Here is a 58,561-nt window from a genome sequence, read left to right as displayed (position 1 = left end):
CTGAGAGCAATCAGAACACAGCATGTGTGACTCATCCTGACACTTGAATTTAACAGAGCATCTTATCAGAAATCTTATTATAGCAAAGAAGACAGACAGACTGAAAGAGAGACGGACGGACGGACGGAGAGACAGACTGAAAGAGAGACGGACGGACGGACGGACAGACAGACTGAAAGAGAGACGGACGGACAGACAGACTGAAAGAGAGACGGACGGACGGACGGACAGACAGACTGAAAGAGAGACGGACGGACGGACGGACGGACAGACAGACAGACAGACAGACAGACAGACAGACAGACAGACAGACAGACAGACAGACAGACAGACAGGCAGGCAGGCAGGCAGGCAGGCAGGCAGGCAGGCAGGCAGGCAGGCAGACAGACAGACAGACAGACAGACAGGCAGGCAGGCAGGCAGGCAGGCAGGCAGGCAGGCAGGCAGGCAGACAGACAGACAGACAGACAGACAGACAGACAGACAGACAGACAGACAGACGTGGGTCTAAAAACTCAATTCAGGATTGAATTAACTTGCTGATATTTTTGGAGCTGAGAGAACATAATTTAAGGATACCACAGCACCGATACATTAAAGTACAAAGTTAGATCCATGAAAATCGAATCATATCATTTGGAAAACCTCAAACCATGTCTTAAAGTTCTACAATTAATCCAAATGTGGTTTATAAATCTAAGTTCAGAAAATGTATCTCAGATGCAACGTGAGATACATTGACTGTCGACAATTTACTGGCAATAATTGAATCCCTGGGAAAATGACTGGAGAGTGCTTGCCAGGAGGTAAGAGGTTGCCATGGAAACATATTCAAAAAGGATCCATCAACCAAGATCTCAACAAAACATCAGATGCAGCGAAGAGACATTTGTAATTAGTCAGACACTGGCTTGACTACCCGCAGTTCACATATCCAACAACAGAATTTACAGTAGAAATAAAGCGGAGGCTTAGAGAGATTGTATTCATCTTATCGTGAAATGGAGAGGTATAGGTGTCCGATTTTAAGGATATGCATAATGTGTATGTGAAGGAATTTTCCATCCTATTGGGACTTACTGTAGGTCTACAAAACACGTGTCTCTGTATGTGGAGAGGCACACTGAAGATTCAAAGGTTAACTAAGGTTGGTTGTTCAAGATTTTGTAGATAGTTTAGATGTTACAGTTCAACGCTGTAGTCCCAAACTAAAATAAATATCATTATTAGGGCAAGTTCTCTTCAGGATAAATATTCCATCTTAGTTTCAATGAAAACAAATGAGCAACATGTACATATTTCTATTAAACTATAATAAAAATGAAATAAATCCTTGTTCCACAATAAAGCAAACAATGCACATTTCCCTAAGATCCACAATGCATCCTCTGCAGATCAGTCCATTAGCTTCACACTGCAGTCAGTGGATCATTAGGCCCCTCAATAATGCAAAAAGAGCAACCCAGCAAACAGCGCACAGCCTTATCTGCCTCTCACCTCTCAACACAGCATCTACCAAGACGGTAAACAACACATTAGCCAACCAACAGTGGGTGTGCAACAACTGGGATCCTTCCTGCCCAGAAACCTTGTGTAGGCAATTCTGAGGCTAATTGACTGTGAGGCAAGCAAGACAAGAAATCAATATGTGCCTTTTCACACAATTATATCCATTCTCTGCCTTAAATCTAATATATTTACAAAGCAGGTGGTTCAACGGACCAAGCAGGAAAAGTGTTGAACACAGTTGCTTTTCTAGTACTGTTTTTAATGTAAAGATACACTAGAAATAATGCTGAAAATCTTATTAGTCACGCAGCTACTTGTGCACTTGATCCGGACATATAACAACAGATGAAGGATCCTGATGACAAATGGCAGATAGTGGTGGATATGTTGTAGGGCTTTGTGATTTGACATATCAGCTGATAGGCATCACAGCACTGCCCACATCAGGGACCGAGTAGCCAATGACAGGATGACTTTAAACGCAGACGCCTGTGTGATCAAACCAATGGGAGCGCAGCTGCTTTGTTTCCCTGCCTGCATGGATCTGTTTCGTGCGCACATGTGACCTCAGAAGGCGCTTAGCCAACTCTAAACATCAACGATTGGGTGCTGAAGCGGACAGCTCCTCATTCAGATAAACAAAGCAAAAACACAATGTCTCTTTTTGGCTCTTCGTTATGGACGCTTTGAAGCCGTTTTCTACGGTGGTGTATTGCTATCACACTAAAAAAAAAAATAAGGCTCAGTATCAAGTAATTACGTGAAAGTTTCTTGTTATAACAAGATCTTTTTCACGTTTAAACAAGATAAGTATCACGTTATTACATGATAATTATATTTTCACGTTATAACGTGAAAATATAATTATCACGTTATAACGTGATAATTATATTTTCACGTTATAACGTGATATTTTGACGTTATAACGTGAAATTATCACGTTATAACGTGAAAATATAATTATCACGTTATAACGTGATAATTTCACGTTATAACGTGAAAATATCACGTTATTTCAAGATAATGACATGGACGAAACAGCGTTGGCTTCAAAGAAATAGCCTATAAAGGAAGTAAAACGGCCCGACGCGCAACCGAATTGCCCGAGATGGATGTTTCTGATAATATATGCTTTTATTTCCTACTTGGCCTGAGACACTGGGAGATATTGGCATTTCTTAGGATGGACGGAATTATAATAAGCATGCCAACGCTAAGGAGGCGACTGAAGTTCTTGGGGTTGTTCAGGAGGAAAGCCCAGTCAGACTTGGTGGATTTCTTATCTCAGAATAACGTGATAGTTGCATTACGGTGGTGTATTGCTATCACACTAAAAAAAAAAATAAGGCTCAGTATCAAGTAATTACGTGAAAGTTTCTTGTTATAACAAGATCTTTTTCACGTTTAAACAAGATAAGTATCATGTTATTACATGAAATTATCACGTTATAACGTGAAAATATCATGTTATTTCAAGATATGATATTTTCACGTTTTTACAAGATATGCAACTATCACGTTATTCTGAGATAAGAAATCCACCAAGTCTGACTGGGCTTTCCTCCTGAACAACCCCAAGAACTTCAGTCGCCTCCTTAGCGTTGGCATGCTTATTATAATTCCGTCCATCCTAAGAAATGCCAATATCTCCCAGTGTCTCAGGCCAAGAAGGAAATAAAAGCATATATTATCACAAACATCCATCTCGGGCAATTCGGTTGCGCGTCGGGCCGTTTTACTTCCTTTATAGGCTATTTCTTTGAAGCGAACGCTGTTTCGTCCATGTCATTATCTTGAAATAACATGATATTTTCACGTTATAACGTGATACTTATCTTGTTTAAACGTGAAAAAGATCTTGTTATAACAAGAAACTTTCACGTAATTACTTGATACTGAGCCTTATTTTTTTTTTTAGTGTGATAGCAATACACCACCGTATTGCATATCTTGTAAAAACGTGAAAATATCATATCTTCAAATAACGTGATAATTTCACGTTATAACGTGATATGATATTTTCACGTTATAACGTGAAAATATAATTATCATGAAATAACGTGATAATTTCATGTAATAACATGATACTTATCTTGTTTAAACGTGAAAAATATCTTGTTATAACAAGAAACTTTCACGTAATTACTTGATACTGAGCCTTATTTTTTTTTTTAGTGTGATAGCAATACACCACCGTAGTTTTCTCTCTTTAACTCTCAGTGAATATCTCCATTACCCCAGCTGCGCATCCTCTTTAAAGATTAAGCGATTTTATTTTAAGCTGCTGACGAGTAAAGGGCTCCATAAACGGCAAAAAAGCGGATGTTGTGACACCTGTAGCTGAATCTCAATCCCCTAAAAAGTGAGGTTGGATTGCATCCATTCAGCATCTACCCTGCAGGAGAGGTTATCCTGTGCTGTCTGATCTCGAGTGGGGAAGCGCAAAGGTAGACGCCTAAAGCCATTTACGGACGCATTAATATCTAAGCCGCTCTCAGTGCCTGCTTGCAGACAGGAAGGAGCATGGATAGAGAGGAATTTGCTCTGACTAGTGCGTTGAGGGGAGTTGTAGAGCTGGGGGTGTGCTCCTCTGGAAACTAAATTAAGGACAGCGGACGAAGCTCCGTCACAACTGCTCGCCATTTCACTCCAGGCTTCTTTTGTTATTATTTCCTATTTCTGGCATATAGACTTTTTATTTAATTCGTCATCATGGGAAAAGATGAGTGCAAAACAATGCTGGACGCTTTAAACAAAGTGACCGCCTGCTACAGGCACTTGGTCATCGCCCTGGGAAGCACCTCGGACTCGCAGAACCTGCGAGAGGAGCTGAAGAAGACCCGCAAAAAGGCCCAGGAGCTGGCCGTGGCCAACAGGACTAAACTGACTTCTCTGCTCAAAGACAAATCCATCAGCAAAGAGGACCGGGCCGAGTACGAGCGACTATGGGTGCTGTTCTCGAGCAGCATGGAGCTCCTGGAGGTGGACATGAAAAGGTCCCTGGAGATAGGGCAGGATTTCCCCACCAAGGTGCCGACGAGGCACTTCATCCAAACCGGGATGACCGGCAGCACCACCACAGTGGCAGCCCGGGCCATGAGCGTGCAGAATATGAAGTACGAGGCGGACAGCAACATCGACACAGTGGACCTCCGGGACCTGCAGACCGAGATCACCCAGGTGAGCCAGATGATGGAGGAGATGGAGATGAAGGTGCAGGTGGCTCCGTGGGCCGTGGAGGCGAAGCAGGAGGCAGGCGCGGAGCTCAAGTCAAACATGAGTGTAGGAAATTCCTCCGTAGGTGTCATCTCCATCTGCGAAGAGGAGCCTAAAGAAGAGGAAGGGGGCGGCAGCAGGGACTCTGGCATTGCCTCGGTCTGCGCTGTGTTTGTATTCTTTGTCATCATTGCGGTCGCTGGGGTTTTAGGATATCTGGTCGTCAATATGTCCTGAAGTGTCTAACAAACAGCCCACTTATGGACACAATGCGCTCCACAAGAGAGTGAAATACCTTTTTTTGAGGAGCTGGACAATTGTGGACACGCGAAATTATTCATCTTTCTCGGATTTGTGAATGTATTCGGTGGAGTTAAGGAGTTGCACTAGATATAACATGTAGAACAACACAATGGACGACGGGCACCATTTCAGGTTAAGTATTTTAAGGGGCCAAGAGGTCGTGTATTTTTGGAGAAAAAAAAGTCATGAAATTACGTGACAATGTCTGGCCATCAGGATGATGCAAACAACACGTGATCCAAGTGGATTAGTAGGAAAGCTCAAGCGTAAATGTAGCCTACTGTTAAGTATTCCCCTTAATGTTCAGCAGATTGATGCTTTAAATGTATCATTTCAATACAAAGTCAGGAGTCATGTAGTCAGAGAAGGGTAATGGTGTAAGGAAACTAATAGAGCCAGTATTCCGTTTGGATGTGATGAAATATGCACTGTTCCACACCCTTATAAGCACTGTTTTAATACTTCATAAATTCTGTACAGCAAAGATTTAGTAGGCCTGCATCTACTTCATTGCATCAAATCACAATGTGCTTCATGAGACTTAGGGACAAGAGAGATCCACAGTCTTTTAATAATGCACCCGTTCACTGTAAGCCTGTTCTTTTTCAGGGTTTTCTTGCAAACAGTCTTGAATGTATGCATTGCAACATGTGAATAGACAGGGTTTTCACAACCTACAGACTTTGGTGTCAGATAATGTACATACATAAGTATATTTATTATAATAAAATTTGAAAAAAATTAAAAACTTGCTTGTAGTTGGATGAACTAGCATGCATGCATTGAATAACACATTTATTAAGTGTAGGCATGTTTAAAATTAAAGATGGTTGCAGATAAGTGAAGACTGTGATCACTGCAAAGCCTTACACGCACACATCAGACGTGGGCCTACCCAGAGGTATTTTTAAGCACTGGATTTACATCTTAGACGTCACCACCTCAGGTTTATAGAGTTCGATTTAACATGGAAAGGGGACTAAGATAGATGCTCTAACTCCCTAATGGATTTATTTGTAAGAGTCTTTGAAAGTATTCCTGGTGGCTGGCTGTCAAAGGCAAAGCTTTTGGTCGCTGTAAGTTGAGGGGGATGGGGATGTGGGACAGTTGTCCTGAGTTTGAGGTCAGCTCAGAAATAGTTCAAGAAATCTTTATCTGATCCTGTCAAAGACCAAAACTGGGCTAGTCTGAATACATTTATCAATGACATTCTGCTAAACTCTTCTTTGGAACATCTTGTGTTAGTCCCTTTTAAAAGCGTTTTGAGAAAAATATATGCAATTTCATACCTTCTCTTTTTCTAATGACAATTTTGTTAGCATTTTTTCTAGTAATTCTAGAATATTTAAATATTGCGTCAAAATAATTGTCGTGTTCCAAGTTCAACATTGATATTCTACCTTTGTACAATTATTTACCAAAAAGCTGTCTACAAGTACAAAAAGGACATTTTATCAGAACATTTTCGGTTAAAAATGTGACATGTTGGAAGACATAGACAGTATTAAAATAATTATGTATAGTTCTTCTTATAAGTAATTTGAAAGGAAAGTGTTTAATTATCAATGATGAGATTTGAAACAACGGTACCCGTATACATTGAGTGTTGCTCCTTTGTTCGTAAAGATCTTTATCAGCTGGTTGTGCTTTCAGACAGAAAACAGAGTGATAACAGGATAAACATTTATCATCCAGACACACAGTTGCTGTAAAACATAAATAGTCTTTACTTGTCATCATAACACTTCATTTGAATTATTGCTCTGATGTTAATTCTAATAAATCGTCTGTAGTAACTACTCAAGTTCAATAGTTGCACCTTAAATGAGCTCTAAATTGACTTTAATGGTCTCCCATTCATGAGGGGTTCCTCTGAATATTTTACTGCAAATAGACCCCAGGCACTCGGCCTTGGTTGCTGGTCATAATTAAAGCGTCCCTCCTCTTCTTAGCAAAGGCCTGACTCATTGTGGGTGTAACGGAACAGTTTAAAACAAAAACAAAACAAGGTAAGGTTACATGTTCAAGTTGCAGATAAAGCAAGCAATTATTTGGGAAACTAAATGTTTATTTAGCAGACTTTTAATACCTTTTCCTCTCTTGTGGCTGTCTGCGTCTCCCCTCAACCTGACAATGTTAGAAACTTGTAGAGAATCCTTCATAGAACATTGTAAAAAATAAATTACTCGACTCCCAAAAAGCATAAGGCAGCAAATGAGAGGATTTTTTAGCAGGATTTTGATGAACAAAAATCAGTGTTCTGCTAAAACCTGATTCACAGAAGGCTGTATGACATGTTGTTCATCCTCGTTGTCATCTCACAGAGGCTCCAAGCTCTATTAAATGTGAGTCATGTTGAACCTCTATGAACTTCACCACAGACTTACATTGTCATCCAGAGTTCCAAAAATATAAAGGTGATTAATTAAACATGGGAAAGAAAAGGGAGGGGATGAAATAGTGGAGGAGATAAAACCTCCTGAAACAGTGCCCGTTAAAATTGGTTTTGGATGTTTCCGGACAAATGCTCATGAGCAAATGTATTTAGGTTCAAACTTGCAATCCCAGCTCCTACTCAAAATAGCCACAGCATCACATTTTGAAAGAATATGCTTCATTTGGTAAAAAATTGACCCTTAAACAGGTGAGTAAATCGACTTTCTCTCCAGTTGCTCGGAGGCGTTCTTTCTAACGTATGCATGATAGAGCCATTTATTTGCTTCACTCCGTCGCTTGGAAACTAACAGACTAAACACACTGGTTCACAAAAAGGCAAGCTACACACTTGGCAGAGACAGAACACTGCATCATCACCTCATCTGGTCGAAGATGTTGTGTTTCAAAGGCTGTGGGTTGCCATAGAAACCCCCAACGGACTCCACTGCAAACAGCACAGACGGTTGAGTAGTGTTATTTCAACTCGCCCCCTTCCTTCCATCACCATCCTACACACACAGAGCGCTGTGAAGCACGAGAAGATGTGGTGTTAGGACTGACTAGATGAAATGTGTCAAAATAGATAAAGATCAGTTTGAGTCGCGCTGACCAGTGCCTGATTATTTTAGAAGAAAATGTTCCTCTCAGGTCAGTCAATTAGGGACACCTTTGCTGTACACTGAAGAAAACTGAGACTCTGACTCTAATTCACTGTTTTTATGTCAAAAGATTTCACATTATAAGGTTAGTTGAAAGCAAAAATTTAAAATAAATATTAGGTTTAACTTAATATTATTGCTTTAAACTAACCTAATACAGTAATGTGAAATATTGTGACATAAAAACAAGTCAATGTTTCAGTTTTTTCAATGTATAACACAAGCATCAAAATGATGATGCACTGATTCTTTTAGATGTAGAGACTAAGACAAATCCAATGTTCCCCTGTAAAAACAAACTGATATGCCACATTCAAAGTGCAATTTGCAAAAAGGTGATACATTATAGCGACCAATATTTACTTAAGTATTTATGAGTATTGTGTTCGGGGTGACCATTGCAAACTGATAGAAGACATATCTGCACACATACACAGATCTACTGTATGCAGAGCTTTCGGACTAAAATACATAAATCAGTGCATACATGTTTGAATGAATGCTGTGAGGTATATGGAAGCAAAACTAGATGAAATATCAAAAGTTTGTGAAATTATTTATTCTTAAAGTATCACATTTGAGCAACCAACAGTTTTAATTTTAACACTACAAAATGACATTTCCTGTGCATTAGATACCAAAAAAAGGTCAGAAAAACAGAAAACAGAATCCTGGTTATGAGCATTGTTGACTGATCGATGGTTGGGAAGATGTGATGACGGCACCACACTTGATTTAAATATTAAGTGCCCTTTTTAGAGCAGGCAGTATGTGTACAGTATTATTCAGCTCGCTCACTATGCGTTCAGCTGTGCATCACTAACCATCAGAAGCAAAAACCATCTAAAAGCAATGTGAGAGAGGGTCGGTAAAAAATATCAAATTAATACATTGATTTGTTTAATAATAAATTAATTTATAAATGGCAGACAAAGGGTACAAATCCATTTGATGGATTACTTCTTATGAGTTAACCATTTGCCATGAAGGACACCGCTGTGAGCAAGGAAGACACCCAAAGGGGAAAGGGAGGAAGCCCTGCAGGGCCTCCAACAGTGAGATATGCACTCCTGCTGAGAGGAATCACCATAACTAACTAAACAAACAAACAAACAAACACGCATCTTGTAAAAATAAAACGGTACTTTAACTTTTCTTTAAAATATGGAGCAATATCTGGCAAAATATATTTTTAAAGAAAACTAAAGTATTTATTTCCATGCAGAACATGAATCTTAAAGGAGCCCTCCACTAAACATCTGTTTCATGTTGGTGTCACCTAAAATGTTTGCCCTGGACCAGAGCTATAAAGATACTAAGAGCTGCGACGTCCTCCCTCCATTGTAAAAAAAAAATGGCGGCGCGTATTTCCGGGGTATGAACATCGAGATGGTTCCAAACGTTGGCATTTGGGCGTTGGACCCCATTTGCTTACATTGCGGCGCGTCGATTAGTTCCAGAGGTAAGTTGCTGAAATATTGACCTCTTTTGAATTAGCAACTGTTTATATTGTATCACAGGCCCTTTAAGATGCGTATACTGGTCTTCATTTGTATATGCAATCCGTAATTATCTATATTTATCTTGGTTGTTACAACCAATTTGCAAGCATTGCCTGCTAGTTAGCTAGCGGCCACTTCGCCAGCTGTGAAAGCAAGAGTTCGGTAATGAATCGTTAGTGACTTTTATATTAATTATGTTGGGTAACTAACAAGCAGGATTTGGATAGATTATCTGGGGGGGGTGGGGGTTAATTTATTTTGGGTTTTGGCTTTGCTTTATCTGCTGAACCTGACCGTGTCAGCCATCGTGAGTTGGCTTTGTGTATGATATAATCGAATGCTGAACGGACCACGGCAAACCTCTTAGCGCTACCACGACGGTAGGCTAATGGTTGAATCGGAATTCATAAGCAAAATCACGAATCAATAAAACAGCCCAGTAACATTAAGATAAGAAACATGAGATGTCTATCATCAGATGAATGATATGGAAAGGAAAAGTTAAGTAACTTCTAAAGCCAGTAGTACGACCCATTCTAACATGAACACTAAGCTTTTCCCCCAAAAAATGTAAAACTAATCTAATACACAGCTCCGTCGTCACCCTGCAGCTCCAAATGCAAAACTGACATTAACAAATATGCAATAATGCAATAACAGCTGAAAAACTGCTTAGGTGTGTTTTCTTTCATATTTACCATTATAACGCAATCGCTGCTGTCCTTCCCATAGATAACATGACAGCGCAGCGTTTGTTTGGTATACAAAGAGTGTCGCAACTCTTAGTATCTCTGCCCTGGACTACACCGACTAGTAGCTTTGCAAAGTTTGTTACTAGTGGTTCCTCTACTGACATTTCTTTTCACAAACCAAAAGTCTGAGATTTAAACCTAGCACAGGCAAGCTCGATTGGGAACGTAAAACTATGGAGAGCCAATCACTGTTCAATGTGCAAATACAGGCTAAAAAGCCTAACAAGGCAGAATAGTAAAAAAAGTTCTTTCTTCTGCTGTATTTGAGCACAACCCCTAACCCTGTCAGCCACAGTGACTCACAGGCTACCAAAAAAAATGAAGATCCAAACTACATTTACCTTATAAATTCATCTGCTTGGTTCAGATAATGGTGCACAACAGACTCCTCATCCGGATCAAACATGTAGGGCTGTGTCTCCCAAGTGTTTCCTCTCATGATGGCCATCTTCACGCACACTGTTCTTTCACTGGTCAACCTACTGAGAGATCTTAATTTGAAAATTCATAGATCACATTTTCGCAACGAGTGAGAAAGAGTGTGTGTGTTTCAAGGTGCTTAAACTCTTTGAGTGTCAATGATTGAATGAAATACCGCATTTCACATTCAAACAAAATTTGCCAACACTTAAAGTGGCCTGCAGGTGGCATGTGTGCTGCACATTTAAACCAGTGTCTGAGCAAAGCTTTTGTACAATAAGTCCATTTGCAAACACTTTGTCAATCACAAATGTGTTAAAAACAACAACAAAAAACAAGTAAGATGGCAAAGACTGGTACAACATTTTGTACAAACAAGAAAAAGCAACTCTAATACTAATTAGAAACTAATCGACACTAATAAGGACACAATATTAATTTCCTACTGAAGTCATTTGGCAAGGTCTCAGTAGTAAAAACAAGAAATTCAGCTTTAAATTCTCCCCCTAGAATGCATGTAATTTTACTGCTGCAGAATTAATGTAAAGAGGACATGAGCTCAGGCAAAAAAAAACTGTCAAGAGAGTACAGAGTCCAAATTTGTATATGTGCAATTTATCCACAATGTAATACGTTTCATCAAACAAAAACACCATATGCACAACAACCCACAAAACAAATGGGGAACACTGCTTCAGTTAAACTTTGATAGATTTCAAAAACTTGGAAGACAAAAATAACAAAAAATCACTGTATTAGTTTTGCCTCCCTGTAAGCAACCCTGCAAAACTGACCTCAGTAGCATCGCTGCAGTGAGAGGACCCTCACGTGGAGTGGAGAGAATCGATGGAAATAGTCTCTGTGAAAAGTTCAACTTTCACAAATATTGTCAAGCTAAATTTCTCCAATGACCAACAGCAGGCGGTCTAGACAGGGCTGACCTTTGAGGGCATGGAGATCCAGCTTATTGACTGTGTGTCAGAAATTGTCAATTGTCAGCAGATCGGTATAGTGATGTTAGTGACCAAACCGAGCTAATAGGCTTACTGATTCTTAGTAAGCTTGTTTCATCCAGAGATTTAGGTTTCCTCTACCATTAATATGTATTGATCAAACAGGTGTGAAATGGAACCAAAATGCCACTGGGAAGTCAAAGAATAAAACATTGTTAATCAAGTCAAAATGTCGGTTTGCAAAAAGGCCATCTGATTTCATCACCTGCAATAAATTTGTCTTGCTTCATTGCATTTTCACAGCAGTTGTGCGGCTCGTTCAACACTGACTTTTTAAGTCATGTGCGAAAGTTTTCTCTACAACAGGAAGAAGGTGATTGTACTTGGGTGTGATGGTGATCTGTATATTTATAGTGTTCTGATCTGCGCTCACAAGGCGGTGCAACGCAGAGTCATCCTGAGCATCTTCCACCTGAGGGGTTGTGCTCGTACCCACCTCCGCCTCTCCTGAAGTGTCCAGAGGGTAGTTCTTGTCTCCTGGAAAGAGTGGATAGCAAAAGAGAGGATTTGTTGGCAACTATTAAGTAAAAACAACATCAGAATCATTTAAATTCAACAACAGACTTTGATTTTTTGTTATGAAATGACTATTATGTCTCAATGGTGTGTTCTTTTAATTCGTTTTAGTACAATAGTGGCGCAGAGTTGTCATATAAGGCCTAACAACATGCACAAATATATATATATATTTTTTGTTTTACTAAAAGAAACATCGAATGAGCATGTTAGGATGTGGGTTACCCCCCCTTTGTGGGACCGCCAGACACAGTATTTCAATTGTCTGTATGTATAACAGATGTGGAAACTTTGAAAATAAAGTGGACTTTGATATATGATACCTGGCAGCAGTGATAACAATTGTTTATCTTTTAAGGATATAACAGGCAGCCACTGTTCGCAGCCTTCTTTGGCACGCTTGCTGGAGAAGTTGTGGAGGTCTTCCAGCAAAGGTAGGCGACACATGCGGCTGAGCTCATATAACTGTGGAGGGGCGATCCACAACTCCCCAGCATAGTAGCTTTGCAGGACCTCCGAGGGTGTGGACCACTGTAACACAGAGAGGAAGAGTTTAGCAACTGTGCAGGGGTGTATTGTATCTGACACAAACTACAATCAACAGTAAGTCAAGTAATGAATGTACCTTCTTGTTTTTCTGTTTTCATTGTAAAAGAATGTTGGAAAACAGAGCAATATGCCCGTCCCAAAGCAAAGAAATTCAGTGAAGGCCCGACCAAAAATATACATTTGTTTTACTATGGTGGATAAACTATATAAAAAAAGAGAGATACTGTTTCTAAATGACCTTAAACCTGCTTTGAAATGTCTATTATGAAACGTCTTCCTACTCATTGGCTGACATAGATCAACCTACATCCAAAGCCTAACAACCTAAAACCTACACCAGAACTTATAACTTGTCTGTTTATTGATTTATAAATGTTTTGTTGCAGCACTGATTATTTTTCTTAACTAAATGTATGTTCTCCTCTTTAACATACTTTGGTCAACATGTATTTACTTGATTTGTGTTTCACCTGAAAGTGCTCTATTTCTCTCTCATCTTGCAGTGTGTGGGGGATCTCCTGTAGGCAGCAGATGAAGAAGATAGTGTCAAACCTCGTCACTCCGTAACGGCCCGTGGGAGTCAGCCAGTTGCACCACTCGTGTAAAGCCCAGATGTTGGGCAAAACCTCCAACTCTCTGCACATCCGGATGAAGTTGGAGGGATTCTGGTTTACCAAAGCCCTCCACTTTGTTAGTTCAGTGCCGCACAGATCGTTTACTTTGTAATGCTGTCCTTGAGCAGTGTCACCCTTGTCCTCTATGCTTTTCAACAAACCGTTCTCCTCCAGTTTTGGCACAACCAGGAGCACACCGGACTCCTCAAACGTCTCCCTCAATGCGCAGATCCTGAAGGCGACCTCACCCGGGATAGGAGAGCCCAGTTTCTGTCTGTCAGTGGCAAACATCGGAGGTCTAGTCTCCAGCGGCTGGGTGACTTTTCCCAAACCAAAATTTGAAAAGTTACTGAAAGACTTAAAAATATCCAGCCATTCACTCGAAAAGTCCGAGGAGTGCACCTTGCCACCGGGAAACACATACGCATTTGGCATGAATCCACTTTTACCGCTTCGTTTCAGCAGCAAAACGTCGTAATCAAAGCGGGACTTATGCGGCAAGCAGCTGCTACCCTGCGGGGAAACTGCAGCGGCTGTCCGCGGTGTCCTTGAGGCTAAAGTGTTCGCACCGAGCCTGTGTCCGGCGGCAAAAATCAGCGTGGCTGCCTCCTTCCAGTGCTTTAAAGTAGTATTCATACTAAAAAAAACAAGTGTGTTTCTTGGTTTTTTACTAAACGCTTTTAAAGGTTGAATCTTTTTCCTCAGACGAAATGTTTGAAGTGACGTGTTCCAGAAAGTACACGAGCCCAGCTGTCCCAAGCTTTTCTATCGCATAGACTGTATAGTACTCTATATACGAGTGAATAAAAGTACTATAATATGTCGTTTTTCCAACCTGTTTTCAAGAAGACGCACATACTTCTGATGACGGAAGCCTCGACGGACACTCTTCTTCTTCTCCTCCTTCGCAAGACGTTTCGGGGAGCACTGCTGCCACCAACAGTTCAAAACATGACATGTCCTAAAAGTGTCCTGACACGATATGATGCCTGTATTTTCTCACAATCAAAGTTTAAAAAATAACATTTAGACACTATTTCTATTCAATTTCTCCGTCAAATTACTCCAGGCCAAGGAAATATTTCTTCCTTTCAATTACACTCTATTCATTTGTATTGAACACACATTTGAACAAACTTACTTACACGTTCCTTTATTTTTTTTGAGTTAATGCATCTATTTCTTAATTGTTTAATTCTTATCTGACATTCTCTATATATTCATGCCACTGATACATTTATTTATGTTTCCTCAACATATCAGAATTGTTATGTTTTGCGAAAGATGTTGGATAAATCAGATGGTTAAACATGCCATAAACTATTGAGTTATCTTCCTATTATCTGGTCAAACGTTTTTCTCTTGCGCAGGTAAGCTACTTTATATCGCAATTTATACATTTTGATAAGCGTTACACATGTTTCCATTTTCAAAAAAGAACAATAATAATAAACTATATTTTATATAAAATGTTGTAATTTGCTGCTGCAACAAAATAATGTCCCAGTTTGGGATGAATAAAGTATTTCTGATGCTGATGCTGATATCCAGTCACCCTTGCTCCCCAGCCTAGATTATGAAAGGCTCTAAAGCCTGAATGGTTGAAGTGAATGCACTCATCATTAGCTGCAGTGAACATGTCTGAAACTTGTTTTTGCATTACATGATTTGTGGCTGACACAAAAGTCACTTACATACACTCAATTCCTACAGGAACAAATTGGGGTTAAGTATCTTAACCAAGGGTATTTCGACATGTTGACTGCAGAGGGTAGCATAGACCTGCTGACCCCCTGATTTGCAGATCAGCGAATACCAACGTGTTAGAGAATTACCGTGAGCAGGTGCGGCTGTCTGTCTGCAGCAACTGTTCATTTTCTCTCACATGCTTCTTAAAAACATGTCCTTTGTATTTCAGCAAAAACTGCAGCCACTACAGGAGGTCAGTGATACAATAAATAGCAGATTAAACAGGGCAAACCCAAATATCATGTCCTGTATCATTTTGTTGTGGATGTCCTTGTTGAGAGCCTAAACAAAACAATTGAATACTGGAAGAAAAAAACAGCTCAAACCCTTCTGATTTTGAGGGGTAAAACCGTCTGAACAAAAACCTTGATCTCAATCACATGCACTTGCAGGGGGATGCTTGTGTGAACAAAGGAGAAAGCTGCCTTTAAACAGAAGTCATGCTCAAGGAGACACCTTTTATGATACTACACTAATTAAAAAGGTTTGCTAAGGAAACAAACAGAAAGGAGAACATGCAAGTTGTCTGACAGAGAGATACTTTTAAGAATGAAAGGCAGAGTAGAAAGGGAATGTAATGTAACAAACACACACACACACATGCACCGGTTTCAGATTTCATTCCGGTGTCTTATCAAAGAAGCATTGTGAAGAAGGTCATGTGAGAAAAAGCTCAGAGCAGGAAGGGTTTTAGAGATTTCTGTTGAAAATTGAAACTGTCCTGTCCAAATCTGCTTCCCTGACTTTACCCACCTCCCTTCAATCCAGGACTGTCCATGATGTCCAATCAGATCTGGGAACCTCCCACTGGAGGAGTGTGTTCAGTCACAGGGAAACCCAGGTTTTCATTTGCATTTACATTCCTGCTCTCCTTCATTAGACTTAGCCCTGTATCTGTTGTGGGTTTACAGTACTGTACCTGGGCTTGAAACAATCAAGGTTCATGTTGCATCACTGAAGTGGTTTTCTTCAGAGTCATTATGTAAGTGTACCATCTATCTATCTATCTATCTATCTATCTATCTATCTATCTATCTATCTATCTATCTATCTATCTATCTATCTATCTATCTATCTATCTATCTATCTCTCTCTCTCTCTCTCTCTCTCTCTCTCTCTCTCTCTCTCTCTCTCTCTCTCTCTCTCTGTCTATCTATCTATCTATCTATCTATCTATCTATCTATCTATCTATCTATCTATCTATCTATCTATCTATCTATCTATCTATCTATCTATCTATCTATCTATCTATCTATCTATCTATCTATCTATACTCATGAAACTTTGAATAAGCTTTGCAGTGATTTGACTAACAGTTGATATCTCAATCGAACAACGGTTTGTACAAGGTGCATGACTTCTTGGAATTTATGGTAGTCTAAGCTGCTTTTCAGAGGCTTTATAATACAGAACGATATGACTTGGTGTGGCTAAATTTATGGTTTGAACCCGCTGTGCCAGTCGTAATCTAGAAATGTTAAGAAATGCTGTGGAAAATCAAAATCTGGATAATGGCTTTTTACAGGATACATTGAGAAATATTACAGGATTAACAATGTAAATAGATTTGGATTTAGGCAGATTTTTTATTACTTGTGTAAACGTCATTGTTTAACTAGATGAGAGCATATTGTACTGCTGGTAGCAGCACAGTGTTTTCAACCTGTGTTGTAAAAGTTGTAGTAAATGTGTTCATGTATCTACATTTTCCTACGCACCAGCAAACTGAAATGGATGAAGACAACATCAGGAATAGGAAAGAGTCGCAGAATGTCTCCACTAGCAACAACGTGGACTGTGAGACTAAAGACAAGCCACCTGCAAAGGCTACTGTGCTTCAAAAAGATGTAAGTGTGTGTGTGTGTGTGTGTGTGTGTGTGTGTGTGTGTGTGTGTGTGTGTGTGTGTGTGTGTGTGTGTGTGTGTGTGTGTGTGTGTGTGTGTGTATGTGTGTGTGTGTGTATCTTTGTTTCTGAGAACAAGTCCTATTAGATGTTCACACAGTAGGATCCCACCATCCTTACCTTTTAACATTAATGGGGGCAGGTCCTGAGTACCAGGCTGTACCACAACAACCATCTCAGTGTATTAAGTCCACAATGATCCTCTCAGAGGTGCTGTCCAGGCCCCTTAAACCCTCTAATCCCTAAAGTGAATTTAGGGGGGACGAAAACGATACATCTAACTGGATAAATTAGGATTATTATGACAAATGAATAATAAGCACTACATAAAGCTGCTGACAAATCTGTTTTATTCTTTACATTTAATTTTGCACGATTTAAAAAACACATAAACAAAGACAACAAATATTTTACAGTGTCCGAGGAGCCAGAAAACCCACTGGGTTTATTTCATTTCAAGCAACCACCTAACTTTTGTTATCATAGCAGAATGTTATTGAGAAGAATACTTGAATAATTAAAATAATCACAAAGTATTCAAATACATTTTGCCAGTCACTTTTTGTTTAGTTTTGAGTGCTAATATGTACTGTGCTATAACCACAAAACTCTGGAGAGAGATTGATGAGGATTTTATAAATGTTCATTCATTCATTCATTTATTTGGTCATCAGTTGACCTGCAGGCAGAATTACATGAAAAGTATGTGGGTCACTTTATTATTATAGAAATGTATCCATGTCATTCTTATTGTGGCACTAGAGGAAAAGTTAGGGGACAACAAATTCAGAATTTGAAGCTACAGTTAGTTACAGATACTTATGGCTTATCGAGCACTTGCTTCAGTGTTGGCAACATTATACATTCACATCCAGTAGGCAAATTATTAACTTGCATTTTTCATTGGCTTCATTTAATTACATGGTGTAGAGCCTGAGGTGTCACAATGTCCATGAGGGAGATGAAGGCTATCTGATACTTTAGATTAGTGAGACCTTGAGAATCCGCTCTTGATATTAAAAGTATGACACACTGATACTTTCAACTCAATTGGATATACATAATTTTACTGCATTAGATATCTCCTCATGGCCTGTTCAACAGGAATGCTGACAACTTAGCCTGAATGAGTGTGTCAAATAATACAAAAACAATCAAAGTTTATGTATTTTGACAGACAAAGCCAAGCAAAAGCAACATACAGTAAAATGAAAACACAAAGAATGCAAAGAACGATTAGAAAGAGATACAGCTCAATAGATAAAAACAGTAAAAACATGAAGCAAAATTTTTAAAAAGCTATAAAAGCAATTAAAAGACGACATCCTGTACAAGCAGGTCTATAAAAATGGGTTTTAAGAGGTCGTTTAAAAGAGATTACTGATTTTGAGAGGATTTGCTAGGTCATTCCAAATCAATCATTTCAATAAAGTGACCTATAGTTTTCCTTATTATGGATAGAAACTTTATCATAATGTAAACCGCAGAATAATTAAAAAAAAATTAAAAAAAACTTTCAAGAGGTTTAACAGCATTGAGGGTAACACTTCTGTTATTGTCTCTTCATGTGTTCAGGTTGGTCTGTTAAGTGGCATCTGTCTGATTGTGGGGACAATGATTGGCTCGGGCATCTTCATTTCTCCTAAGTCTGTTCTGCTGTACTCTGGAGCTGTGGGCCCATGCCTGCTCATCTGGGCGGCCTGTGGCGTGTTAGCCACTCTGGGTGAGAACGGCATCTCAACAACATGTGTCTCTTATCAGCATCACATGTCTTTCCCTCTACTTTGATTTCTGTCTCCAAATAGAGAATAGAGATTATGAGAGCACACTATGCAAGAGAACATGCTACAAAACAGACACACAAATAACAACTGTTCTTTTGATGTATATTACACATTAATCTTTTAGTGAAACAATGTCGGATATTGCTCTTGCCATATCTTTGCTACTGCAAGGCACTTTACCTGACTATAAAGGAAAATTAAAGCTGCGAGCAGAGATGAGTGGGTCTTTGACGCTCCACGCAGGTCTGCTGTTGTCCGCACGTCGCCGCGTCACAAAGGTGTCTCGAGGACTCGCCCGTTAGCAACCGTGGGAAGTTTCAGGCCGATCAGAGAATGTACATGGGAGTTACAGAAGTAACCTAAACATGACGCGTGATCTGTCGCCATGGTAACCGCTTATGACGACACCCCATAATAGTCTTAGGTGTCTTGAGGACGGCATCGTTTGGAGAATGTTCACTGGAGTTATGAGAAAACCGTGTTTCATGGCCAGCATTGTGCTTCCATGGCAACGGCATACGATGACACCCCATAATTGCCCTAGGTGTCTTGAGGTCTGCATCGTTATCAAACGTATGAAGTTGGGGGACGTTTGGAGAATGTTCAGTAGAGTTACGGCAACATCGTGTTTTATGGCGAGGGATGCGTTGCCATGGCAACGGCATACGATGACACCCCATAATAGGCGTAGGTGTCTTGACGTCTGCATCGTTATGAAACATGAAGTTTGGAGCCGTTTGGAGAATTTTCACTGGAGTTATGAGAAAGCCGTGTTTCATGGGGAGCTTTGGGTTGCCATAGCAACACTATATGGTGACACCCCATAATAGGCCTAGGTGTCTTGAGGCTTGCATCGTTATCAAACATATTACGTTCGGGGCCGTTTGGAGAATGTTCATTAGAGTTACAGCGACATCGTGTTTTATGGCGAGGGATATGTTGTCATGGAAACGCCACATTTTGAAACCTCAGATTTTAGGTAGAGCTGTTGAGGCATGGACCAGTGATGTACATGTGAAGTTTGGGGGATCGGACCATTTTCCACAGTTACTGCAACATCGTGTTTTATGGCGTGGGATGGGTTGCCATCGAAACGCGACATTTATAAACATCCGATTTGACGTAGAGCTGTTCAGGGCAGCAGTAGTAATGGCCATCTGAAATCTGGGGCTGTTCTGATTATGTCAGTTGGAGTTATGACATCATCTTGGTCCATGGCGAGGGATCACCTAGCATCGGGCAAACTTGAAAATGGGCGCCACATTACGACAACGTCGTGCGATAAAAAAAAAATCTGTTGGATCTCGTTTTACCGCCCAGGTCTCCAGACCTTACTTTCCAAGTTTGGAGTCGATCGGATAAGTGCCCTAGGAGGAGTTCGTCAAAGTACGGAGGGCGTTTTTCCAACTGCAGATTAAAAATGGCTGACTTGCTGTACGTTTTTTCATGCCCCTCCAAGAGGCTTTTTGGTTCGTCTCCGCACCCTAGACATACGTAGCAAATTTTGTTCGTTTATGAGAAAGTTAAAGGGGGGAGGTTACGTTAAAAACGGAAGTGGGCGTGGCTTGCGCATCTTTTTACGCAAAGTTCCGGAACACATTTCACACGTCTATTTTCACCAGTCAATCATAATAATAATAATAATCCTTTCAATATCAATTATGCTTCGAGTACAGTGACCCAACTGTCATGATTTCGGCCCCTTTTTTTGAGTTTTTGACCGTCGTTTTCCCTGTTTTGCAGGGTCTTCGCCGACCTCTGGTCTCAGACCCTAATTAAATTGCTCCCTTTAAAGGTAAAACCTTGACCCTAATCTATCGTATTCAATACTAAGTGTGTTGTACAGTATACTCTTATTGTCAATAGCTCAATATAATAAGAAATATCGATTGAAAACATGATATTGTGTGTGAAGACGTTAGGCCTTGTGAGTGTTTGTTAATGAGTTTTTCTGGTTGATTTCTCACTAACCAATTGTCTCCCTCTAAATCTATCCCTACACCCTTATTTTTAGTGTATGAAACGCACAATACATTTAAGTTTAAAATGAATGGACTGATTATACTTGAGTATTATTAGTTTTGCTTTTTCAAAATGTCCGTACATTTCTCCCTGCTTTTGTTATTGTGAATCTGTGATTATTTTTTAGGGAAAATCATGAGAGCCCTTCTTACTCATTGCCTGAAACACTTATTCTGTGTCTTCGTAAACATGCTGTAATTATTTGTAATTATTGACACAATTGGCAGAATGATGTTACTGAAAGTGGTCATGGAAAAAAACAACTTGGTCAACAAGAAAATGAGTTGCCTGGTAAGGAGAGAGTAATTGCTGTAATTCAATAACTGTCGAGTCAGTTTGTTTGGGAACTGAACAACAATGATTTACTCGGTAAATTGATAAGATTCCCAAGCTACTCTTTAGTGGCTTTGTCAAGTGTTTTTGTATGCTTAAAAAACTCAGAGTTAGGAGGTAGAACATATTCATGTTTATCTGCATAGACTTGGTTTACAAGTTTAACAAACTAAAACAATCTGTGAGATAAAAAAATGAGCTGCAGTGATTTGTTTTTCACACAACTTTGAACTTTGGCTTTGGCTTGCCTACCTTTACACTCCTTAACGTTAAAGTATTTTATTATGATTTCTCTATATGACTTAGTGCTCTTAAGGGTGTGTACCATCATTTGGGTTGCACCATTGCTGGATCTGATATTATCTACAACAGTGACTTCACAGTATTTTGTTTTCAATTACTTTTTATTTTATTTCCTTCATTTCCATTCCCTCTATCATTTGGGTTGCTTGTTTGGACCCACATTCAGAATTATCCTTGAATTTTCTAACAGAACAATTATAAAACTCCCCTTGTTTACTTTACATATCTCACATGGATTTATGACTTTACAGGAGCTCTGTGTTATGCTGAGCTTGGCACCATGATCACCAAATCGGGGGGGGAGTATTCGTATTTTTCAGAGGCTTTTGGCTCCCTCGTAGCCTACCTCTTCTCCTGGACCACTGTTATGGTGCTGAAGCCCTCCTCCCTCGCCATCATCACTCTGAGCTTTGCAGAATATGCCTCCACTCCTTTCTACCCCGGCTGTACTCCCCCTGTCATTGTCACCAAGTGTCTTTCAGCAGCAGCTATATGTAAGTTTACTCTTTTCCTTGTGACTCAAGCTTTAATAACAGTACATCACACATGACTTGTTGATTACACTTTTAAAGTTGTTGTAATAAATGTTGTTTTTTAACAGTGATTCAAGGGGGTAGGGTCAGGAGTCGGGGGTCCAATAGAGAGATTCAGATTGAACTTACTTTGTCAACAGGCCAGAAACAGGACTTTGAATAAAAAGGCAGAGTGTGTCAATAATCAAAGATTTCCTAACAAGTTAATAATATGTCAGATTATTTGAAAAAGTGTTCATACCGCCCCCTAAAGGCCAAATAAGATTAACTGTGAGAGCTATTATCTGCAAAATTCACTTTTTGCCTCCCTTTTACTTACATGCACTTCTGTATTTACATCTTAGCTTCGTGTGGAGTTAAACTTTGGTGAACTTTAAGACAAATATTGCATTGGTAGGTGGGGGTTACCTGGCTGCTTTCAAGGTTTTCTGACCATTCCCTCATGTAGGTTTTTCTCGACCCGTCAAAATAAATGGCTAACTCAAAGAAATACAGCTTAGCTGATGAATAATATGTTTCTTAGAGTTTGAAATAAGGTTGTGTGGGAGACTCCAGGAAATTAGAGGAAACATAGGTAGCTGATGAGGAGAGTTACCTTACGTCAACTCATTTTGTTCATTGGAACATCATTGATACCAAACAAATGTGAAATAATTGTAACACTGTTGAAGTCTGCATCATAGGGTAAGGGACATGTTTTGAGGAAATAACAGTATAGAAATAATAACTCTTCATTTCAAATCACCAGATTGGTGTGCTTATTTTCCTCACTTTGTGTGTCTTCTCAGTTTTGATCGTCACCGTCAACTGTTTGAGCGTTAAGCTGGCGAACTACGTGCAGAACTTCTTCACAATGGCCAAACTTTTCATCATTCTTGTCATAGCGGTAGCTGGCATGGTTATGTTGGCACAAGGTCAGTTTCCTTTATATACAACTGTACTTTAAAACATTTGAATGAAAAGTTTGATAACAATGTATGTACTGTTGTGTATTTGTGTCCAGGAAACTCTGAGAATTTCTCAAATGCATTTGAAGGCTCATCATCGTCCGTTGGAGCAATTGGACTGGCATTTTATAACGGGCTTTGGGCTTATGATGGATGGTAACGATTATACTTCACTTCACTGAGCACTTTAACTCAAGGATTAACCACGCTTCTTTCTAAAGCAATGCATTGAAGTATACTTTTCAACTTATACGATAAGCCTTTTCCTGCTACATGGCTTTATATCGGGAGCACTTTGACTCTACTCATCCTCTCAGCTACTCTTGAACCTTGTTTCCTTTCTCCCATTCTGTGAATTCAAGCCTCAAACAACCTTGTTATTATCTCCAGGAAAGACCCAGTTCCACAGTTCCACAATTTAATCAAGTTAGGGTTTTTCATTTACTGAAAATCTGTCCTCCTTGGTAAACAGGTATTATATTTTCTCATAGTAATGAGATGCCGTGTTGTTGCATGGCAGAGACTTGAAAGGGCAGTGGGGCCCAGTGAGTGGCAGCTGCTTCCCCAGCTGTTCACTCTTCATTCTTGTGCACACTAAATGCATGCAGGGCAAGTGACAACCTCCTGGTCTGAAAAATGAAGCCAATGTGAAAGTGCCGTAAACTTGGTTTCCATTTAATGGACAACAGGGTCTGAGTAAACTGGTATACAAAGTCTATGACAAAAATGATCCTACTTCTCACATGATTTATTAACTCAATCATTAGTTTAAAGTCTTCTTCAAAACAGCCTGATGTTCATTTTTTATAATGTGGGTCTCTTTTAAAATAGCTGATAAAGCATCATATGCATTAGGGTCTAACAACGTACACTGTGTTTCCTATAATATAAAGTCAGTTTTTACATTCTGGTGACCTCGGTAAACATTTAAAGAGAACAACATTCCTCGGCTAGCATTCGGTTGCACTTTGCTCCACCCTCTTGTGTCACTTCTGGTTAAAAAGGGACAAGATTGTGTCTGTGTTGTATTTGTATTTCCTCTTCAGGAGTGGGTCCTATTACTGGGTTTGTGTCTTCATTGTAACATTGGGGTTTCCACACCAATGCTTTTGTCTCTAGTGCTGTGTGACCACCTGGGATATTTATGTAGTTAGCCTCCCTTCGAATCCTCCTGGCACTGGAGTGTGTGGCTGTGCATTGTAGCCTGACTGAGGTGCCTGTCTTTGTAATGTGTAAGGTCAATTTGGATGGCCTACATGTACATCTTCAATCCCAGTCAGTGTTCCTGAGGGCAACTGGAAAGATGGCCTCATCTGAACTGTGCACTTTCTTTTTTCTGTTATGTTAGAATCACAGCAGGGGTTTCAATCTATAACCTTCTGTACCAGTAAGGCTAATCAGAGATCAAAGCCCATGTGAAACACCACAGCATACCAAAATACCATGTCCCTGACATTGAATGCAGTGATCCACTGCAGGAAAAACTAGGTCGTTCTGCATGGTGGAGCAAGTCCATGCGCATTTCAGTGTGCTGTATTGCAGAGGAGATTGAGCAAACACTTTACTGTTATACATGCACTATTTAGTTGTTTGAATGTCTTGTTTTATGGTAATATGCACAGTTTATAAATGACACATATTCCTTGTTTTTAAGGAATCAACTGAATTTCATTACAGAAGAACTGAAGAACCCATTCAGGTAAGACCGATAAGTTTAGTCTCAACCTTTTAAAAAAAAATTGCAATCATTTATAATAGTTATTATACAGAAAGCAGCATTTCTTTTTGTAGGCCACACACCCTTAAATTGCACATGAGTAAATATTTTCTGTCAATTCATTTCAGGAACTTGCCATTGGCTATCATCATTGGGATCCCTTTGGTATCTGTGTGCTATGTGATGGTCAACATTGCTTACTTCACTGTTATGACCCCCACTGAACTGCTGCTGTCCCCAGCTGTTGCCGTGGTAAGAATCATAGATTGTTGCTTTGGTTATTGAGAAAAAATGGGAGCCAAAAAGTTTCAAAATTAACTTGTAATGATTTAGCTTTGTAGTGTTAATTGGGGAATTATTTTCGAGTATCTAGACCTGCCTCTATCAATTGTTTCCCCCCCATATACAGTATGTACACTTGAGACTTAGCCTTAATATTTATAGCAGCTCTGTATTTGTTTTTTTGTGTTATCCTTTTTTTGTTTCTGAAAGATTTGTTTATGCCTCCTTAGACTTTTGGAGACAGAGTCCTCCACCCTTGGTCTTGGATCGTTCCTCTCTTTGTTGTCTTCTCTACTTTCGGCTCTGCCAATGGAAGCTGCTTCACCGCTGGCAGGTAAAAAGCACAACTGTCACAACATTTATGAAACACAGAAGCAAAATGAAAAAAATGTTTTGTCTGTGTGAATATACAGTATGTGGTTTGCATAATCAAGAAAGAAAGCACAAGTAAACAGAGTTCAAGAAGGTTAGTGAGAATACTGATGTGCATTAGAGGTGGAGAGCCTTTGACAGTCAAAAGGAAAGAGATAGAGAATAGAAACAAAAACTCAAGAAACTCCAGTCCAAGAACAATCCTCAACAAAATAACAACAACACATTTCTAATTCTCTTTCTCACAGAATCGCCTATGTGTCTGGTAGAGAGGGTCACATGGTGAAAATCTTATCCTATATAAGCCTGAAGCACTACACTCCAGCTCCTGCTCTCATATTCAATGTGAGTCTTGCATATTTAATCAGACCCCTTGTATTTTTTAATTTGGTCTTACATGGTCATCTGTCTTTTTTCAACATCTGCATGATGGTTCACACTGTACTGAAAACAAAAACGTAAGAAGTAATTTTACCAGAAGCCTACATTATTTTTGTATTATCCAAAATTATATAAATAACGTATTCACTGTGTTGTTTACATTAAAGTAAACAATATATTTTTCTGTTTGGTTTCTCTATGTTTAAGGGTATTTTGGCTACTATCTACATTATCCCAGCAGACATCAACACCCTCATTAACTACTTCAGCTTTGCTCAGTGGGGGTTTTATGGTCTGACAGCACTGGCTCTCATAGTCATGCGTTACACCAGGAAGGAGCTGCACAGACCAGTGAAGGTGAGGACTCCCTATCAAAGTGTTTAAGGATGTGTGTTTGGGTGCTTTGTTAATTTGAATCTGTATCTTTATCTGCTGGGAATTTCACAAATGCCCGGCCCAAGAATTAACACTTCTTAATAGAGTCTTCAATATATAATTTATGGAGGTAAAACTAAACTTTTGCATAGCTTTTTTTTTTTTTATCTCAACCCTGTGCAAAAGATCATAGTTTGATATTTTTCTATTATAAATGAAATACAACTCAGTTGATATGTTCTTCTCATTAGGATAAAGACTTATTTGTGTACAGCTGCAAATATTGTGAAAGAGACTTGAAGCAATGTATTTTTTGAGCAAAAATAAACCTCCAGTTAGCAGAACTTGTCAACTTTTGCAGAAATAATGGATATTAATTTGGGTTTGGGATTACAGGGCAGAAGTAAAGGTTCACACTAAAAAGAGGACATGTTGTGATTACTCGTAGGTGCCGATTTTCCTGGCAGGCATAATGGTGCTGGTGTCCTGCTACTTAGTACTGGCTCCCATCATTGATAAGCCAGAGCTGGAGTACCTTTATTGTACTGTCTTCATATTGAGTGGACTTCTCCTCTACTACCCTTTCGTCCATCGGAAGGTCAACTGGGCACGCAGAATCATGAGTATATTTATTTTTTACAGACATTTCTCTCATTGTGTTTTTCCTGACCATCAGTTTAGACTAAACAACAACCAAAGGCAATTCAGTGTTATGTTGTGCTGATGTCATTTAAATGTCCATTCACCTGCAGGACCCATCACTATGCATCTCCAGCTGCTGATGGAAGTAGTTCCTCCGGAGAAAACCTCATGAGAAGAGACAGAATTTACAACGAGCTCAACTTCTGCTGTTTGTCATGAAACATGTTGGGGCTGGGTTTTTTTTGTTTAGTTTTTAAAGCAGCTACGCACTTTGTGACCAGAGTGGATCACAGTTAAAAAATCATAGCTGACCTCGGTTGTACAAAAGTAACAGGAGATGTGGGTTGTCCATGAACCAGCTTACAGGTGTTACAGGAAATCATGAGTCATTTCATTTCAGGGACAAATGAAGAGGATTTACTTTTCTAAAGATTGTCCTTTAGGAATACATACACATATAATTTAGATGTATAAGATATTTGAAATAAAAAGTGTGGAGGAGTTTGTGAGTTGTAGAATTTGACCATGTTCTTATGATGACCCTCCACACATAATCAAATAAATCACTGACAAAGTCTTTTTAAAAATAAATAAATAACCAGCATCAATCCTTTAGTAAGTGTGTAGAACATTTCTTCATGTTCAGGTGATGTGGAATTTAATTACCAAAGATCACTTCATTCAGAACTACTGGAGGATTTAGATATGCATGATCTGCACATAAAAGGATGCAGAATACAACGTGACTACTCCGACGGACATCTTTTTTATTTATATAGCTCCTGTGGTTGTAAACTGAAACACAAATATGGTTTAAAAACTCTCTCACTTTTATCTTTCACACTGGGATACACTGGATGCATTGTGCTAGCCGTTGTTTATTAAATGTATTAATGTTGCATAAACTGGACATGTAGTCAAGCGAATATACCTACTGTGTTTTACTAACTTCAGCACAGTGTGCTCTGAGAAGCTGTATGCACTCTGTCACGTGTAAACTCACAAAGTATGGATACTAGTTATGTTTTGTTAAGGAATATGCTGAGGTATATGCTTTTGACTATAGGCACAACAAACCGTGAACCTAAAAACTAAAGCCTAAAGCATTAAGTATTGAACATCATCATATAGACTGCAATCACCTTCATTTCATGGATTTGTGAGCTATATTAGAGATTTCCTACCTTTTGTTAAGGGAACAACTGGGTCATTAGTTTTATGGCCACAGTTATGTGTAAGAAGAATATGATTTGTGATGAACAAGGTCTCAATTGTCCACCAGAGGTCAGTACAGCATTGTTAAACAGAAGAGCAAAGGCATGGCGTGTCTGTGCTTTCATTATGATATATTAGCAATATATAATGCATAATGCATGAATATTTAATATTTCCAATAATATGTAATATTACTTTGATCTCATTGTGAGTAATAGTATTCAAAGGGTGAAGAAGGGGAGCACTACAGTCTTTACTGTCATAATATGTGAACACTATACCTAGGACGGCATGAGGACATCTAAGTAAAGATGACATGTCATGGCCATACATTGCAGTTTGTGTTGAAAATCACACATTTGATTTTTTTTAGCATGTACTGCAGCTGGACTGTCAGAGAATTTTACTGTAATGTTTAGCGGTTTGGTTACAATTGGGACAAACTACTTTGTCATAAAGAGTAAATTGCTAGTAAGAATATAAAAAATAACTTGCACACAAATGTCATACATGACATAATGGTATTTTCAGAATATGGCAGTTGACTTTGTTTTGGGTCGTTCTCAATCTTTTTCTGACATACTGCTGTATAGTATGAGTGGCTTCATAAAGTAAACAGGCCAAAGCTGCATTTGGTCTTTGTTGCCCTCTAGTGGCACACGGTCTTTCCATACAAAGTAAATCTTTCATGTGAAATCCAGTGGTGTAAAAGTGAAGATTTTCTACATTGGGTGCCACTTAATCCACATCGTGTGCTAAATCCACATCGGCTGTGCTAAATGAGAGAACATTTGCATGGACTCTGCGCAGCATCCTCTGCCAAATTAGGTTGGAACTGTTTAGAGAATCAGCATGTTGGTTGTGTTGCCTGGCCTGTTGCATTTGGCTCCTTTTAGACATGCATTGTGAAGAATGCAGAATCAAGTCCACCGGTCACAAAAACACTGAGCATTTTTTTGTTTACAAGCTGTAGGACTGTCTTGGAAACAGGCCAGCTCAAAGGTATAGTTGTGATTTTGCTTATATAAAGTAGCTGCAGCATAAATGCCTTGGCTAACTTTATTATTAAGTCATCCTGCTATCATCTTTTTGCTTTTTTGAAATGTTGCACTAAACAGAGACCAGGTTTTCATAGTGTTTCATCACTCTTTAACGGGCACTGTGTCCCAGGATCAATGAAACCAGTTTTAATTGTGGACACAGAAGAAAACTTCAAAGCACTCAGAATTTACAGGGGGAAAAAAGCCTAAAATGATGAAAGATAATTCTCCAATCATTTATCAAAATGAGAATTAGTCAAGTAAGTTTTTTGTAGTTGTTGTTATTCACGTTCACATATCTATAATAAACTCACTAGATCACAGGGAAGTGTGAATAGTGTCTGTGTGGGATATGTGGGTGAATTTTCATGAATGACTCAGTGTGCCTGACAGTATGAGGCATCATTCATCCAGCTGCTGATTGTGTGGGGTCGGGCAGAGGAAGCACTTTACTGCTCAGTCCGATTTCATGAATAAAATACTGCTTAATTAATCAGATGCGTATGGAATGTGTATAAATAGTTAGGCAATGTCAGAAAGAATACACACATCTATTTTGATATGTAGTAATATATATTACAAATAATTTCAAGCATTCAAAATCTGTGAGTGAAGAAGTGTCATCAGACGACACACTGTACAAAAATGAAAGGGGAAAAAAGGAAATCATTATTCATTCATTGTTTGGACCTTTTATGAAATATGGAATAATTTCATCTCACGCTGTTTTCAAATGACTGATTGAATCTTTAAAAAAAATCTGTTGGATTTTATAAGATAATCATAATATTATTTGATCGAAAATATTAATCTTCTTTTTTTTTTTTATCCAACACAGGGGACATTTCCTTGTTGCATAAACAATAAAAAAAAACATATCCAGATAGCCAATTTCCATGAAAGATAAAGCACATAAAAAGTGCACCCTCTATTGAAACACAGGTTCTTTGTTCTATAAATAACTATAAATGATACACGCAGGAAGTTTCAGAGAACGGTATGTGATGCTTTAAGTGGTGAGTGATGCTGACATACACAATAAGTGTCATATTAAGTGACTGGCAGTAGCGCTCTTCTCACACTGTCTGTTGCTGAAGGAGCTGCTTAAGGCCCCCACAGTCTCAGACAGTGGGTGAGAAGTTTCGTCCATGATTGACGTCAGCTTGGCTTACATCGACATCCCACCCACCTATGCAATCTAGGAAGAAGTTGAAGATGGAACTAGCCCTCTTAAGCAGTCTATTGAATCTTTTTCTGTCCTTTATGTCTTAAGGAAGTCTATCACCATCTCTCTGTCTTACTTGCATTAAAGTGAAGGTGGTCGGCCTTACACCAGTCTAAAAAGAACCACAATGACATCCAATTCTGGCCGTACTGGACCTCAAATTCTTACTCAAAGTCTGCCTCCAAAAATGTTAAAAAATACTTTTTTGGTTATTTCCCACAAATGGAAGCACAAGGCTCTTTCTCTGTCATTATGCATTTATAGATCTTGACTCATCCCGCCGGTAGCAGAGTTCAGGAGCAAAAAGTCTGTTGCATTAAAATACCAGATAAGCAGAATTTTCAAAGGTTTTTAAAGTTAGAATCAATTTGTTCATGTGCAAATCTTTTCAGGCAGATAAAAGACAACAGAAGATGATAACATGCAGCATATTCTGAACGCACACAATTTAAACAGGTGCACATATACCTTTTTTCAGACTGTATACATTTATTTCAAAACTTTCCTAAAATGAGATGAACTGGTCATGTATGCTGGCTCTGATATAATCAAGTTCAATTGATTCCTGTTTATAATAAATTATAACTGGTCCTAATCAAACTTTGCATTAGTGCCATGGGGAATTGATTGAACACTAATATGCAAAATATTCTGATGAAAGTGAATGTGCACTACATTAGACACACACTGTCTGCGCATATGCATGCAGCCTTGCATGTACTTACAGTACACTCAAATCTTGTCAATGGATAGACGGCTCTGATGAGCCCTCATCTACATCTTATTATCATCACATTACTGCACTTTTCCAATCAGTTACTGCATTAGCATTTTGAAAAGAACTACGCAATCATTCAGCGACCTTTCGAAAAACTGCTTTATAATGTGTCACTGATGAACGTATGTTATAAATGAAGTCTGCAGTGTTCTGATTGTTTTTGAATTATCAGAAATGATTCAAGTCCTCAGTAAAGTATTGAACCTGCAAAAGTTTGGATATGATATTGCTTGTGCTAGCTCTGGGTTTATCTGTCATCCTTGATATTTGACTTACTCACTGTTTGCTCCACTGAGAATTCAGCAATATTAAACAAGAGTTATTGGTTAGGAAAAAACTATAATTTCACAGTTAAACTGTAAATATACTCAGCTTATTTTGGCACCTGTGGGCAGAGAACATTGGGTCACAGTGAGAAATAAAATTCCTGCTGAGCCCAAACACAAGTGGGGAAAAGGAACCAAGTGTCACTTCATGCAGAGGAGTCTGTTTTGTCAACACGACCTGTTTTCCTCCATTGGAGGGCACACTTGAATAAGCAGTGGCAGTGAAGTGAGCCACAGCCGTTTCTTGTACACTGTGATCCTTTTACAGGACAGTATCCACATCCCATCTTCCCCCAGACACATTCCCCAGATTTGTAGCTCACCCCCACCTGGCACTGCTCCCAGAAATGTTCTGGCATTGCCTTTAGTGTTAAGAACATTATGAAAAAATGCTTTTCATTTGAATTATTATATTTCAAATGACTCTTCTCTCACAAATGTCTCATTAATAACTGTGTTTGACAGCCTTTCTCTTGCCACTATGAATGCCTGTTTGTCTCCCTTTTTCTGGCTGGCCTACTGCTCATTTTCTTAAAGAGAGATTATGTCGTGTTTGCTGAATAACATCACTTTTGGTATTTATGGGATCATGTTGATTGCAAAATATGTAATGTATATCAAAAGTAGAAATGAGAAACTTGTTATTTTCAGTCAAAGTAATATATATCTAAAGTTTGCAAACAGTAGCCTGTACTATCCACTGTACACTGCTGATCCAGAACCTATTTAGGCTGAAGCACACACAGTGTTTTATTGCCTATAAATTCAGTGTTTAATTTGTGAGAAGATGAATGTGTCCTTTAGTGTTGCAAAAGTCACATAGTGGTGCTTTAATTTACAGTATTGTGTAGGAGAACCGTCCAACAAGGCCACGTATTTATTTTTATCCATATATGATTCATTAATGTATGAACTTAGCCCCCTGAGCTGCCCTTTCTCTTTTTCTCTTTCCCTTCTCTCGTACGTTTCCAGGTGTTTTACAGTAAACATTAATAGATAGTGAATTAATTACAACAGATACCGGAATTTCAGGTTGTCATTTTTTGTCAGTGCTTGCTGCGCATCCCTTTTATTTATTTTTTAGTAAGCAGTACGTCTGTCTTCCTGTACTATCCATCTCTTTCACTGTCTTCCTCACCCTCAGCCTTTTTTTTCTCTCACACCCTGTCTCTCTGTGCACTCTCTCACACTTCCTCTTCCTCTCTCTCCCTTTCTCCTGCCAGGATTTTCTCTGTATTCCCTTTGATCTTCCTCCTCCTCTCCTCTCTTTGCCCTGTTAAGGCTCTTCACTAACTTTAATTGAGCAACTTAGAGATCAGTGGCTGATGCTATCATAAACATTCGCTCACAGGTGAAATCTCAGTGTGTGTGTGTGTGTGTGTGTGTGTGTGTTGAGTTATTTGCATGTTTTTGTTAATACCACATTTGTATTCACACATATGCACGGCTGTGACGCTGTGTGTGTGGAAATGTGAGGGATCGGCAGCGGAGTTGAAATAAATATATAAAAAAAGTGCTTCTTGCTAATTGTGTTGCTGTGCATGCTCCACTCTTGCACCCGCTGTAGTTTCTGGCTGTTTAGCGGCTCTTTGATCAGAAGATAGTGAGATGGTAGGGAGGCTAGTTAGGCAGGCTCCCCCGCATGATGTACGGGTGGCTCCACTACACATTCTGCACACAGTAGGAGGCTGGACGGAATATGTGTGTGTGTTTAAGAGTGGAAGAGAGACAGAAAGAGAGGGAAGAAAAAGAAGCAGGCGGAGGTAGACAGACATGTTTTTGGTGAAAGAGATGAAAGGAGAGTCGACTAGAAAGAGAGTGTAACACAATGAGAGGGAATAGGTAGGGGGGCATTTTGTCTTGACTGAAGGACTGCAACAGCTTTTACTGGCTGCCTGGCAGGGTCCTCTCTGATGTGTATCCAGCCTGTGTGTACTTCTAAATACTGCTGCTTCACAGTAGAGTTTTGATTTCACAACTCCCTGTCAAAGGAGGTTTTCCTCATCTGTCATTGAGCATTTGTGCAACTCATATTGATAAAAAAAACTATTTGTACTTATCGTCATTCGGGTTCAATCAACACACAGCAAGTGCAATACATTACACCACATTGCCAAATGTTTTGCGAAAAAGCGAGAGAAATTACAAAAAGGTATAATACTAATAAAAAAAGCTGGCGAAATCAACCGACTTTTTCTTTCTTCAACCAACAAGATTGATATGTCATTTAGTTTTTATAAAATATAAACTAAATATGCAGGATATATCACTCTCAGATACTGAAGAGCTAATATCCAAAGTCCAAATAACCCGCTTCTTCAAATCAATACTGCTGTTTTCACACTTAACTGACTAATAGGTAATCCTGTTTTCTGATATACCCCCTCAGAGCAAATCTACCAGCTGTGACATGTTGCTTGTCCCAAGTCAATAACACCCGGCCTGCCTATCTAGGCATGGCATTAAAAGATAAGACAGACTCTCATTTATGGACAAATGTGTTCACATAGATTTCCCATACAATCCATCTATAGCTTGATGCAGAGAGCTTGCCTCTCATATTAGCAGCCATGAATCAACTCACTTTATCGACACATGGAGTAATGCGAGTGCAGCTGGGTATCAAGCACGCACAGAGCAGGCTATGGTTTGTTACTATAAATAAATATATTGTATTTGTTACACTGGGGCTGGATGGAGAAGTAACACCTTGGATAGAGATTAGGCCATACTGAGTTACGTCAAACATAAATAAAATGTAGTGCCAAACCACCCCACCTTTTCACCTTTAACATAAACAGGATTGTGTCTCGCAGATTATCAGAACTTCTTCTTTGATGTGAGCCATGGGAAAATGAATTTGGGAGCTGCCCTTGTGGCAGAAACTCTCTTTAAAGAGAAGGCCTTCCAGGAGCAGTTGCTGTATCAAAGACATTTCTTCCCAGCAATTTCACAGAGCTGTAGTGCTGTCCCTTGGTGTGAGGAACAAAGCCTGCAAAATATCCCTTGCCATGTCCCTTAGTGAATAGGAGAAGGGTCAAGAGCCTGTCAGTTTTACCTCTCATGCTAGATCTGAAATTAAATACAGGTCTTCACATACATATTAAAGATAGCAAGCATGACAATTGATACAACATTCAACATGTGATCACACTAGTACTGGTTTCTTATTGAGCTGAATTTACAAACGTGTGTTTGATCCAGAGTCTAATTAATTCCTTAAGTTCTTGTGTTTATAGCAGGGGAGAGAAGAGAGGGTATACAGTATGTAGGAGAGGGGATGTGTCTTTGAAGTGGTGCTCTGAAAGTCTCTAGAGGATAACCAAGCCTGAGGCTGGTCTCAGGCTGTGGGGAGAAGCAACCACCACTTTTCCACTGTGGGGCCAAAATCTGGTCTTGCCATGGCAATATACACCAAACTACCATTGTTATGTGTTTATTTGTAAGAATATACCATCAGAAATGCAATGTCTTCAGGCGGAAAGAGGTCAACAGAGAATATATGTGATTGAGATCAAGATACAAACAAAAGCTAAGCCATTGCATTGTTTGGCCCGGCACTGGAATATGGGCTCTTAGCACCACTGAAAAATGAGATTTTGCAATCCTCTGCGGTACACCCCTCCCTGTGCCTAACTAGCTAATGAACTATCAGCTATCTATCTTCATTCCACCCAGGGCCCACTTGTCCTTCCCTGCAGACAGAAGCTGCTTCTTGGCAGGTCTTGCTGAGGGGAATCTAAACCTCCTGGCAGTAAAGTAAAGTGTTACATTCTTGTGAAAGTCATTTTGAGGTGAAAAACAGGATTCATTGATGCTATTTCTGTTGTCGCAGACAGCACCATCAATATTTGTGAACATGAAACAACTTAATTCCCAAGCTAGAAAACAGGCAGCTCTAATCATCTGTGATATCTGCTAAATACTAAATCCAAGTTCCTTTAGTCATAACAAGCTGCATATGTTTTAAGGAGGAGATTAATCTCACACATAAACCTATTAATTAAGAATGATTTAAGCAGCACAAACCTGTCGACTCTAGGTTTGGTTGACTTTCCCAAAGTTCTAGACAAACAATTTCATGTTTAAGGTCTAATGTATAACAGATTTCAAAATTGACGTTTCATAATGTCTTAAACTAAACACATGTCGTCCTGAGATTTCAATTTGGAAAGCCATCTATACTGTAGTCAAGTGTGTACCTTTGGGAGTGGTTCAGTGTTAGACAAACGTGCCTGCATTTGGCATTACCTGAAAAACAATACAATTGGCATTGAAAATATTGTGTGGATTTTATTTTAATATTATTAGGCAGGAAAACATTTATGGTAACTAACAGCCAGATTTTTGACTTGTCAAAATAAAAGAGCATAGGTGCAACTAATACGAAATAATAATGTTTTATTTAGACCCTTTTAGAAAGACATGTCAGTGAGCAAGCATGAACAATGCCAGGGCCATTGAAACAGCAAATACACAAGGATATGGCATGATGATGTTTAGCATGTGACAGTTTGTATGTGCTTGGCTGTTAGGATAGTACAGTTAAGGCTAAGAAGATGTTATTGCGCAATTCAATTTCAGGGATAAACCCTAGCTATTAGTATTCATCCTCGTTGAACAATAATACTTATTGAATGGATGCCAAATTTCAAGGCCATTCATCCAACAGTTGTCAAGTTGTTTTTGCTCTGCAGTCTAATAAAGTGTTGGACAAACAGAGTGAAGGACATCCCAATGGACCGGCTGAGCCAACATTGACATCCTAATTCCAACAAGGAAGAGCCAAAGATCAATTAATAAACCTAAATATTCGTTCTGGAATACACTCTGCTTTGTGTTAATGTAGAGTGTTAGGGAATGGTTTGCCTAGGTGTTTAACCTTTGACCTAGTTCATAATTTTCTCCTTCCTGTCTGTATTCCCATGGCATAGTTCTTTGGCCTTCGGGTTGCTGTAATCTCCCTCAAGGAGGGGCAGCTTGGGTGCATTGTTGATGCCAGTCTATGACCGAGCACAAGCTGACCTGAGATTAGTTTATTGTTAAGGGACATCTAGAAGCCCTTCTTATCTGGAATGTAGGTTCCCTGACGTACAGGGATGTATGTACAGTGGGGCAAAAAAGTATTTAGTCAGCCACCAATTGTGCAAGTTCTCCCATTTAAAAAGATGAGAGATGCCTGTAATTTTCATCATAGGTACACTTCAACTATGAGAGACAAAATGAGAAAAGAAATCCAGGAAATCACATTGTAGGATTTTTAATGAATTAATTGGTAAATTCCTCGGTAAAATAAGTATTTGGTCACCTACAAACAAGCAAGATTTCTGGCTCTCACAGACCTGTAACTTCTTCTTTAAGAGGCTCCTCTGTCCTCCACTCGTTACCTGTATTAATGGCACCTTTTTGAACTCGTTATCAGTATAAAAGACACCTGTCCACAACCTCAAACAGTCATACTCCAAACTCCACTATGGCCAAGACCAAAGAGCTGTCAAAGGAGACCAGAGACAAAATTGTAGACCTGCACCAGGCTGGGAAAACTGAATCTGCAATAGGTAAGCAGCTTGGTGTGAAGAAATCAACTGTGGGAGCAATTATTAGAAAATGGAAGACATACAAGACCACTGCTAATCTCCCTCCATCTGGGGCTCCACGCAAGATCTCACCCCGTGGGGTCAAAATGATCACAAGAACGGTGAGCAAAAATCCCAGAACCACACGGGGGGACCTAGTGAATGACCTGCAGAGAGCTGGGACCAAAGTAACAGAGGCTACCATCAGTAACACACTACGCCGCCAGGGACTTAAATCCTGCAGTTCCAGACATGTCCCCCTGCTTAAGCCAGTACATGTCCAGGCCCGTCTGAAGTTTGCTAGAGGGCATTTGGATGATCCAGAAGAGGATTGGGAGAATGTCATATGGTCAGATGAAACCAAAATAGAACTTTTTGGTAAAAACTCAAGTCGTCGTGTTTGGAGGAGAAAGAATGCAGAGTTGCATCCAAAGAACACCATACCTACTGTGAAGCATGGGGGTGGAAACATCATGCTTTGGGGCTGTTTTTCTGCAAAGGGACTAGGACGACTGATCCGTGTAAAGGAAAGAGTGAATGGGGCCATGTATCGTGAGATTTTGAGTGAAAACCTCCTTCCATCAGCAAGGGCACTGAAGATGAAGCGTGGCTGAGTCTTTCAGCATGACAATGATCTCAAACACACCGCCAGGGCAACGAAGGAGTGGCTTCGTAAGAAGCATTTCAAGGTCCTGGAGTGGCCTAGCCAGTCTCCAGATCTCAACCCCATAGAAAATCTTTGGAGGGAGTTGAAAGTCCGTGTTGCCCAGCGACAGCCCCAAAACATCACTGCTTTAGAGGAGATCTGCATGGAGGAATGGGCCAAAATACCAGCAACAGTGTGTGGAAACCTTGTGAAGACTTACAGAAAACGTTTGACCTCTGTCATTGCCAACAAAGGGTATATAACAAAGTATTGAGATGAACTTTTGTTATTGACCAAATACTTATTTTCCACAATCATTTGAAAATTAATTCATTAAAAATCCTACAATGTGATTTCCTGGATTTTTTTCCTCATTCTGTCTCTCATAGTTGAGGTTTACCTATGATGAAAATTACAGGCCTCTCTCATCTTTTTAAATGGGAGAACTTGCACAATTGGTGGCTGACTAAATACTTTTTTGCCCCACTGTATGTATGTAAGACAACTTTAGTTAGATTTAGGATCCATATTTGTTTAGTCTGGCGACTGAAGAATGTTGATTGTCCATTCCGAACTGGTTAAAACCTTGTATTGTAATGGAGTTCTTCAGAATTGGTCGGGCTACCGCTCTGTCAACCCCGTGGCTGCAGCAAATGTCTTGTCAATTCTCCGGCCGTTAACTTCATAATAAACCTTCAGTGTTTGCCATCACAGTTCCTGCTCTGCCGTGTCTCTCTGAGTTTCGTCTCCATTGCTCCAGAAGTTTCCATCACATAGAGGTATTGGCTGCATTCTATTTAGGTTATTTCTTTCCTATAAAAAGTCATAATGTGAAAAACATTACAATAGCACTTTTCTCACAGGAGAAATGTTTAATTCATAGATGTCATGTCAGTGAAAAAGCATGCATGGATCATAGAAAGGGCCGACTGTGACATTAGGATGAAAAGTGACAAAAAAAAGTACTTGAAAGACACTCTAACTTCCACAAGATAGGACCATAGAAAGACAAAAATGAGTAGGAAGATATTTTAGATACTATGTAGTAGTTTGCATCTCCCTAAATGACTAAAACAGATAGATGTTTAACCACTACAGAGATACAAAATGTCTTAAAAGAGATTCTAAACCATTTAGAGCAACACAATGAATACAAAGAGATATAACACACCAAAACACAAACACAATAAACAAAAAACATGTAGCAGCATGTTGTGTCTCAGACTGCTCAGGTGTGTAGCGCACGTTTTCAGTGTTATAATTGACTTACACTGTAAGCAGTTGGATATAAATTCATCCATATTGTTACACATGAGCAAACGTCAGCATTACAGTTTAAAATGGTTAATGTCCACCTATGGCAGACCTTGTTCTAGGTTACGTTCATCATATAAATATGGAAAATGTTTATCTTCAGTTGTTTCAACTGTATGTTTTTGTTCATCTTTGTCACGTTAGTTACCTTTTAAATGCCCAGTTACCGACACACCTCACCTCTCCATCAGCAATGACAAGGCTGGAATGTCATTACAATTAAAACATGGTTCCAGTTTAACAAAATCCGATATAAGAATGTTGCATCCATTCAGAAGTAAAAATATAAATGTCTTAAAATATATGCCTGCTCACAGCACTGACTACTGAACCACGGAGTTGTGGGCTCTCTAGTTGTAGGAAGATAGTTTTGTACGGATCATACCAAATAAGCTAAAGTAATTATCATAATTAAACCATTACTGAATCCAAGACGCACTTAACCATGTCTAATATATTACAATATTTTAAATGTATTTTTTTGTTAATCTCTGTCACATTAGTTATCTTTCAAATGTCCAGTTACCGACACAGCTCCCCTCTCAGGCAGTGGTATGCTCCTCACTCCAGCTGATCGGCCCAGGATTCCCCGGTGGCTCTGCCCGTCGTTGGCTTCGACAACTCAAATGTTTCACCGTCGATTTAAACTGTTATAATCTGACGGAGGCAGTGGCCGCTCGTGTCGGCAAATTGTGCCCCGTCTAGTGAAAATCTCCGAAGGATAATCTGGCCGGGGTATTGCCTCTGTACGTGTCAAAGGCAGGGGGATCTGAACGCAAAGGCCCTCACTCCATCCCCGGATTCACCTGCTACGCGGAGAGCCTCACACGGAAGACCGATATGGGGGACACGGGGAGCGAGGGCAGCAAGCCTCCGAGTAACGTAAACGTGATTCCCCCGCGATGCCACTGTGGTTTCTGGGGGTAAGCCCAAATACACATCAAATGTCTTTCTAGCAAATGCTTTTTTTCCGTCTGTCAACTGCTAGCAGAGTCGATAGCCACTAGCATTAGCAGCTCAAACAGGGATGAGCTGCTTTTCTTGTTATTACCCCCCTCCCCATTGTTTTGTAGCTATAGCTGCTAGCTGCTAACACCAACTGGCCTCGGTAACCTTCCCCTAAAGAGGTAGAAAACATGCTAGGTGTGTGGGATAAGCTCCTCAGTTAATGGGCCATGTGTGACAAAGCTAATAAAGTGTTTAATAAACTGCTATTAAAGTAATACATGAAGCAGATAGCACACATGACAGCTCAGTTAATCCATACACTGGACCTTGGTGCATACCAGGCAGTGGTGGATAGTGACAAAGTACATTGATTTAAGTACTGTACTATGTACCATTTTGAGCTACTTCTACTCCACTTCATTTAAGAAGCCCATATTGTACTTTTTACTCCCCTACATTGCTTGCCAGGTTTCAGTGATGTGTTACCTTGTAGATTTAGATTATGAGCTAATACAAACATATAAGCCAATTATTAAATAAACGTTGACATATATTAATAGGTTAAAATATCAAGGAACACTATAAAGTTATTCAAATTAGCTATAAATGTCTAGCTGTAATTAAAAACCCATTATGATCAAGACAGTAACTCAGTAACTCAATATATATGATTCGGAAATGGTCCATTACGCATAACAAGTATTTTCACTTTTGGTACTTAGTACATTTTGATGAATATGTTATAGTGGCTCATCTTTTCGTTTATTAAACATCATTCACATTTACAACAGACTATTTCAATAATTTCCCCTAATTGAAACCGTTTTGAGAACTGGGTTGCTTGTTTTAGACATGGTAACAGGTGTGATATGGATACTGATAATGTCACTTTCTCTCGCTACCGTTCTCATTATGATATCAGTGTTATCGGTCCTTTTCATTTGTTTTACCCAGCCTTTACCCCATCACTTATTCGAAATGAATGTGTATTGAGTTGTTCTAAGTGTTGATTGAATTAAGTTGTTAGTTGATGATGTGTCACATTTTAGACTATGCGTCAGAGATTATTTATTTAAAATTTATAAATACTTTCCTGAATGTAAAACACTTTTTTCCTTGATCTCTAAATATTTGTGTGTTTTGGACTGACAATAGAATTATTTCATAAGAAGATAACTTCCACTATTCTCAATCAAGTCAATTTTTACTACCTTAATTGAGAGGATATGAGGTCCAAACTGCTCCTTCTGTACTTATGCTGCAATCATACAGCCCCTATCAATACATCAAGTTAAACATTTCAAAGTTTCTGATCAACACTGACCCTCGAAATCTGGGCGAAGTTTGAAGAGTAAAACATTCAGTACAATTTGTGTCTCTTAACTACAAGAATTTTCAAACTGTGTAACGGGCGCATGTTTTATATATCCATACAGTGTTTCTGTAGCACCCATGGGATCCCGTCCATGATCCTCTCAAAGTGATATGTTCACCAGTAATTATTGAGCACCTGAACACATTCCTTATTCATTATGTTGTGCTCATGTGATATTTTCTTACTTGATGCGTTGACAGGATGTCTCATAACACATCACAATGGCGTGTGGAATATAGGGGTGCCCGCCAAATTTGGGAAAAAGCAAGTTAAATTTCTCACACTTCTGCAGGCAGAGGCCTTTGAAATGAGGCAGCCCTGATATGGTTTTGATGGATTTTGTTTAGAAATCCATTCCCTGAGTTAGATGTTTTCCTTCTCAGGCTTTGTGGTGAAAAAAGTGTGCTTGTCCTTGGATCCCCCATAGGACTGGAGGACTATTACGTTATGTCATTGGGTCGAGGACAGGGGAAAAATGGGAATTGGCTGGAATCAGCTGTGAGTTGCTTTGTAAGCTCAAGACTTGTCAGCATGATGTATGACAACATTTGAAGAAAAACTTCCTTCAGGTTGTTTAATAGCATCAGGCGCACTTTTTGACTTTTTGACTTCCACATGTCTTTTTCTGCCTCAAGCTTGTTTGAAGAGGCACATTCAGGTACACCATGCGTGTCTGTGATTGGTGCTCTGTTGCTAATAGACGATAATAACATTTGACATTAAGCAAGAGATTAATGCTTGTTCTTCCTTTTTGTTATTTCTCCCTGAGCACAGAAGGCTTGAATGTCTCAAAGTGATCTTTAACAGGGAAAGCAAAGAAGATAGGGAAAGTTTATTTCTTGCTTTTGTTCACTTCTGCTTAATATGGTCTTTTAATGATGATCTTACTGAAGAGAGCTTTTGCAACATTTGGATAATAGCACATTTGGAAGACCTGTAGATTGTGACTTTTAAATTAAACTGTAAAACAAGTAAATTAAATGCCTGTTTTGGATGTCGTATTTGATGGGTGTGAAGATGATTCTGTTTTGCAGATAGGATGATATATGTCAGGGCCAGTTTTAGTGTTATCACTGTCACTTTCCTTTTCCCCGCAGGTGTAGACTGTTTTGGTTTGTTAGCTCTGTGTAGCTTGCCTAGAACTTATCCCACAAAGTAAATTAAACATGGTGCTGTAATCACCTTCATGAACCAAACCTGTGATAAAGCTAACATAATTCAAATTTGGCATTAAGTAGTTATTTTTAATGATGTACAATGTAACATTGGTGGAAATGGCCCAACAGATGTAGAGATTTTGAAGGGAAAGTGATCCCTGTTTAATTTGTAGCATCATCCGTTCAAGCTAACAAATCCACTAAATATACTTTCTATAATGTGCTGTGTCGGATACATTAGAAAGACATTTATTTCATAAATCCATACTACTACAGAGCCAAACTATTGTAAGGATTTCATATTCGTAAACAATATGTATATCGTGAAAAGTAAAAAAGATTTCTTCTGCCAATGCAGTGGGGGATTGATGGATTAGTCAAGCAATTCCATTATCAGTTAGTTTAATACTAAGCCCTGCATTGTGATTCATAACAAAACTACTTAGTATTGAATGTATTAGTTTTCATTTTCAACATCTTGCTGTTTCGCATCCTTGACGGACTTACTTGTGCTGCCTTTTCTATTGAGGGGCCAAAACTATTTGATGGGTTCATCCCTTGTAATATATAACACAGCTGAGCACTACTGTTGTTGTTTTATTTCAGAGATCTATCACTGTCAGCTATTTGTGTGGGTGACAAAATGTCTGTGAATGTTCTCTTAATAGACTTCTATCGTAACTTCTACAGATATTTTGTACTTGTACTGCTCATGTCAGTTGAATGTAGTTGAACTTAATTACCTCCAAGCCTCCGCTCAATTGCGTCACTCAAACTGCATCAACAAGGCGACGGAGCCCATCTTCCTGTATGTTCCAATCAGAGATTCTCATTAGTAACAGCAGTGGGCCAACTCTGAGATTCACTGATTGTGCAAACTCAGTTCAAACTTCACTCAGCAGTTTCTTTCCTGCATGACTTTTCCTCATCCTTTCTCACCCGTTTAGTTCTTTAATTAACCTGTGATTTGATTACGTCTTATTTATAAGGATGGCAACAGGATAGGACTTTGTTTACTCAGTACCAACTTCCTCCCTGATCGAGTCCCATGATGAGGATTCTGTTCTACCCTTTCTTCTTGCTTTCTAATTTCTCTTTTATTCTCAAGACCACACACGTCAGAGTGACAGACAGCCCTCAGGTTGACTGCAGCTGACCCTACATTTAGAAATGAGGACAACGGTGTGCAACGAAGCACCCAAAATAAATAGAATGTGACTGATGGCAGCGACCGTCACGCTCAATGCACAGACAGTAAGGACGAGCGCTGCAGAGGGAAAGAGAGGAGCCCTGTCGGAAGAAAGCTAGAGCCATCTGCTGCAATAGAGTTGTGCAATGGCTCCAGTGATCAATCCCATAACTACATATTTTATACTAAATATCTCAATCCATGATGAGGAGGGAAAAGTATGCAGGTTATTAACGCTTGTGATGTTCTCCATTTGAACCTCTTACTTTCTTAAGACCAGCTAAGTGGTTGTGATAACAGCTGTGCCCTTTGCCAACACACAGACGAGAAGTCACCCATATTTTGAGAACTGTTTGTTGCAAAACTGATCCAACTTGTCCCACCATACTGATATTTTCAGACACACTACTTCTCTACATTGTCTATTATACAGAGGCAACTTTTCTTAATATTAGCAATAGCTGTTTGGTAATATGGTATATATTCACTACTGTGTGCCAAGCGGCTGGGATGAGGATCAGAACCTCCAAATCTGAGGCCATGGTTCTCAGCAGGAAACCGATGGACTGTCCACTCCAGGTAGGGAATGAGGCCTTACCCCAAGTGAAGGAGTTCAAGTATCTCGGGGTCTTGTTCTCGAGTGAGGGAACAATGGAGCGTGAGATGGGCCGGAGAATTGGAGCAGCGGGAGCGGTACTGCAGTCGCTTTACCGCACCGTTGTGACGAAAAGAGAGCTGAGCCAGAAGGCAAAGCTCTCTGTCTACCGGGTCTTTTTCGTTCCTAGCCTCACCTATGGTCATGAAGGATGGGGCATGACCGAAAGAACGAGATCGCGGATACAAGCGGCCGAAATGGGATTTCTCCGCAGGGTGACTGGCATCTTCCTTTAGGGATAAGGTGAGAAGTTCAGTCATCCGGGAGGGACTCGGAGTAGAACCGCTGCTCCTTCGCGTTGAAAGGAGCCAGTTGAGGTGGTTCTGGCACCTAGTAAGAATGCCACCTGGGCGCCTCCCTAGGGAGGTGTTCCAGGCAAGTCCAGCTGGGTAGAGACCGATGGGTAGACCTAGGACCAGGTGGAGGGATTATATCTCTTCACTGGCCGGGGAGCGCCTTGGAATCCCCCAGTCAGAGCTGGTTGATGTGGCCAGGGAAAGAGAAGTTTGGGGCTCTCCACTGGAGCTGTTACCTCCGCGACCCTGACGGAAAAGCGGGAGAAGATGGATGGATGGATATATTCACTACTACCAATTCCTAGACTAAAGTAAAACATGCAAAAACATTAGTATTTTATTCAACTCATTGTAATGTTATAAGCAGGGGCACAACAAGTTCGAAAACATGGTCTCCAAATGGTCACCCATGAGTCTGCGTTTTGAAAGACAGCTCTGGTTTATCAAGTTTTTCAGCAAACTTGCTTCACACACCTTCCAGCAAACATACCACATAGATGGAGTGATTATAGGTTCATAGGTGGTGGTTTATGCAACCTGATGTATATAAGTATACAACTTTCCTGCTGTATAACGCGGATGCTAGTTATTCTTCACTAAAACAGCAGAGTGTTAATAATGAAAGGGGCTTAAAGTGGGCTCAAAGTCAGCGCTGTATATCCAATCTGTAATCACTGTGTTCACTGCGTACAACTTTGAAAACAGTGAAACAAGTGTAGTGTTAATATGTAAACTCAGTTTCTTTTATTGGTATTTCTGTTTGTTGTAGGATGTGCAGAAATACATCTAAAAGAAACTCATACCTTAGCTAATATAGCCTTCTAGCCAGTCTGCGGCTTGGACCATGACAACCTCATACATAGCATGGCAGCTTTGGATTCAGTGAATAATTTAACACAGTCGCCTGGATCACACTCTTCATCTTGAATTTTTCCCTTCCAAGATCTCGAATGAAAAATTAAGTCTCAGCCTCGAAGTTGAAACATGTTACTCTTGCTGTGCGGATACCCACCAGCAAAAGGCATAATGCATTATTTTTTTTGGCATCCTGCTCTGAATTTTTGGGGAAGTCTCACACAAGCTTTGTGATTAACATGTTTGTTTTCCCCTCTGCTCTTTTTCTCAGGTCAAGCAAAACTATGAATCTCTGCTCCAAATGCTTTGCAGGTATGTACTTCTTTTGCTTGTTTGCTTGTTGGTTGCCTTATTCTGTGTCTAATGTGTTTGCCGTGGAGGAGGTCAACAACGTTTTCCGCTGTAGATGTTCCTAAAAGACCTTGAAGTGAAGAAAAGTGGAGAAAGTCTGAGAGAGAAAGTAGAGTGCTATGTTTTAACTAATTCAACTTTTCATGTCAGCCTTTTGCTCAAGTCTCATCAGAATATTTTGTCCCGTCCCACTCAGTTTGCCATAGTTAATTCTCTTCTCTAGATCAGAGACTGCAATATAAGTAGAAAACTGTCCATTTTGAATAAGAATGATGAAAGGAAATTGAAAGGTGTTCTCCCTATTGATAGATGCCCTCAAAAATGTCTTATCATTTGATTTCTTTTCATAGACATTCAGAAGAAACAGCCAGACAATGATTGTGCCCCAAAGGCCTCCTCAAGCTCCAGCAGCAGCCAAGCAGACATCTTCTGTAATGACACAAACAGCAGCATTAGTCAGACACTGATGTCCATGCCGAACACATCGGAAGACCCTTCGCCAGGGGAGACGGGAGCGCCATCTCTACCCGCTCAGGACGGTAAGACAGCAGGTAATCTGCCAGGAATAAAATGTGAGCAGTGTCTTTTCATCTGAAATAGTTTAGGACAAGGGCATCTAGGGGCAGTGGACTCCTGTAAAACTGTAGGTCTATGTAATGTGGTCTCTATGGTTTGTAATACTTTGCTTTCACAGTTAGAAGTGTGTTTTAATTACATCATTTTAAAGGTCAAACCAGAGTATTGTAGCTTCAGTCCAGGGCACCTTTCTGTGTAACACTGCTACTAGTTTCTACCACCAGCAGCAGCTGCAGTGCCCCTGCTCCGGCTATATTTGTCCTCATGGCACAGATAGAGAGAATGATAGGAAAGGGTATCCATTCAGAAGTGAAGGTTTTAAGAGGACACCTGCAATCGCCAGTTCATCGGTCATTGCTGTACAATGACAAGGTTATTTGTGGAGGCCGTTCCAGGACAGGACATTAAAGTAGCTACCAAATAAATGTGTAAAAAATGTGCCCACACTAACATGGCTCCCTGTTAGAGCAGGGGCTTTTAACAAAGCCGGTGATTGTTGCTAGAAAAAGACCTTTCATGCACCATCAAGTTGAAACTTCCACTTATTCAAACCAAGCATTTTTTCCTCTGGCTGTAACAATTATAAACAGTGTCCCTTTTAGAGTATCCTAATGACTCGACCTAATTTGTCAATCAGTGGCAGTCAGAGGAACCATTTTTTAATACTGTTTTTGGTCTTTGTGGTTTTATAGTTAGAATTTTCAGGAAATGTATGCAGTTTGCATTTTATTCTGTATCTTTTAGGTGATTTATTGTTGAGTTATGTATTGGCTTGTTCTAAATCAATAAAGCAGAACACATTTATATTATTGTACACCTATGTGATATAAATTACAACAATGCTCCTACGCGTCTCTTTCTTCTATTGATCTTCTCTCCTTTTCTTTTCCCTTTTCTCTCTCTTTCTCTCTCAGAAACACCGAGCACAGAAACAGTCTTCAGTTCACTCTCCACTCCAACAAAACGCTCCTTCGAATCAGGTATGCCTCGGTACAACAATTACAACGTCCGTTATTGTGTTTTGCTCTGCCTGCTTGCCATGTCCACTTAAAGTATTGCAGTGTGGGAGCCATTAGCATAAATGCCAGTGGATCGATCGGAAATAGCCAGGTTAATTGTACTTCCAGTGGAAACAGCAGAGGATATTGGGGACGCAATAGAGTGTATCTGTGAAAGTGTAAATCTAATCAAGTGCTTATTAGAGTGAATGCTGGCTACAAATATATACATTTATATACAGTACATATATAAATGGACTTACGGTAAACATTGCAACTTGTAAAGGGCACTCAGATGGAAGCTCAGTGGTTATCACTGTCACATCACAACAACAAGGTCCTGTGTTTGATTCTAAACATTTTAGAAATGGTTGTCATTGTTCAAGAGAAACCAGCTCAAAATGACACACTTCTGACAGAGCTAAAACTAGGAGCAGGCGTAGAGCTGAACTGTGCCTCTATTGACAGCATTTAATAAAAAAGGGTTATCGGTTCATATTATCATTTTGTACCTCACTGTGACATGTTTTCATCCTCTAATGATCAACAAGGTCTTTATTTTTCTCATACTGGCTGAATCTCTTCTTTTTCTCACCCTCTGTCTTAAACCAGAGACTGCTCTGATTGGTTAGCTGGCCAGCTCTGTTGTGATTGGTCAAACGCTCAGAGATGTCCCGCCCCTTAGCCTGTCACAAACAGTGTTAGAGCGCTAGCCAATGGAAGCGCAAATGTTATGTAGTGATGTCAATATGTTTCAGAAGTTAAAAAGTAGTCCAATCGAGGTTGTTTCAGGCAGTTGGGGGTCTGGGAAACTCCCTCTGGGAAATTTGGGATTTTAGCCTTCGCAGACCACTTACATGCACAGAAACGTATACAACACACTACAGGAAAGGGAGAACCCCAAAAAGCACAATAGTGCCTATATAGGATTAAAAACTGCACACTTTGTTCAAGTGTACGTTTATTTTATTTGCTTTGACCCTAGGGAGACAGAACATACTGCACTCACACAAAAACTGGCACATGCCTTAAGACAAGTGCAGAGTAGGCAAAGCTCAGCGATGGTGTGTGAACGTGCTGATCGCTTGTCTAATGTGAGCACACGCATGCATGTGCCTGAGACTCTCTAAAGGTATTTTAGTTTAAAGCCTTGATACACCTTTGTGCAACCTATTACACGATTAAATCAGTTTGTAGTTCAAATCTCATTCACACAAAAAAAGAACTTGAGTTGTTGACATTTCCCTCGGTGTAAATTGGCCATGGAGATTTAGCAGGATAACAGGAAGTAGTGCACAACATGCACTTGCACATGTACAGACACACATGCTCTCACACATACTGGGATCGATGGGGCAGGCTGGGGGGATCTGGCTGCTCAGCTTGGCCTAGTTCTCAGAGATTTATTGAGCGCTGATCAGCATTCGGCCGGGCCAGAGAAAAAGTCTGCAGGATTGATGAGAAACGCTGAGTTTAAATTCCAGCCGACCAGTGGAACCTCACCACACGCTCTCCCTGTCTCAGGTTGCTAGGTTGAATGTAATTTAATGCAGGGTAATCATTCATCTCCAAAACACCTTTTTATTTAACATAAAGATGTGTTTTTGCTCCAGCTTGCCAACATCTGTTCTCTCCCAGTTTATATTAAATTAAAGTTTTTGGAAATATTCATGGAGGTCGTGAGATTCTCTCTCTTGAAATTCTGTTCAAAAGCTGCTGTCCTGGACACACAAGGAGATTAATGCTTTTTAAGATTATTATGTGGGTAAGGGGTCTAATAAAAGGTTGAAAAGCTTTGGCTGTAAGTATATTGGTAGATTAATTATTTAAAGCATTTTCTTGGAGGTCGACTAACCTTCGGATGCTTTTATATCGTTCCACAACAGAATACAGATTTCCTCATAGCTATCTATTTGCCTAAATCTGAAAACCATAATTGGCTGTTTCAGTTAACACTGCCACATGGCGGGATGACATACATTTGTCAATTTGCAATACATTACATCATATATTCTGCCTGATAGAAATTTTCGGTTGCCATTATTACACAAATCTTCAGTAGACAACCTTTTCTCTATCAGTAGAGAATAAAGACATGTGATTAAGATTTGGCATTGCATTGTGCAGGCACATTTCAGCCCAATCTAAAACATCACTTTAAGAGTTGCCGTTATGGAGCAGCGCATGCAGCTAACGGCCACGTTTTCTCTTTTTCTCTAAGCCTCAGAGTCAGAAAGCGATGTTTCACCCGAGAAGCGAGCAAGAGTGGGTGAGGTGCCAGAGGGGGACGAGTCTTCATCGTCATCTATGTCTGCATCATCATCAACCTCGTCTCGCAGTGGCTCCAAACAGCGGAGCCGCAAACGTTGCCATCGCTGCCAAACCAAACTGGAGCTGGTTCAGCAAGAGCTGGGTTCCTGTCGCTGTGGTACGAGGATACACGTCTACACATAGTTTAAAACACGTATTAACTCATGATCTGATATAAACACTTACATACAGGCCCACTCACACACAAGAGCATTTGGTAGCTATTATTGTTCAGTAGTTAATTTCAAACACATAAAAGATGTTAGTTAATTTGGTCATCGTTTTGTGAATTTTCCACCCAATGAAATGCTTCTCTTACCTGAGCATGTGTTTGTCTGTTGATGGAAACATCAACGACCAGAGTTCCTTTGCCAGCCTTAGGGGACCATTACAGAAAGCCTGAATGTTCCAAATAGCACATAAAACATAAGCCAATTACCACGAACACTAATGCAGTTTAAAGCAATACTTGGCTTTCTAATCAACTTGTTTGCATACAAATCAAAGTACTTAAAAAGTCACAACTCCTCACTCCTTAAAGACCATCTGCTTAAACCCACGCAATCATTTCTAAATTGGAAATTGACTTTCCTTTTTTTCCACCAGGCGCTGCCTAATTCATGGGCCATCCATCCTTAATAGTCCAATGCTGAACAAAATGAAAACATGCTTTTTACACACTGAAGGGGAAATGGTGGCAATTATAGTGATTTCTGACTATTGCGGTAATTGCAGATTACTTTGCTAATGGGTCTGCAAAATGTTTCTCAGCGGAAGCAAAGAAGGTCTGATAATGAGTTGAAAGCACAAAGTCTTTTCAGATAATAAATGAGAGAGAAAATATAGAGCGGAGTATCTGATCCAATGTTGTCGCAGCCGGTGACTTCTGCTGTTACCCAGCGACTATAATACTCATCCGACTAGATGCGAGTATGTCACAGAGGCAAGGACTTAAAAAGCAAATTAGATCATAAAGATTCGCCTCAAACATCCAGAAGGACCATATTGGCCTGGCAGTTTTCCCTTTCTTTTATTTTGCGATAGTCCTAAAATAATTACACCCTACAAAACTTTTTCAACAACAATTCATAAATGAACTTTGTTGATTATCCGACACCAGTATGGGAAATGAAGCTGTGGTATTTTGAATGTATTATAAATAGTAAACATTCAATCATTTCCTAACAATAACTAGTTATGTTTAAAGGTTTTCTGCAGTGTGTGTGTGTGTGTGTGTGTGTGTGTGTGTGTGTGTGTGTGTGTGTGTGTGTGTGTGTGTGTGTGTGTGTGTGTGTGTGTGTGTGTGTGTGTGTGTGTGTGTGTGTGTGTGTGTGTGTGTGTGAGAAACACTTCTGTCAGTAAGGCTGACCAGTGAGTGCACTAAGCTCTGTGTTTTCGGTGTGCAATAAATAAATAAATACCTGTGGAAACCTGAAGCTTCCTGAACACACATGAGTTTTGCTATAAAACCCATTCGAAAAACTGCCAAATTTCCTCTTGATGTTTAAAAAAACTCTGGATTCTTTGTTCAGTTGAATAAAACATCCAAAGTGAGCGTGGTGTTAAATGTTTGATACGTTGTTCTAATGGAGGAATCACAGTTTGTTATTCCGCTCTTATGAAAATATTGTAGTAAAAGAGTGCTAAATATCTTATCAGTGCCTTTTAAAGGAAGTGTATTATCAGTGGGGAAAGTTACTTCTGAAGCAAGTGGTGTAATAGAAATGAGTTTCAGGCAGCTAAAAAAGACTTATCATTATTTGTCATCAAAGCCTTTTTCTGTACACGTATTGCAGTAGGCAAAATGCAGTTTCGATTTCCACGGTTTCACTCCTACACTGTTTTTTTGACCGTGTCTAACATCCATTTTCAAAAACATCAAATGTTAAACAACTTTCCGCTCCATTTTTCGGCGCTGTAATGACATCGTTTTTAATTGCATAGCACCAGCTGTCATACTGGGCTTTTAATCACCGCTCATTGAGTGCCAGCAGTGTTATTGTGTGTATTAATGAATGAATTTAAGACGATGCACGCTAACAAGCTACTCGGAGCTTAACGAGCCTCCTACAGCGGCAGAGCCTTGTGTTGTTTTTTCAGGTTTTGCATTAATTGTAGTAGTTGTGTACAAATGTTCATATACATAGCCTGCTCGAATCGACGCATGGTTGATGTACCGTCTACACATCGTTCTCTCTATTCTGCATTCTGTGTCTCGTTCTTCAGTAAGTCTTATTGAAGTAAAGGGAATTCTAACCTCTCTCCCTCTTGTACAACCACCACCCCCCTCACCCACCCTGCAGGTTATGTCTTCTGTATGCTCCACCGGCTCCCGGAGCAGCACGAGTGTCTGTTTGACCACCTCGGCCGTGGTCGCCAGGAGGCGGTCCTAAAGATGGTGAAGCTGGACCGCAAGGTGGGCCGCTCATGCCAGCGCATCGGAGAAGAGTGCTCCTGAGCGGCCATTCGTAAGAATCTCGGTGTTCGGACGGTGTCTTAGCACCAACAGGGATCTGATTTTAATTTTTGTTTTCTTCTCATTTTGTTTTTCAACATTTTTGCAGGTTTTTGGATACAAACCTGCACACATTTTCTTTTAAATTATGCTCGCTCTTTTTAATTGCCCCTGTTACCCACAACCACATTTTTTTCTGCTTGATCATATCCCTGCTGCTAAGATGCCTTTTGGAAAATCCAATCTCCAATGACAGAACAATACAGAGCAACGGAAATATACAATTTCTTCACGTTTTTGCAACTCCTGACAACTCAAGTGTGAGCAGAGTAAGACGGAAGAAGAGGATGATGAGAAGATATACAATGCTTTATACAAATGTTTGTCCCAGAAGCCAGTTTAAGACTATACTCTTTACCTCAAAAAATGAAAAGAAAACAACAAAGAATGAAACGAAGGAGGAGAAAAGGATTGTTACCCTTTGTGTACACTTCTGCTATGGCGCTGTGCTCTTTACCTCAAAATCAGACAGAGCTGCTTTGTACTCCAAGCATGGACTTTGTGAAGCAAACCGAGCAAGCCAGACTCAGTTTAAGTCAGTGTCTTACCCCCTGGCCGTCCACTTCCCATAATCCTTTAGAAAGACCTGTTAATCATCCACCTCAGGTTATCAGGATATGAAACCCTCCCCTCACTGACTTGCATCCCTCTCTTTTCCCCCCTACAGGACACCTTTTTACTCCTTTCGTTTGGTTACTCTGGAAATGTTTCTTCTCTGTGGACGATGAAACTGCGTCGGTAACTCCAATATTCAGGACTTGCATTATGAGATGGACTCAAACACATTATGATGGTGGGAGGGAGCTGGTTGTCGCACACAGATCTGTGTTCAATGCTCGGATGTGATTTATCGAGGTTTAATTTGTCGCAGATTTTCTCTGTCTTCCTCTTTTTGTCTCAGTCTTTATCTCTTTATTCCCCTCTTACATAAGACATGTCTTCTGTTCTTCCTGTGTACAAACAAACAAGCAGGAAGACAACATTTACAGGGCATGTCTAATATTAAAGTGTGCATACGATTTATGACAGGACCTGAAATGTCTGCATTGTACACTTCCACACATCTTAGAGTTTTCCAAGTACACACACACACACACACACACACACACACACACACACACACACTTTCATGCTGTTTTATGTCCCAGCGGTTCACATTGAGCACGAGGGCGAGATCACACATTGCTGTACACTTTGAGTTTGGACTGAAGCTGAGCTGGCAGAGCGACACTTTTTTTAAGATGGGTGACGGTTATTGTAGTTCAGGTTTTTCATATTGTCTTCAATTATCCACTTTTTGAAGGTAATTGGATACAAGACTGTTCTTGGGTTTTCAGTACTTCTATGGCCCATGTTTTCATTTCCAGCGAGCATGATGAGCTCACGTGAATTCTCCTTCTCCTGCCTTTCACTTTCCTTTCTCATCCTTATTGATTGCTCTATTTTTCCTTATTTCAGCCGCCTTGTCTCCCCCTCCTCCCTCTCTCTTGCTGTAGAGAGGGAGGTGGCAGATAGGGTGAGCGGAGTGCTGAAAGTTAAAATCAGAAAATAATTACTTTCCAAACGTTTTCCTGGTGGACTATGGAAGGGACGACGAGAAAATACATAATGAATATTCTGTATCTTTCAAGAAAACCTTATTTAACCCCTTTTTTGCTTCTCACTTTTAAGTGTAGAGCTGCTTTTTATTTGGTTGTAATGTGGTTATAAAATGGGAAGATGAACGTGGAAAAATTCTATATTTTTGTTTCCATTGCTTTACTTAATGCTTACCCTTTCCAACTTTTTCTTTAACTGAGAAAGAATAAACTGGATTAGACAAAGTGTGAACACCTGTAGTGTGCTTATTGACGTGATGGATGGAAAGTTGAAGGATGGTTTGCAGAATTTAAAGAAATATATATTTTAACTGTGTTCAAATCAGAATGGGATGAGCGGATAAACTCTAAATGCAATGGATGCAAGTGTGAGCCGAGGTTGGGTAGGAGTCTTCTTGCAACATGTTCCTGGCTCTCTGCCATGTCTGAACATCCTGGCAATGTTTTAAAGTAATGTAGATGTCTGTTTACTGCTCACAGAGGGCTGCTATAAAGCTAACTTAATTTGCTTTAACAAATGTGTTTGAGAGCGTTCGGGTGTGTGTGTCTGCGTGTGAACATGTTTGCTCGCTAATGGAGAAATTTAACTGAAGAGGCTTCATATGGCAGCAGAGAGTCTTGTGGGCCGGCTGCACTAATTAATGTTGTGAAAAAGAAAACGTGTAGCCATGATCAAAAGGCATCTTCAAACATTTAGCAATTGGCCGACCGCCATCCTGAGCGTAATCTCTCACCCTCCTCTTTGCTCAAAGTGAGCCAAAACTAAGGAAGTTTGCATCTAAATGTGAAGAAGTTGTTTTAGAAGTTTCTCCTCTGTCAAGGTGGTTGAAACTTTGAAGAGCCCTGCTGGGTTACAGACAGCAGTTAGATCTCTCAAAGCCTGCCCTGTGTGTCCTTGTGTAATGCTCATTTTACATCCACTGTCGATTTTCTCCTCCTGAGTTTCTTAGCCTCGGTGTTGCACATCCTTGGGTCATTTGAGATGCAGACGATATGATAAGATCTCCTTATACCAATAAACCAATATTTGATCCGTTAATCTTTATTAAAAACTAGACTTAACTAATATAATTTCTATATGAATCATCAATTTCTCATTATGATTTTATATATTAGAATACATGCAGGATGTGGACATACAGTGACTCTAACTGCTGAGATTTTTCATTTCTTACACTGACATCAGTTTGTTAAAAAGAGTATATGATCCTTCGCCTGGAATACAGTCAGGTTTATTACTGTCTTTTTAGAGCTGTCTTTTTGTTGTGGTTGTCGGTGTCTGCAATCTATTGTATTTTCTGTTGTCTAGATTATATCCTGACAGGATGAAGTGTAGTGGCAGGATTGGGTGGTAACAAGGAGCCTGAGATTTGTATTTGCTGGAGGCTGCCTTTTTTAGACAGGGATTTTGAGGACAAGATGTTGTGGCCGTTGGTAAGTAATCTCCTTACAGCTCAACAAACAAGGAAGCCTGCCATTCTTACTTCCTCAAAGTGGCTTACAACAGTTATATACGCCATCCTTGTAGCTTAGTTTGACACACCCACACTGTCATGACTGTTTAATTGTGTCCTGTATTGTGAGTGAACACCAGTTGGGAAAGCTGTGACGTGTTAGTTCCTACTTTGCACCATTTTGATCCGTCCATTAGTGGAGTTTGATCTCAGATATACAGTAAATGCAATAGAAGGTAACAGTGTCCAAAGTAATCACAGGATCAGTTTCATTCTCATGTGTCATAAAACACAGATTTCCAGGCAGCGCTGGTGTAACCCAGTGTAATGGTAAAGCCACTCATTACTGTTATTTAATATGTTGAGCCCAGTCAGTATGAAAGCATGTAATTACATCAGATGCATTACATCCACTTATACACAGACAATGTTCATTATTTACTATGCAAATAGATTATAAGATCCTCAGATTTTCACACCAAATACTTAAAAGAAATGGACCCGGATCATATGTGGCAATAATTGGATTTGTTTTTAATTTATTCAAGAGGACTGCACATACAAGTTAATATAGTAATTATATCAATGAATAAGCACTCTCCTACCTATTTAGCGTCATGATGTTATACATGTTCTTAGCATGCATCGTGTGTTGGGATTATTTAATATTCTTTGAGTGTAATTCTATATACCACAGACACATGTGGCACAATCCCCTGTTATACCATATCTAATGACTCCAGCTCCATGCATTACCACAGGCTGACACTCTGCTGCAGCCTCACACAGGCGTTCCGCTGACATTTGGTCAGGTTCAGGAGGAAATTAGCAGCGCCGGTGCAGGATTCAATCCCGGCATAGCCATTACTGTCAGTCGGAGTCTTTTTTGTTTCCATGTGACCTTTAAGGAGGAAGCTGACTGCACACTTCTCTTCAATTACAGGATGACTTCAACAGAGAGAGGTAAACCAATAGAAAGGGTGAGACTTTAATGAAGAACTACTGATGAATTGGGAGATTTCTTGTGATAGGACGTTAAAGGATACAAGCAGCGAGGGTTGCAGGTTTCAAAGCTTTTATCTTAAGTGTTACCGGCTGTGTGTATACCTTTCTGCTTTGATTTTGTGTCAATTAAACTGTTAGGTATATAGAAAGATATATTGTACACACAGCTCCTATTTACCTTATTAAATGCCCTGATTCACATACTGTCAAAACAATACACACGTGCAATATCACAATTAATACAACTACCTTTAGATTAATCAAATTAGACACTTTCTAATAAAGTTCAAGACTTTGCAGACGACTATACTGCCTGCAGATATCTTGGAGGCTTCCTGTCCAACCTTTTCATTATTTCTTTACATTCCCTTCTTTTCAGTCTTGCACATAATAATATTGATTTCTCATTAGTTCACTGAGTTGAAGCCAAAGGGGAAACAACATTACAGTGTCATGTTTTAATTACTTGCACTATAAAATAACCATCATCAAAATGAGTATTTTTTAAGTAAGTTTTCATTACATTTATAGAGAACCCACTCTGTCTATTTCTCATCCCACAACCAGGCCACAGCATTCCAAAGCGTATCATTCCCCCCAAATAGCATTTTCCTTATTAATGTGTGGTCATCTTCTCCAGTTTGCCACTCTAAAGCTTCCATTATTTGGCTGCCTGGGTGGCCTCCGCTATTGATTTCCTGTTTTTCAATTCTCTAAACAGAAAGCCAAACTAGGCAGCTTATGGATCTCCCTCTCCTCTGTTTCCCTCTGCCTCTCACTCCCCGACTGTCTTTCTCACTTATCCTTCGTCTTCCTAACCTTTATCTCTGAACTGTCCTCTCTTAGCTTTCTCCTCTTTCTTACTCATTGGTGTAATGTTCTGCTCTACTTCTATCGCTGCTATGCTTGGTCTGTTTTCAAGACCCAGAGGTTAAAAAAAGTTGAATCCAGTTTGGACTGAAGCAGCAGCTTTGACAGCTGCAGCAAAACAAGCAGGAAAACATACTGCCCACTTTTTGCTCCAGTGGATTTGAAACACCACATTGGCTCTATTTGTATGCAAATACTGCTTTCTTACATCTTATGAGAACATTTAAAACTATCAGTATTAAGTGCTATAACGCTTCATTTGTTCTCGGGTAAATACTACATGTGCTAAAAGGTCTCTATGCAATGATAAATACAAAACTAAAGGGGCACGGTTTTACCCACTAACATTTGTTTACTCAAGACAACTCAGCCAGTGAAAACTATTTTATGATCTCTTGGTGATGCTAGCCTTAGAGCTTTTTGAAATATACCCAGACTTTTTAAAGTTTGACACATTACTAAAAGTAAGGACAATCTTGCTTCTCTTTTTTTCCAAATCATCCAACATTTTTGAATGCACTGCTCGATTTGAAAGATGCTTTTAAAGGTCCAGTGTTTGTGATTTAATCTAATCTCATTGCAGAAATAAAATCTTTTCAACAGCATATTATCATCTGAAACTGAGCATTATTTTGTTTTATTGACCCGAGAATGAGTGACCTTCATATCCGCATACAGAGATAGAGACCTCTTCCACACTGCCATTTTTCTATACAAGCCCATAATGGACAAACCAAACAATAGGTCTAGACAGAGCCTTTTGCATGTTTACGTTACCCGAAGGCCACTTTATATTCACTGACACACTGAGTCGAGCGGAGGGATATTCAGTTTAGTGGCAATCAGTTCAGTTCATCTTTATTTTATCTCAAGGGGATAAGTTTACGGTAGAGGGCAAAAACACAACATAGAACAGGACAGGGGACATTAATCACAACAGTTCAAACAAAAGTTTTTAAAAGTAATTGTTCAAATCAAACCATTGTAATCGTATCCATGATGAAGTGCTGCTAAGCGCTGCAGTCGAGTCAAAGTTCAGTGCAAATTACCTTTATTACACCTGGAACAAAGGAAAAGTTAAACCTAGTGCTTTTTCCCCTTGGGGACCAGTATCGAATTACTTGCATTACTGCTAGATGACACTAACCCTGCACACTGGACCTTAAACAATCACCAATACAGAAAAACAGCTTAACTGTTATGAACTGTGAGCTCGTGTTAAAATCGTAATTTGTCAGCCGCAGCACGTGCTATCCTCACAAGCATTAGCATAACACAAGATAGTTTTCATTATGGTGGTTAAAAGCAACAACACCCTAAACATTTATTGTAAAACTATCTCTTTTTCCGTCTATTAAAACATAATTGACTGTTTTAAAGATTTGGTGACACCCCATGAAGCCTATTGTGTAAAATTATACCAATTTAGTGGGTTCTAATAATGTTTTATGGACAA

General features: G+C 39.7%; 4 protein-coding genes across 6 annotated transcripts; 3 read left to right on the top strand and 1 right to left on the bottom strand.

Moving 5' to 3' along the window:
- The first annotated feature begins 3,713 nt into the window (after positions 1-3,713).
- On the top strand, positions 3,714-7,137 carry si:ch73-167i17.6 (regulator of G-protein signaling 9-binding protein). The gene has a single exon (XM_063882093.1). The coding sequence runs from the start codon at positions 4,222-4,224 to the stop codon at positions 4,960-4,962; it is 741 nt and encodes a 246-aa protein (XP_063738163.1). The 5' UTR covers positions 3,714-4,221; the 3' UTR covers positions 4,963-7,137.
- Positions 7,138-8,667: 1,530 nt separating this feature from the next.
- On the bottom strand, positions 8,668-14,386 carry nudt19 (nudix (nucleoside diphosphate linked moiety X)-type motif 19). The gene is made up of 3 exons (XM_063882092.1): positions 13,346-14,386; positions 12,650-12,857; positions 8,668-12,287 (listed from the first exon to the last, which is right to left on the bottom strand). The coding sequence occupies exons 1-3, from the start codon at positions 14,123-14,125 to the stop codon at positions 12,070-12,072; spliced, it is 1,206 nt and encodes a 401-aa protein (XP_063738162.1). The 5' UTR covers positions 14,126-14,386; the 3' UTR covers positions 8,668-12,069.
- A 1,690-nt stretch (positions 14,387-16,076) lies between these two features.
- On the top strand, positions 16,077-27,754 carry slc7a9 (solute carrier family 7 member 9). Of its 2 annotated transcripts, XM_063882593.1 has the most exons (13): positions 16,077-16,220; positions 16,961-17,086; positions 18,718-18,865; positions 21,836-22,078; positions 22,906-23,031; positions 23,121-23,220; positions 24,719-24,763; positions 24,910-25,033; positions 25,294-25,397; positions 25,684-25,780; positions 26,024-26,173; positions 26,640-26,814; positions 26,944-27,754. In XM_063882593.1, the coding sequence occupies exons 2-13, from the start codon at positions 16,970-16,972 to the stop codon at positions 27,003-27,005; spliced, it is 1,491 nt and encodes a 496-aa protein (XP_063738663.1). In that variant the 5' UTR covers positions 16,077-16,220; positions 16,961-16,969; the 3' UTR covers positions 27,006-27,754. The 2 variants fall into 2 exon arrangements, with proteins under 2 accessions (XP_063738663.1, XP_063738664.1); XM_063882594.1 differs by lacking the exons at positions 16,077-16,220; positions 16,961-17,086 and adding an exon at positions 20,670-20,721.
- An 11,752-nt stretch (positions 27,755-39,506) lies between these two features.
- On the top strand, positions 39,507-54,008 carry LOC134863679 (AN1-type zinc finger protein 3-like). 2 transcript variants are annotated; one of them, XM_063882316.1, is made up of 6 exons: positions 39,507-39,876; positions 45,700-45,740; positions 46,130-46,318; positions 47,270-47,335; positions 49,575-49,781; positions 51,967-54,008. In XM_063882316.1, the coding sequence occupies exons 1-6, from the start codon at positions 39,794-39,796 to the stop codon at positions 52,119-52,121; spliced, it is 741 nt and encodes a 246-aa protein (XP_063738386.1). In that variant the 5' UTR covers positions 39,507-39,793; the 3' UTR covers positions 52,122-54,008. The 2 variants fall into 2 exon arrangements, with proteins under 2 accessions (XP_063738386.1, XP_063738385.1); XM_063882315.1 differs by having other exon boundaries at positions 46,130-46,330.
- Positions 54,009-58,561: the final 4,553 nt, after the last annotated feature.

The sequence above is a fragment of the Eleginops maclovinus genome, chromosome 4 (genome assembly GCF_036324505.1).
Source record: "Eleginops maclovinus isolate JMC-PN-2008 ecotype Puerto Natales chromosome 4, JC_Emac_rtc_rv5, whole genome shotgun sequence".
Lineage (NCBI taxonomy): Eukaryota > Metazoa > Chordata > Actinopteri > Perciformes > Eleginopidae > Eleginops > Eleginops maclovinus.
Note: the sequence above shows the minus strand (reverse complement) of the source record. Positions and strands in the feature narration are given on the sequence as shown.

Bases quoted from the DNA above. Each gene is read 5' to 3' on its own strand.
- LOC134863679 (XM_063882315.1), top strand. From the start codon at position 39,794: ATGGGGGACACGGGGAGCGAGGGCAGCAAGCCTCCGAGTAACGTAAAC. The intron at 39,877-45,699 runs GTAAGCCCAAAT...TCTTTTTCTCAG, and splicing joins TGCCACTGTGGTTTCTGGGG to GTCAAGCAAAACTATGAATC. The intron at 45,741-46,129 runs GTATGTACTTCT...TTCTTTTCATAG, and splicing joins CTGCTCCAAATGCTTTGCAG to ACATTCAGAAGAAACAGCCA.
- si:ch73-167i17.6 (XM_063882093.1), top strand. From the start codon at position 4,222: ATGGGAAAAGATGAGTGCAAAACAATGCTGGACGCTTTAAACAAAGTG.
- nudt19 (XM_063882092.1), bottom strand. From the start codon at position 14,125: ATGAATACTACTTTAAAGCACTGGAAGGAGGCAGCCACGCTGATTTTT. The intron at 12,858-13,345 runs GTGAAACACAAA...TCTGTGTTACAG, and splicing joins GAGAAATAGAGCACTTTCAG to TGGTCCACACCCTCGGAGGT. The intron at 12,288-12,649 runs GTATCATATATC...CACTCTTTCCAG, and splicing joins ATTGTTATCACTGCTGCCAG to GAGACAAGAACTACCCTCTG.
- slc7a9 (XM_063882593.1), top strand. From the start codon at position 16,970: ATGGATGAAGACAACATCAGGAATAGGAAAGAGTCGCAGAATGTCTCC. The intron at 23,032-23,120 runs GTCAGTTTCCTT...ATTTGTGTCCAG, and splicing joins CATGGTTATGTTGGCACAAG to GAAACTCTGAGAATTTCTCA. The intron at 25,398-25,683 runs GTAAAAAGCACA...TCTTTCTCACAG, and splicing joins AGCTGCTTCACCGCTGGCAG to AATCGCCTATGTGTCTGGTA.